Source organism: Perognathus longimembris, chromosome 7, assembly GCF_023159225.1.
Source record: "Perognathus longimembris pacificus isolate PPM17 chromosome 7, ASM2315922v1, whole genome shotgun sequence".
In the NCBI taxonomy this organism is placed as follows: domain Eukaryota; kingdom Metazoa; phylum Chordata; class Mammalia; order Rodentia; family Heteromyidae; genus Perognathus; species Perognathus longimembris.
Genome location: NC_063167.1, coordinates 47,647,006 through 47,719,094, shown reverse-complemented (window position 1 = coordinate 47,719,094; position 72,089 = coordinate 47,647,006). Strand labels below are relative to the sequence as shown.

Genomic DNA, 72,089 nt, shown 5'->3' with positions numbered 1-72,089 from the left:
GGCTATAGAAATAAATAACAATCAGAGAATAGAAAAGCCTTCTTGGAGATGAATGGGAGGTTGTGTGCAAAAGGAAATTGAATCAGTGGCTTAGAAGCTGGGCTGGAAGAATCCTTTCAGAACCTGAGGAGGGAAGGTGATATGAAACTGTAACCTCTCTGTACATCAGTTTTATAATAAAAACTTTAAAAAAAAGAAAATGAAAGTTACAGAAGGAAGGGCATTAAAAAATAGATAGATATGGATGATCAAATAATCAATAATAGTTTGAGAAGCAAGGAGGAAAACAGGCTGAAACAACATAAAAGAAAAAAGAGGAAATTTCTCAGACCAGGCCAATATTAAAGAAGATTCATGAAATAAGATTCATAGCTAGATATAACATGGCAGAATGGGGCAAGCCTTAAGGATAAACAAACTTTATAAATAGGCAGAAAGATTTCATAAAAAAAAGTTTCCTGGAAAGAAAAGATAACTGGATTGTATTACCCATAAACTTTCTTTTTACTCATATAAGAAGAAAAGAATCCATCCACAAGTTATTTTTTATGTTGTTACTGTGTAATGTTAGGGGTTGGAGATAGAGCAGGGACCACACTGGAGAAATGAAACTTCATAAGCGAAGTAGAGAAAACAAGTAGAACAGGTACTTTTAACTAGATGGAAAAATGGCATTTCTCATCATATTGAAAAGGTGGTAAATTAATTTTATTTTATTTTGTGGTATTTTTGTACCAGTATTAGGTCCAATTTTAAAAGGAAGGTAATTGAGAAGGTTTTATTTCTTCCTATATAAGTCCATAGTAAAACAGTCTATCCAATACAGAACTGCACTTCTACAATATCTTTAGTGATCTGGGCTCCTCCATCCAAAGTACTCCTCACACACCCTAGGAGTTTTTCTTCATTTTTCTCACTTAATAGAGGATGGTTTTTGCAGATTTATTTTTTAAGATAACAATGATGCTTTAATGTATAATCATGCGTGTGTGTGTGCACACCTGTATATGTGTATGTATATTTAGGGCCTCTGCCCTCCCTTGGCTTTTTCAGCTCAAGACTAGTCCAGTACCACTGGAACCATACCTCCACCTTATATGCTTTTTTTGCTGACTAATTGGAGATAAGTCTCATGGAACATTTCTGCCCAGGATGGCTTTAAACCACAATTCTCATATCTCAGCGTCTTGAGTAGCTAGATTTACAGTTGTGAACCACCAGCTCCCTGCTTTGCATATCATGATTTAACAACAAGAAAGGAATCTTACATAAAGTTATGGTGGTAGAATTTTTTTGGTGGGGGAGGGGGCAGGCTTGGTCTGGGGCTTCCACTCAGGGCCTGAGCACTTGTCCCTAGCTTCTTCTTCTTTTTTTTTTTTTTTTTCTCAAGGCCAGCACTCTACCTCTGGAGCCATAGCACCACTTCTGGCTTTTTCTGTTTATGTGGTGCTGAGGAATCCCAGGGCTTTGTGCATGCCAGACAAGTACTCTTACCTCTAAGCCACATTCCCAGCCCCAGTATTTCTTAAGGAAAAGTATTGGCCAGCGTTACAATGTATCCAAATCTCACATCATATTTATTCAGAAAAAGGTTTCTATTTCATTCCTGCATTCCATTAAGATGAATTAATGTGAGTAAATTTTTGCCACTAAGAACTTAATGATGACCCCTTGTTAAAAATGGAAGGGGGGAGGGAGGAGAGAGAGGAAAGGAGAATGAAGGCAGGGTGGAGAGTGGAAACCCGAAATGGAAAGAGCTACACAGACCCTTAAAGCCTTTTAGGAGTTTTGTCCACCAAGAGAAAGCTACCCTCAACCCTCAGTTTTATGCGCTAATACTGCGAAGATCCCCTAGGACCAAGAAAAAAAAATTCAAACTTCAAATTTCCTCAAGTCAGAAGCTGAACCAAACAATCTGGTTTGAAACTATAAACTGTTCCTTCTTGTGCAAGGATGGCATAACTCCAGAAGTTGGGGAAACGGATAAAAGCAGTAACCACAGGGAGGGTAGGAGAAGCCTGGGGCTGTTTCCCCGCTTGGACGGTAGCGCCCATTCGTCCAAGGCCACCCCGCCCACTGGAGGTGCACGTAGCCGCGGAATCACGTGACCCAGCGGCTGGCCCAATCAGCGCAGCCCTCGGAGTTATTCAAATCGGCGGCGGGGCGTCCAGTCCTGTATCCCGATGCGTGCTTTTCCGCCACCATGAGTGCTACCTGGCGCTGACTATGGACCCTCGGGGTGGGCCTCCCGGGCCTTACCGGGCCACCAAGCTGGTAAGACCGCACGGCACGGTTGGACTGGACAGCGGGGCGGCGGCGGCCACCGGGTTTACTCAGGGCGGGAGGATGGGAGCCAGGGCCTCTAGGCCTCCTGCAGAGCCAGGTGCGGGAGCTGGCCCAATTTGCCCTCGACTCGGAAGGGTCTGGGCCTCGGTTCGGGCCGCCGGTCCCCGACGCTTTAGGCGCGGGGTGAAGCGCCCCAAAGTACTCCTGGAACTCGCCTTGTCGCAGGCCTCCTGTGCCTGGGGGGCTCTCTGTGTCCTGCAGCCCGAAAGGACGAGCCTATCTCAGCTCTGCCCGTGTCTCTGGTTTCCAACCCCTGTCAATCAAAGAACTTTGAAAATGATTTCCAAAGCTTGGGAGAATCTAATGAAGGACAATGGTAAGGGTTCTGATTATTAGGCCTGTAGGATTTAATGCAAGACGTACAGACTGGAGAGCTGCCTATTTTAATGTAAACACAGAATACTTTCAAATACAGACCTGGACCATTCTGGTTGGTGGCTGCATCTATCTATACTGTATATACATTGCTCTTTGCTTTGGGATTTCCAATTCTGTTTTCACATCACTAGCATAGTACAACTGCTGAAGAGACACTGCCCCTGGGTCAGTTTCCAACTTGCTAAGGCAGGTTGATAATACATGAGCAGCTTCAGAGATTTCTTGAGAGGACAGTGTATGAAAATGTGTTTTGGAGGTTATCCTCTCAGGAATGCCCTTAGGTGGGCACCTGAACTGTTGCTCCAATTTGGAAACTGAGACTCTAACAAAAACTGACTCTCTTAAAGTAGCAAAAACTATATATGGGCTCTTGCCATAAATTCAGCCACCCATCAAGTTATTGATTATAATTACTAATATAAGGGACAGAATTTATGACTAGTAGGAATCTGAGTACTCTAGATCTATCACATTATTGAAAACTCATTACATCAGATAAAACTAGTACATGTATTCTGGGGGGTGGGGGCGTGACAAAAAATTATGTGTTTACTAGTACTTTACTTGCAGGAAGTACGTTTATCGTTACAGGAAGCCCAATAAGTAGGTTCTAAAGTTCCTATTTTAGGGATAAGGATATCGAGGTCCTGAGAAGTAGAAGCCAAAGTCCATAAACAAGAAGTGGTAAAATTAGGCCACTTACCTGCCAGAATGCAACTGGAAAAGGGCTCCATGGCTTCTGCTCAAATGCACAGGGTTTATTAAGGGTAGTTTGTATCATGTGATAAAATGACTGAGCCAGGCTTAAAATAAATAACAGTTCTGGGGGTGGGGAAACTATTTATTATTAATATACATCTGAAACCCATGAAGAGTTTGTTTAAATAGTTATACAACTACCAAGACATCAAGGTAAAAGAGGAGGTGCATTGGTACACATTCCAGCCATGTGGGAGGCATAGGTTAGAAGATCTTGGTCTGAGAGGAGCTCCAAGCAAAATGCAGATTCTATCTAAACATAAATAAAGTGAATAATGTCTGGGGGCATAGCTCAAGTGGAAGAGTGCCTACCTAGGAAGTATGAAATATAGAGTTCTTAACCCCATTACCATCCCCCAAAAATGAAAATAGCCATAGCTTTAGAAATAAGCAAACACTACAAAAAACTGTATGTTATGTGGTTTAAACATGTATACATTTGTCCACCAAAGTTAATTATGAAGCCTTGAAGTAATTTTTATATTAAATTCTAGTTCATGATTAAGAATGACAGAAATAAGAAAGGAAAATTTATTTAATAAATATTGTTTGGACAGCAAAACAAAGTGGTAAAATTAAAGCTGACAGCTAAACTTTCATTGTCCACTCACAAAACAAAGATAGATGCAAAAAAAAATCTATTCCATGGAAATATAACTATGACACTAGAATTAGTATAAAGGAATCTGTAAGATAGAACATTTTATAAAGCAGGAGTACTTTAAGAATTCTATACAGTATAATTAGAGGCGAAATTAAAGAATTTTTTTTGTCCTAGATTATTTAGATCCATAAGAGATTTCATTGTCTTTGAATGTTTTGTGTTTTTTTTAAACCCTTCCTTTTGCAGTGGAATGAAGTCACCACATCTTTCCGAGCAGGAATGCCTCTTAGAAAGCACAGGCAGCACTTTAAAAAATATGGCAATTGTTTCACAGCAGGAGAAGCTGTGGATTGGCTTTATGACCTGTTAAGAAATAACACCAATTTTGGTCCTGAAGTTACAAGGCAACAGACTATTCAGCTATTGAGAAAGTTTCTTAAGAATCATGTAATTGAAGATATTAAAGGCAGATGGGGATCCGAAAACCTTGATGACAACAACCAGCTATTCAGGTACTAAACAGATCTGTCTGTGTACTTGCGAAATAAAATTACTGTAAAGTTTTACCTCCAGTTTATTATACTTTTACTACTACAGTGGCTACTTTTAGAAAAAAATGGATAAATATTGTAAGGTCAAAATTAAATGCTACAAATGCAAACATTTAAAATTATCTCTAGTTTTAAATGAACATTTAGTTTCATATGCTCTAATTACAAGACAAATTCACAGGTCCTTGTCCTCAAATAACATAAGATGTAAAACAAATAATAGGAGAAATAAACCACCAGTTAAAAGCAGTGCCAGAAACTGCTTTATGATATACATATTTCTTTATTGAGTTCCCAGAATAAATGAGCACATTATGCATTAAGCCTTTTTACAGGTGATACATCATGTTGGAACAAATCTTGTCCTTTGTTTCTGAATTTATTTTTCTACCTTGAAGCACAGTACACATTTGTGAGAGTAATAACATTGCACAGCTCATCTCAGCTCTTTGGTAACCTCTTTGGATACCATCCTGACTCCTCTGGCTGTCATAGTTACCTTTTCTCTCATGTACCTGAAGTTCTTTGTTAAATGTCCATTAAACTAGGTCTTTCAATTCTAAAGCCCATGATTTTTTTTAACATCATTACTACTTTTCAAATGAAATGTCTTAGAAGTGGAGCCTTTCCCATTACTTTAGTTCATTTTCTGTTGGTATAACAATATGTGAGTGTAGATAGTTACTAAAGGAAATTTATTTTAAGCTAGAGTTCTGAATGACCACATCAATGAGGACCTCTTGTAGCATTATAGCATGGCAGAAATGCAGTTGCAAAAGAAGCAAAACATGAGGGATGCTCCTGTTTTGATTCTTAACTAATCCAGAGCTTCCTCAAAGTATTAATCCAGCCAGGCAGTGGTGGCTCACACCTGTAATCCTAGCTACTGAGGCTAGCTACTAAGGCTGAGATCAAGGATCAAGGTTGGAAACCAGCCCGGGCAGAACAGACCAAGAGACTTTTATCTCCAAGTAACCACCAGAAAACTGGAAGTGGCATTGTCCTTTAAAGTGTTACAGCACTAGCCTTGAGTGATAAAATTCAGGGACAGCACCTAGGCCCTGAGTTCAAGCCCCAGGACCAACAAAAACAAGTATTAATCCTTCTGGTGACATAATCACGTGGTAAAGGTCCCATCACAGCTCTACCCTATTGCATTGGACATGCAACAAACATAGTACCTACCAACCAGAAGTTTTCCTTCATACAAATAAAGCCCAGTAGTGAGCATGTTAAATAGTCCATTTTATAAAACACTATAACAGGTTCTTCATTAGACTGCATTGCAATTACGTATCCTTTAAGTATAGTTCGTCTTCAGGTTTGGGCTTACTGCTTGCTTGCTTTTTTTTTTTACCTTTTATCAATCTTTATTGAGATATAATTAATAACACAATCAGTTGCAATTATTTAATGTAAAAGCATTGATTAATTTCAGTGTGCAGAAACTAACAAATCTATTACCACAGTCATAGGCAAAAGTTTCTCTGACTCCTTTTAATTTCCTTCTGCCTGTCTTTTCATTTCTACCACTGCAAAGGGAACTACTGATCTACTTTCTGTCAGTTTAAATTAGTTTAAATTTCTACAAGGTTGAAAAAATGGTAATATACAGTGTAAACGAGTTTTTGTTTGGCTTGTTCTACTCAGCATATTTAGATTCATCTATATTATGTGTTCAGTAATAGATCCATTTTTATTGCTATCCTATTGTATGGATATACCATGAGTTGTTTTATTTAACAATTGGTGAACATTTAGATTGTTTCCAGGTCTGCGCTACTCAAAATAATGCTGCTATTAACAGTAAATGTTATATAGATTAATGCTGCCATTAATTTTAAGGAATGCTGTGTCTGGATCTCACATGGTCTTACTTCTTAACCCACTTTTCCTGACTTTCAGACCTTCTATCCAAATTTTTTACCTGGTCTTTTGACTCATGTTTTTAGCAATTAGAAAATCATTATCACCCTAACCTAAATTTTTGTCTTCTGTACCCAAATGAATGCCAACTTTCTATGTAGTTAATTTTAATTCATTCTCTTCCATATGTACATATTAGTAATAAAATGAACTGTCCATTATAAATACTTAAATAGTTCTCTAATATAATAGTTCTCTAATAATAGTTCTCTGTTCATTTCTCTCCAATACAAATACTTGTTAGATTATTATTATTACCTGCTATTCTGTATAACTCCTTAATTAGTCTCTGCTTCTAGGATTTTTGTAATGATTACAAAACTACAAAGTGCCTTGAAATAAAGGTTACTGAAAATATGTAAAACTTTAGTGGAAAAAAATTATAAAATTGTTGTTGAAAGGTATAGATGGAGAAATAGCCTGTCCATAAATAAGATTTCATAATATAGATATGTCAATCATTCCCAAATTGGTATATAAATTCAGTTAAATTTAAATTTAGGATATGATAAAAGACACCAAGCAGTGGAAAAAACATAAGCCCACGTATAGCTCTTATATGTTGGAAGCAGGGAGAAGGAAAAAATATATTAGCCATATAGGATTATGATTTTCCCTTAGGAAAGGAGGGCAAAAAGCTAGAATGAGCAGAGAACTTGTACTTAAATATAGATGATGAAAACCAGGTGCTGATGGCTCATACCTGTAATCATAGCTACCCAGGAGGCTCAGATTTGAAGATCACAGTTCAAAGATTACCTGGCAGGAAAGCCTGTGAGACTCCTCTTCCCATTAACCACCAAAAAGCCAGAAATGGAGTGGCTCAAGTGCTAGAAGAAGTGTGCTAGCCTTGAGCAAAGAAGCTCAGGGACAGCACTCAGTCCATGAGTTTAAGTTTCAGGACTGATACAAAAAAAAAAAAAAAAAAAAAAGATGATGATGATGAAAAAGTCATGTACTAGTGGCTTGTGCCTGTAACCCTAGCTACTCAAGAAGCTAAGATCATCCAATTATGAATCATAGCCAACCTAGGCAGACAAATATAAGAGATTCTTATCTCCAATTAACCAGGGGAAAAAAGTGCAGAAATAGTGCTGTGGCTCAGATAGTAGAGTACCAGCCTTGAGATAAAAGACAATGCTTAGGCTCTGAGTTACAACCCCCAGACCAGCCAAAAAAAATAACAATAAACTCAAGCAAATGTAAGCAATTATATTACTTGATGGTATTGGTTTGCATTATTTTCTGCATTTGTGTATATCATTGAAATACCATACTTTAAAATGAAAAGTGTAAAACAAAAATTAATCAAAAGGAACAAGAGCCAGGTGCTGCTGGCTCACTCCTGTAATCCTAGCTACTCAGGAGGCTATGATCTGAGGATTCTGATTTGGAACCAATCTGGGCAGGAAAGTCCATGAGACTCTTATCTCCAATTAAGTAACCCCACCCCCCCCGGGAAAAAAAAAAAAGCCAGAAGTGGAGCTGTGGCTCCAAGTGGTAGAGCTCTAGCCTTGAGTAGAAAAGCTCAGGCAAAGACAGCACCCAGCCCCTTAGTTGAAGACCCAGGACTGGTACAAAAAAGAAAAAGGGCAAGAGATTGGGTTCTGGAAATTAGGCCAAACACAAACCAAAGGCAGAAAGTGTATAGACAGTTTGTCAGAGGAACATAGAAAATACACTAATCCACAACAGTTTTGTGTGTACACATTTCTTCAGTTGAATTGATCTGAATGATAACCTTGAATTTTCCATCAGTAAAATATTCAGAATACACTGAAGTAAGCAAGAAACTATTAAAATATTTTAAATGTATCATGGAAAATTGATTTATGTAGACTCTGCATTCTATGGTAAGGTAAATAAATCAGGTTATTTGCATAATTTTGGAAATAGATTTTTTTAACATTCTAGATTATTTAACTTTCTAGATTATTTATTATTTATTTATTAGATTATTTATTACTTTTAAACCAGATTTCCTCCAACTTCTCCACTTAAAAGTCTTCCAAGGAGGCATCCAGAATTGAGAAAAAACAACATAGAAAACATTGCCAAAGATAAAGAGAGCATTTTTAAATTACGAAACTTATCTCACAGAACTCCTAAGAAGCATGGATTATTTTACTCTCAGGTAAAATGTCCTTTTTCTAATCACTTGATTACCACGTATTTGCTAAAAGTCTCGTTAAAAGTAAATCTTTTTTTTTTTTTTTTTCCCTTGGCCAGTCCTGGGGCTTGGACTCAGGGCCTGAGCACTGACCCTGGCTTCTTTTTGCTCAAGGCTAGCACTCTGCCACTTGAGCCACAGCGCCACTTCTGGCCATTTTCTATATATGTGGTGCTGGAGAATTGAACCCAGGGCCTCATGTATACGAGACAAGCACTCTTGCCACTAGGCCATATCCCCAGCCCAAAAGTAAATCTTTTTATATTTGAATCCAACACTAAAATCTCTTAACCTAGATTACACTCTAAAAATAAATTTGTAAATGTATTTGGAACCCAGAAAATAATGATAAAAGTAGAAGTGAGACATGTTTGCAAATGAACTATAACTTAACAGTGTTTTTTTAAATTATTGTGTTACTTAATATGTCCATTCATTTTCCACCACTGTGATGAACTACCTGAGAATTAATAAAAGGAGAAAAGTTAATTTTGACTCATGGTTTCAAGTGCTTTCACCCATGTTCAGCTTCATTGCTTTGGGGCCTGTTATATGAGCAGGTAGCAGAGAAACTACTTAGCTCATGGCTGCTGAAGAAGGTAAAAAGCAAAGGAGAGGAAAGGGACTAGGATGTTAATACCTGCTCCAAGTGCATGACCCCAAAGTCAGAACTCCCTTTAACAAGATTCCACCTCTTAAAGGTTCTACCATCTCCTAATAGCACATGTTTAGAAACCAAGACTTTATAAACACATGAGCCCTTGGGGTACTTCAAAAATCTATACTATAGCTCTGCAATTTCTACATAACTCTTCAACTAATCTCTCTGTCCTACTCAAAATTAAAGTACCTAGAAATAAGTTGATTTGAGTGTCTGATGTGGGTACGTTATTAACAGCTGCAAAATCTATTACCATATGTTGCATCGTTTTTTCATGCAACACTTACTTTGTAGCTCCACAATAACCATATATTAATAAAACTACTAAATATTAAAATACACATCTGTTCAGCATTTCCTTAATTACAGCATAAGACAAACCAAAGTGATTTTTTTTTAGGAAAATAGAGAGAAAATAAATCATGAAGTAACCAGTGAAGATCAAGAAAACCCTACAGATAATAGAGAATTAAGCCAAGAAGATGTTGAAGATGTTTGGAAATATATTATTCTACTCTAGTAAGATAAATCTAAGCTATAACCAAATTTCTGAAGCATTTAAATGATTAGTTTGATGTTTTTGTCAAAATATTCAAATGAGTAAAAATAGATTTATTTTAAAGTTTAGAATTTAAACGTGTATGTATGTTTTCTAGTAAATGCTTTTGTTAATAGAGTTGAAAATTGATTTTCAATGCAATTTCTTTCTCTTTGATTAAATTCATAGCTGTAGTTCAGGGTCTGTATTGGTTATACTCAGGAGTCTATGTTGGATTCCTGTGAGTTTTATTGAGAGAAATATATTTGAAAGTGAGTAGTAACTATAATCCTTAGAAATTTGGTTAAGAGAAAATTTAAATACTCTGGTTTTGTTTGTTTGCCTATCATATTCATATTTACCTTCTATTTCTCTTATTTTATAGAATCCATAAACGTTTGTATTCTTTCTTTCTTTTTTTTAGCCTACAAACTATTTTAGGTGTGCCAGCTCTAGAAGAACTCATAAATCCAAATCAAATAATTCCTCAATATATAATGTACAACATGGCTAACACAAGTAAGCATGGAGTCGTTGTTCTACAAGACAAATCAGGTAGGTATCAGTTAAAGAAATTGGAATCTTTCTAACTTACTAACAAAAGTTCCACTCATAGGAGAATGCAGACCAAATGTGAAAAATGGACTACACTACTTCCATTGGGGTAGCATCAGAAGATCTGTTTTGTCAGTTGAGGTGCTTTAGTAATGAAAAAGTGAAATAATCGTACATGAATATTATTCATGTAAATAATTAGAAGAAATTGTCAGATGCCAAAGTGGATCTGAAAAACAAACACAAAAAGTATTGGTTAATCCCATTGGTGTTGAGGGCCTACAGTGTTTAAGACATTGCCTTAAAGATTTTAGTGAAGGTTAAAATAGAAATGGTGGTGTTTAAAAGATTTTAAGAAAGCCTCCCTGTGAAGTACCCTAATATTTAATATAGATCATTTCAGCCACTGGTCTCACCCTAGTCAGTAATATTCAGTCAGCATAGGAACAGACCAAAACAGGGTGAAAAGAAGATAGAAAGATAAGATGAATATTGGGAGTTTTTATCTGAAAACCCACCCCTCACACTAAAAAGAAATCCATGATTTGGACATAGTAGGTTGTTTTTATATTGTGAATAGAGTCAAAACCAAGATCTGTATTACTTTTACAAATTTCTGTATTTTAAAAAATTAACCTATTCAATATCTTTTGTTTTTTTCAAGTAGAATCCAACTTTAATTCACTTTTAATCACAGGAGGTCAGATACTAATTCCCACTAGTAGATATCTTTTAGGGAATATTTCCTCTTGAAAGTAGAATTCAATTTCTCACAAGTTCATTTTGGACTTTATAATTATTTTCTCACTATCTTTTTGAACATATGATAAATTTCCATCCTGACTAAGCACACATGCACACATTCACATGTGCACACAAATTTTTGTGTACATATATACTCATAGTTATAAGTAAAGTTATAAAATTTACTGTCATAAAATATATGTGATTTGCTCTACAATGCTTTCTTTTTGTGTGTACCTAGATGATCTTCCTCACTGGGTATTATCTGCCATGAAGTGCCTGGCAAATTGTAAGTAGAAAAGTACAAATTTTTATTGTTAGTACTTAACAAAAATCAAAAAATATTTAAATGATTTATTATTAGAGTCTGTGTAACTGTTGCTTGAAGTTTTAGTGGTAGTCAAGTAGATTACATTACCTTATGGGGCCCTTAATATTTATTATACTGAAGGTCGTTTTATAATTCAAGCCCACCATTTATGGCTCATTTCACATCAATAGTAAAATATAGGCCAGAGGATTTTTAGGAAATCTGCACTACAGTGATTCTCTATGTGAGGCACAGAGGCTTCAAATGGCAGCTTGGAAATAAAACGGCATGTCAGCAAAAGGTTCAATCAGCAATGAAGTTTTATGCAACCCAATTCAGTCCTCACAATTGTACATAGTTTCAATATTTAGGTATTTTGTAATATGCTTCTTTTCAAAAGCATATACTGATAGGATGTCTATAATTATACAGAGTATGCTCTGTTGTTAATTCACAAATCATTTTTTAGCAATGATGATCACTAATAATTGATACATATCATTTTAGACTGATTCAAATCCAAACACTAATTGCTTTCAAAATCGATTTTACAGTTTTTCAAAAACATAATTTCCCTATCAAAAATTAAATTATATTTTTGACAATTTTTTTTCATATTTATGGTCAAAGTGATATACAGAGAGGTTACAGTTTCATAGGTTAGGCATTGGGTACATTTCTTGTACTGCTTGTTACCTCCTCCCTCATTCCCCCCTCCCCTCTCCCCTTTTCCCTCTCCCCCCATGAGGTGTTCAGGTGGTTTACACCAAATAGTTTTGCAAGTATTTCTTTTGGAGTCGTTTTTCTTTTTATCCTTTGTTTAAATTGTATTTTAATAATTCTAGTTATGAACGTAGTGTTCTACTTCTTATAAAAAATATTAATGAACTGTTCAGGATAAGTACTTATTCCTTTGTTGTCCACTGGGTGTCAATATGACAAAGTAACAAAATAAACAGTGGTGAAGTAAATAAGATACATTTTAGTTATAACAAGATAAAGATCTTGATCATAAGCTTAAGACTTTTGAATTTCTTTTTTTGCCTTTTCTACTCAGCTACTCTCAGCCCTTAGCTTGTGGTTAACAACACATAAGCATACCAATAGGGAATTTGCTGATGTCCATCTTTATAGATCTCTGTCTTCTCTCCCTTCCCAGTCCTTGTTAGACTTAAGTAATACTAAATATGTGAAAAATGTATAACTAGATTACAATGTGCTTAATCATAGACCATAGTAAGAGTTTACTTGCTATTTAATCTGCTGGAGTAATTCTATGAAATATAGAGATCTATGATTGTTATACTATTCCTAACTTTTTTCCAGGAAAAAACAAGATTCTCTGTTTTCTATTAATACAGAGGAATTAGGTCTCAAACCTAAATTCTCTATATTTCTAAAAACCATGGTTTTTTGAAACCTTACTACTGATTATCAGATATTTTATTTTTCATACTAAGGATATTTCTTATATCTTCCTTAGAAAAACATCCAATTTGTACAAAATCCATGTTAGCCTGTAAACTGTGTGTGTGTGTGTGTGTGTGTGTGTGTGTGTGTGTGTGTGTGTGTGTGTGAAAGAATTTAGTTAGGTAGGGAGAGACTTTTAGCTGGACAAATTGTAAGGTGAATCTAAAATCTTAAAGCATGTCAGTCAATAAAGATACTTCTAAGGTTCTGATTTGATTGACAGGTAACAGAGTTGTGCAGGGGTTTTTTGGTTTGTTTTTTCTAACTGTGTCCTGGAAGATTCTTAGAATGAAGAGGTCTTTGTTTAGATACTTCTCACTTAGTGACCAGAGCACACATTTCTGGGTATATTTAGTCAGTGAACTGGGTGATTCTGATACATACAACCCATGGACCACACTATAAATGTTGTTAGACCTAAAAGTTCTAACCCTTGCTTTCATGTTATACTTCACTAATTTTTAATTCTAGCATAGCTTCCAAGAGCTTTGTTCATCTTGGGAAAATCATTTGGACCCTCTGTTTTCTTAACTGTAAATTGTAATCACATACTATTTCTGAGGAAAACACTAATAGGTAATTATGATTTTTTTTCAGTAATAGTATTAAGCTTAAGAAACATCAGTGTAAAGTTGTTATTTAAATTCATTAAGGGTATGATTCTGGCAAATATTTTTCCCAAAAAAATCATTAAAATTTACCAAGAAAATTGGAAGAATTGTCTGCAGTATCTCGATATTCTTTGCTTTACAGAATGAGTGGATTAAAATAGATTTTCCTAAGGCTTTTTTTTTTGTTTGTTTTGCCAGTCCTGAGGCTTGGACTCAGGGCCTGAGCACTGTCCCTTGCTTCTTTTTTGTCTCAAGGCTAGCACTCTACCACTGGAGCCACAGCGCCACTTCTGGCTTTTTTGTTTATATGGTGCTGAGGAATCAAACCCAGGGCTTCATGCATGCTAGGCAAGCACTCTACCACTAAACTACATTCCCAGCCCCTTCCTAAGGCTTTTTTAAAAAAAATGGTTTATATGAATTTTACAAAGAAGTGTTATCATTGTATTTTATACATTTATTTATTTTATGTTGATTAGATTAGCCCCTTTCTTTTATTCTTTATTTCTCTTTTCCTTGATTCCCCTCCCCTCCCCTCTGTTTCCCCTCTGTTTTCCTTGGGTTGCTTTGTGCCATCTTCATATGGACATGTTTACCCCCATCATTCTCTTTTCTTCTACTCCCTCATCCCCTAGACAGGCCCTCAGTTACAGTCATATTTCTGTGCGTGTGTGTGTATCCGTGTGTGTGTGTGTAAATATATAGGTCTGAATTGTGCAGATTTAGGAAAGATAGTATTTGGTCTCTTGAAATTGGAATTATTTTGCTTAACATAATAATCTCCAGCTCCATTCATTTCTCTGCAAACACCACTTCATTCTTTGTGGCTAAATAATATTCTATTGATATATATATATGTATATATATATATATCACATTTTCTGTATCTATTCAGCAATTAAAGGGCATCTAGGCTGTTATGAATAATACTGCAATACATGTAAGAATGCTAGTTTCTATGATCAATCTTCAGATATCTCTAGATCATCTGATAGTTCTTTTTTTTTCCATTTTTTAAGGAATCACCATAGAAACTGCACTAATTTACATTCCCACTGGTGTCTAATTTTCCCCTTTTTCCTGTATCTTTACCAGCATCTATTGTTTAAAGTAGCAGTTTTGACAAGTGTAAAACAAAATGTCAGTGTTTTCATTTATATTTTCTTCATGTATTTATTGACCACTTGTATTTCTTTCAAAAATTGTCATAATTGGATTGCTAGTTCATTTGCAGTTTAGTTTTTGCGCTTGTTGTAGTTTCTGGTTATTAAGTTAGCATATTGTGGCAGAATTTGTTGTCAAGCCTTCTTCATGAAACAGAAGTTTAAGTATTTTTAAATTGTGTTTAAAATACATTTTGCCTCTTTCTTTTGCCTTCTACTTCATAGGGCCAAGAAGTAATGATACAAGTAATCCAACTTACGTTGGATTTGAACGAGATGTATTTAGAACAATTGCAGATTATTTTCTAGAGCTCTCTGAACCTCTGCTTACATTTGAATATTATGAATTATTTGTGAACATTTTGGGTATGTGAATTTTACTTTTCATATAAATCATTGTGTTTAAAGTTTCCTAAAATTTAAGAAATCTGAAAGTGTAGATAAGTATAAAAATTGCCAGGCTATGAATTACTTCAAACTTCATTGATATTGTGGTTGCTTTGAGCCATTTTCTAATGATTCAGTTATGTTGTTCCAGTATCACCTGTTCTTATATCAACTAAGTGTGATAATCTGCAAAAGGACAGAAAATTGAGGAAGGTCTGCAGAGAAGAGATGTATGTGACAATAGGAATGTAGGGTGGCACAGAACCATGCTCTCTCTAGAAAGGGTAGCTTCCCAAGATATCCATGGGTTCAAACCAGACACTCTCTTAGCTTCATTGTTTTAGAATTTTAATTCAAGTTTCATTACCTAGGCATGATTGAAGAAAATTACTAACTGGCCTTTGATGATTGAACTCAATCTCCAGCCCCTCCTTCTTTCCCAAGCGGTGATAGACAGAAAGTTCCAATACTAAACAATACCAGTCATCAGTTACTTTAGCCTGAATTCAAATGGGCTCAAATATGAATATAACAAGGCTTGTCGTTCAAGATTTTTTTTTCTTATTTATTGTCAAAGTGATGTACAGAGAGTTTACAGTTTCATACATTAGGCATTGGATACATTTCTTGTACTGTTTGGATATGGCCTAGTGGCAAGAGTGCTTGTCTTGTTCAAGAAATTTTAAAGATTTGGGATGTTCTGTACTAAGAACCAAAGAACAAAGACTAGTTGTCACTGGCTTGCATCTCTTTGGTTTCTATCTCCCTAAACCAGCCCAGGTTGAAAATACTCAAGAAGAAATTACAGTTGTACTGAACAATTTTTTTTCTTTGTCATTATTCTCTTAGCAGTATAACTCTACGTAGTTTTTACATTATTTTAGGTATACAAGTAGTCTAGGGGGACTTAATATATGAGAGGATATGCTTAGGTTATAAGCAAATATTACACTGTTTCATAGAAGAGACTTATACATCTACAGAATGTGACGTCTGTCAGCAGTTCAAACCAATTTCCTATGGATACCACAGGATAATTGTATATTCTTTTATACCACACTTGTCATAATTAAGAGGTTTCTAGTGATTGCAGAATGATAGGAGAAGTTCTTAAGTGTATTCCGGCTCAATCCATTTAATTAGGCTGATAAAATAAATTTTTAATTATATCACAAATAAGATAGTCAGCCTTGCATGTATATAACTGAATGCTGCATGTGTCCTATTTAAGTGGCTTCCAGATTAAGCAACTGCTATTTGTACTATACTAACAACATATATACACTATAATGATGCTTTATTTTTAACTTTATTGTTATTTTTGTTTTATTTTTGCCCACCATCATACAGTTGCATCTTAATTTTTGTCTCATTTTCTGGTAGTTGTTTGTGGCTACATCACAGTTTCAGATAGACCCAGTGGGATACATAAAACCCAAGATGATCCACAGTCTTCAAAAATCCTTCATTTAAACAATATGAGTTCCTTCAAATCAACTGAATGTCTCCTTCTCGGTCTTCTTCACAAAGATAAAAACAAAGAAGAATCAGATTCAACTGAGAAACTACAGATAAATGATCAAAGATTTCAAGAAAAATATGCTGAGAAAATGCAGCTAGTTAATTTAAGAACTAGAAGAGCCAATGCTAATGACATAATGGGAGGAAGCTGCCATAACTTAATAGGCCCTTTAAGTAGTATGCATGTTTTTTCCTCTAACATCAAACCAAGGTGCTCTTCTTTGGAAGGAATTGTAGATTTGCCAGGGAATTCAAGGAGAAAGGTGTCCAATATCTTCCATCACTCTGTTGTGAATGTAGAAGAACAACATAAACAGTTTTTAGATTCAAATCCCAAACAAGAATCCCTATTAAATCATCATTCAGAGCAAAGTATTCCCAAGCCACTCTGTGTTGGTTTTAAGAGAACCTCTACTTTGACAGTTCAAGACCAAGAAGAGTTATATAATGGAAAATGCAAGTCCAAACAGCTTTGTAGATCTCAGAGTCTGCTTTTAAGAAGTAGTACAAGATGGAATAGTTATATCAATACGCCGGTGGCTGAAATTATCATGAAACCAAAGTTCGGACAGTGCAATCCAAGTGACCAGACAGCTCTGGAAAGTGGACTTGCAGAGTTTAGTACCACAATCAATAAAAGACTGTGCAAAAGTACAATAGAACTTTCAGGAATGTCTTTACCTCCAGCTTCTTCTGTGTTGACTGGCACACAAAGTAAGGTTGTTGCTTTCAATGCATGCAATATTAACTTCGTGCTTACTAACTCTGTTTGGCTTACCAAGCTTTTCTTCTCTGAAATTGCTTTATGTTAGTCTTCCAAATTATTGTAAAGAATTTCTGTCATGACATGATCAAAGTTTATTCTTTCTCCTGAAAGCACTTTTCTTTCCCTTTCACTTATCCAAAGTCACTACTGATAGTAAGAAAGGATTTTGATACTTCAGAACAGATTATAAAATTTTTGCTATGCTTTTGAGGAATGTACACATTTTTAGAAGTCAATTAAAATTAAGTTAAAGTTAAAGTAGTTAAATCTACAAGTAGTTAAAACTGAGATTATTTACCCTCTCATCTAACTGTATATGTTGGTCATATCGGTTAGTACCATTGATGATTCTTTTGGGGGGGTGTGACTTTACCTTCTAGGCATGCTGCAACCTCACTTAGAGAGAGTTGCCATCGATGCACTGCAGTTATGTTGTCTGTTACTTCCCCCGCCAAATCGGAGGAAGCTTCAGCTCTTAATGCGCATGATATCTCGAATGAGTCAAAATGTTGATATGCCCAGGCTGCACGATGCAATGGGTACAAGATCACTGGTAAGTTTATTTCTTCTGTAATGAAAATGCCCTGGTTCATTAAACAAAACAAAACAAAAAAATCCCAGTCTCTCTGAAAGTACTACATAAGTGATGACCTAGAAGTCCTAGATTCTTGAGTTATAGAAGCTTTAATTTAGTCTGTTTCCAAACAGCAAATATTGGCACAGAAATTCCTTGTGCCCAGTCTGTTAAATTATCACATTTTTGTGTTAATTCTAACAGAATATTGCCTCCTCGTTCATCCTTAGTCCAATCAGACTTTGATAGATTGCCTTGTGTCACTTCCATGTGATGGGGAAGGAAGAGGCACAAACTTTTGAAAGTATAAGGGACATTTGTATGTAATAAGTCAAAGTGTTCCAGAAAGTTTCGTAGCAAGTGATTGTAGACAAGAAACTTGGGAGACATTGATAACAAGTGATCTCATTCTCAGCATGTTTAGAGAATAGAAAATGAATTCACATGCAGATATTGATAGGATAGGAAGGCACTCTCATTCATGTATTCTGTGTGTCTGTCTCTGTCTGAGTTCTACAAGGCTAATGATGTAGAAAGGAACGAAAAGCTGAGGACTGTGCTTGGAACTAGAAAACCTACCTGTCTGACATATCAGAATAAAACTAAAATTACTTCAGTGCTGTGAATTTTCTGGTCATCTACTAAAAGCAAATACTTGATAGAATTCTAGTATTTTCGTTATTTTAGAATGACGTAGATAAGTGTATTGTACTTAGTGAATGGTTTGGATTGAATGTAATGAATTTTACAGCAAAATTTTCTGTAGGATGTAAATATCTCTATGATGGGCTGGATGCTCGTGGCTTGTACTTATAATCCTATAATCCAACTCAGGAAGCTGAGATCTGAGGATCATGATTCAGAGCCAGCCCAGGCAGAAAAGTCTGAGTTATCTCCAGTTAACCACTAGAAAACTGGAAGTAGTGCTGTGGATTAAAGAGGTAGATCTCCAGCCTTGAACAAGTGCTTTTAAATGTACTTTAGCATAATAGGACTCAGCAATAAATTATTGTCTAATTTTCAGGCTGAAATGTGCTTATCACTTTAATACTTCACTTAATGATACCTGAAGATTACTGACACTCTATATGAAACCTTACATTCTTAAACATGCATCTTTTACTGTTTCTAGATGATACATACATTTTCTCGATGTGTACTATGCTGTGCTGAAGAAGTGGATCTTGATGAGCTTCTTGCTGCAAGATTAGTTTCTTTCTTAATGGATCATCATCAAGAAATTCTGCAAGTACCTTCTTACTTACAGACTGCAGTGGAGAAACACCTTGACTACTTAAGGAAGAGCTGTGTAAGTATTTTAAGTCTTTTTTTTTTTAATTTTAATCATCAAGGTGATATACAGAGTGGTTACAGTTACATACGTAACTTACATACGTAAGATAGTGAGTACATTTCTTATCAAACATGTATTTTGACTCTTAAAAGTGTCTTCACTGGCTGGACACTGGTGGCTCACACCTCTAACCCTAGCTACTCAGGAGGCTGAGATCATGGTTTGAAGCCAGCCTTGACAGGAAAGTTCGTGACACTTCTGTCTCCAATTAACCACAAGGTAACCAGAAGTGGAGCAGAGGTACAAAGTGATAGAGTGCTACTCTTGAGCAAAGAGAAAAAAAAAGAAAGAAAGAAAAAGCTCAGGGACAGCATCCAGGCCCTGAGTTCAAGCCCCACGACCTACCGGGGAAAAAAAAAAAAGACTCTTCACTGGCTATTAGCAAGTAGCAAACTTATCTCATACTAGCTCTACCTAAAATGAAGACTTACGCTATCAACACATCTCTAAAATTTAGGAATATAGACAAAACTGGAGACTCAAATAGCACTGGGACTCTCATCCTGTTTATCCATGTCTTATTTCTTTTGTTGTTTGTGGTGGTGGTGGTTGTAGGGCTTGAATTCAGTGCCTGGGCGCTGTCCCTGAGCCTCTTTGTGCTCAAAGTTAGTGCTTTGCCACTTGAACCACAATGTCACTTCCAATTTTTGCATGGCTAATTGAAGATAAGAATCTCACAGGGACTTTTCTGCTTTGGTTGGCTTTGAACCAAAATTCTCAGATCTCAGCCTACTGAGTAGCTAGGTTTGCAGACATGAGCCACTGGCATCCAGCCCATGTCTTATTTCTATTTCAGTCCTGTTTTTGACAAGTGACTCCTTTACGTGATGGTGAATATGGCTGATTAAAGTTCATGAGTCACAGCCTTAACTTTGATGTCTAAAAGAAAAAAGAGCTATTCTTGTACCTCCAGTCCGAAAAGGTGTGGATATGGTCTCTTCATGACCTAGTCTCAGCTAAATGAATCCTTTGGGTATTTGAGGATCGGTGGGGTGGAGAGAGCCCTATTCTGGTTGGCCCTATACCACTTAGAGAAACATACCACTTCAAGAAACATTAGGGGGTAAGTTGCAGAACGGGAAGGAACCATTACAAAAGGGAGACAAAGGAATACCAAGCAGCCCAGAATAATAGACATGCACTTTATTCATGCATTGGTTGGCCAGCACATTGGTTTATTGTCCTAGCTTAGCATACATAATTTAAACTACTCCTACAATTGCTTCCTTATCTCAGCAGATATGTAGGCTCTGCCCATACCCTAGCCCTCAACAACTAAATGAATGTTTTGTTACAAAGTTCAAAATATTGGTATTAAGATGAGATAAAATATCACTTCATATTATTGCTATCTTATAGTTTAAATAAAATCTATGGTGCTAAGTACTTTATATACATATTCTTATGGAACCTCCATTTTAATGGTGAAATAATTCAAGACAAGTTGAATAACTTTCTGAAGGCTACAAAACCTATAAGTGGAGCTGGGACTTAAATCCTACCCTACTGTATCATCTATAGTTGAGAGTCTGATGGCAAACTCATAGTTACTAGATCTCAGCAACATAACCAACATTAGCAGATCATTACTGTCTCATTTTCTTCACTACAGGTTAAAACTCCTGGAGAGGTACTGGTTGCTCCATTGCCAACTTACTCTTACTGTAAGCAGATTAGTGCACAGGAGTTTGATGAACAGAAGGTTTCTACCTCTCAAGCTGCAATTGCAGAACTTTTAGAGACTATTATTAAAAATAAAAGTTTATCTGTAAAGGAGAAAAAAAGAAAATTGAAACAGGTAAGAGAATGAGCAATGTCTCCTTCATATAAGTATGTTCTTACATGCTATAAGTGCTTGCTACTTAGTGATAGTTAAAGTCCAATTTTTTTATTTTAATACTTTGGATTTAAAGATTGAACATAGAGGCTTTATATCATGCTACATCATATTCATACATTACACTGCTTCTATAATACCTGAACATCTATTGGATTTCACTCTGTATCCCAAATTTGAAAGCCACAATAATATTAATAGTGGATTCTCTGCTTTGTTGCTGGTATTTTGTTTAATTATGCCTTGGATTAGCCTGGGAAAGTAATTAGAAAATATGCTTTATAATACATATTCTTGAGTGACTTATCATTACCATTTAGAATCTTTACCTCTGTCCAAACGCAGTAACCTCCTAACTCTTATGTGGTAGACACTAAGAAATACAACTGAGCCAATCCTGTGACCTTCTTGGGCTTTACCAGTGAGAAACAAGTTGTAGAATTTTAAAGGAAAGTTAGCAGAAGAGAATCTTAGAATGAAGGCAAGGCAGGAATAAAATGAAAGGATACTTGATTGCATTCAACTAGGAAAGAGATGTTAAATGCTGTCTAATTCTTCATTTCATTTTTAAGTTTCAGAAGGAATATCCCTTGCTATATCAAAAAAGATTTCCAACCACAGAGAGTGAAGCAGCACTTTTTGGTGACAAACCTACAATCAAGCAACCAATGCTGAGCTTAAGGAAACCAAAGTTGCATAGCCTGAGATACTAAGAGAATGAAAATATCTCATGCTGTTGAAACGCTGAGAAATGAAGCCATATCTGAGAATCTAGCTACTTTAGGAAGTCCTAATAAACATGTAGAGAAGTGCCAAAATAGTTTTGTTAATCAATGTGAGACTGCTAAGCAGCTCCTGGATCTCAGCTTCTCAGCTGAGAGGATATAACAAGAGGTAATGATAATAGTTTAGACAGAAACACTCCTTTTTTAAAAACAATTATGTAGAAGTTACTGTGATTGTACTAAATTTTTATTTATTTGAATTTTGAAAACTAGGCAGTGGTCAAGATTAAGCTGTAATCCTTTTTTTCTTTTTTAAGAAAATTTATCTACACATGTGACTATGGATATTAGCTAAAGAACTAGTTTCTTGTTCCTAAATGTAAGGATATGAAGAATATTTGAAAGTTCATTGTGTTTTCAGTTGCTAAATATTGCACTCCCTTTTATGTTTTTTTTCCTACTTTTGATCTATTTATATATTTGGGGGCTGAGTTTTATTGTTTGTTGATTGGGGGGGTGGTTTAGGGGTGTTTTGTTTTTGAGACAGGATCTCACTAGCTGGCATCAAACCCAAGTTCTTCATGCCTCAGCCTCCTGAATGCTAGAATAATAGGCATGTACACCTGACTTTTATATTTAAAACATGAGTTTTTAAAGCATGTTTATATAACTACTTCAGTCACTTATTTTATCCATAGATATGTTTGAATTCTTTGATTCATGATGTAGGACAAGATGGAGATACAAAGAAGTATAAGGCAATCAATCGAGTATTCGCTCAAAAGAGTATTTAGTAACTGCTCTGTGCCGTGCTCTGTTCCTTTCATGTGAAGACTGTGATGAATGAAACAGAAAAAACATCCTTTCTATCTAAGGGAACAAGATACTCCCCAAAGTCAAAGTGGAAATCTTTCAGCTGAAAACTGACCTTCCTGATTATGGACAAGTTCTCTAGTGCTTTCCAAGCTGATGCCCATCAGAGCATCTGAGGCATTTTAAAATAATCTCTATACCCCAGGGCCTGTCTTCTAGCAATTCTGTATTACAAACATAGTATATAGACATAGGTTTGGGGGTTTGGGTTCTAGGTTTTTTTGAGACTGTCTCATTATGTAGCCAACGCTGGCCCCAAACTTTCAATTCTTATGTCTCAGCCTCCTAAATGCTGGGATTACCGTCAGTAGGCATTGGTATTTTTAAAACTTTCTAGGTCATTGCAAAATTCATCTCACATTTCTCAGTGTTAGCACTGGCACAGTCCATGGAGCACTGAGTTTACTTTTCATTGGAAGATAATGCCAAGAATAAATTCCTTTTGACATGAGCTCCTTCAGATTTCTGCTTTTGACTTGGTATACAGTTGAAACCATTTTTTTTTCAAAAATCATGTAAAGTCTGTTGGTTAAATATAAAGGAATATATAATACATGTAACAAACTCAATGTTTAATAACTTAAATTCTCAGTTTAAATGTATACTGTTCTATATACAGAATGACAATGTTTCATTTTGTTACTATTTTTTTATTAAAAATTTAATAGAAATGATAAATATACCTTTAGCCCAGAAAAAATGCTTGTAACAAATTAGAATTTGAATTCTAAGGTGCTTGTATGCTAAAACTTTTCTTGTTTAAGGGTATATGAAAATGTGAATTATGTTTCAAATTAGCATAAAGTATTGTGGGTTTTGTAACACTTTAATTTTGCTTATGTATTTATTGACATCGCATATAAAAACATTAAAAACAGTAAGCTTTATATTGGTGTATGTTGAAATTATAAAATATATGTCACCTGGCATTAGATTGGTAACCATCATTAAGTTATTGTTTAAGAATGACATAGAGGTTCTGATTGTGTGCACTTTAGGTCAATTTATTTTATTTTGTTTTTGTTGGTCAAGAGGAATGAACTCTGGGCCTGGATCCTGCCTCTGAACTCTTTTTGCTCAATGTTAGCATTGAGCCACAAAGCCTCTTCCAGTTTTCTGAATAAGAGTCTCATGGATTTTTCTGCCCCAGCTAGCTTTGAACCACAATCATCAGCTCTCCGCTTCCAGAGTAGCTACTTATACTGTTTCACAGTTTTTGACCGAACAGCAGGAAATTTGTTGAGGAAGAAAACAGTAAAGCAATCTTCTTGAGTCTGGGGTCTTTGAAATCCTGTGTGATCCAGCACACAGTTGACACATTTGCCTAGGCTAGACATTAGCAGATTCTCTTCTAACAGAAAAGTCAAAATATCATATATAAGTTGATTTTAGAAATATGTGGAAATTGTCTTTGATTGCTTTTGCTTACTCAGGAAATGACCAAGTCAAACTTCTAGGACTAAAAGGGAGATGAGTACAATGTTGAATAAATAATACATGAAATAGTCTAATGCATGGTAATGCAGAGGTGCCACCAGGTCAGAAGATGTGTAATTAATTACTCCTGGTTCTGATTCCAGAATCATTGCCACTACCCTCTCCAGTACTGTCTGCTGATGGGAATCATGAAATGATCCACTCTCCTCATACTGTCCAGAGAGTTAGGTAGCATTTAGTAATGGAAAGTCAAGGAATTTCCCACTGATGGCCTTTTTTGTTGTTTTTGGAAGAAAAAAGCAAACTTGAGTTCCCTCCTTTGTGAAATGTGCAGAACATCTATGTAACCAAGTTGTGTTAATTTAAAAATAAATAAACAGGAGCCAGGCACGAGTGGCTCACGCTTTTAATCCTAGTTAATCGGGTGACTGAGATCTGAGAATCATGATTTGACGCCTGGGTAGGCAGGAAAGCCGTTGAGACTCTTATCACAAATTAATTATAGAAAAATCCAAAAATGGAGCTATGGCTCAAGTGGTAGAGAGTTAGCCTTGAGCGCAAAAGCTCAGGGACACTGCCCAGGCTTGAGTTCAAGTACCACAACCAATACAAAAAATAAGTTGTGTCCTGGTATACTTTCTATGATAAATGGTAATGTGTAATGAAGTAGAGTTCTGGAATATTCTATCATGGTAATCAGTACAAATCAAGTACAAATGAGTTTAAAGGTAACACTGTGTATGTTACTGTTGAAGCATTACTTACAAAGAATAGCTAATTTTTATATTAAGCTAAGTTGAAAATGTAGCTCACTAAAATAATCAATTCTAAATACTCTAAAGTAGAATAGCTAAGAATATTAACTCAGACAAAAATAATTCTTAGAAAGGAAGGAAGAAGTTGGAGGCATTGCTGTACGAGGCTTCAAAACTATAGTAAAACAGCATGGAATGGGCACAAAAACACACATAGATCAGTGGGTATAACCATTAAAATTAATCCACTTATGTCTCACAGTGTTGCCCAGGGTGGTCTTGAACTCATGAGCGCAAGTGATCTTTCCATCTCAGCATCCTAAGTAGCTGCCCAGCTCCCCTGAGTGACTTGACTATTGCTCCAAAGACATTTGTGAAAAAGCATCTCTTCTGTAAATGTTGCTGGAAAAATGCATAAGCAGAAAAAAATCCTTGCTTCTCACCATATAGAAAAACAAAAATTGATCCAACTGTAAGACCCACCAATTAATCACAGAAAAAGCTGGAAGTGGTGCTGTGGCTCAAGTGGTAGAGCCACTAGCCTTTAACAAAACAAGCTCAGGGACAGTGCCCCAGCCCCGAGTTCAGGACCCAGGACTGACAAAAAGAAAAAAGACAAAATAAATGCTGACCAAAATTCAGAGAAAGCTAAGCTCCTAAAAACACTGCTATGAGAGGGAAAGTAGGTTAATACAGCAGTTAAGGAAAACAGAATGGAAGTTCCTCCAAAAGCTAAAAATAGAACAGCCATGTGTTCTAGTTATTCCCAAACTGAATATCCAAAGGGAATAAAGTGATGTCAAAGAGGCACCTGTGCACACCTATACTTATTGCAGCACTATTCATAGTAGGCAAAATGTGGAATCAGCCAAAATGTTTGTCAGTGAAAGATGGATTTTAAAATGTGATAGGTATACAAAATGAAATATTGGTAAGAAAAAAAGATGGAAGTCTATCATTTGCAGCAACATGGATAGAACTTGACATATCAAATGAAACAAACCAAATACAGAAGACAAATGCATGTTCTTGCTCATTTGTGGTACCAAAAAACAAAAAAAGTCAGATGAAGTAGAGAATAGAACTAAGGTCATTAATGGACAAAAAGGGTAATTTAAATGCCAGGCTGGATAATAGGTACCAAAATACACAGGGCAACAATTACACCTTCCAAAATACAAAAGGGTTTAAAGTTCCCCATCAGTAGAAATGATAAAATTTGGGAAGACAGAAGATCCTACTAACCATACTTGATCATTACATATTGATTATACTGTTTTTGATACTATACCATATAAGTGTACATACTGTATGTTAACTAAAGATATATTAAAGCCCTATGTGATCCCGAAAATAATTAATAGTATTTCAAATTTAGTACCTGGGACAGAGGTTAATGTCAGCCTCCTAGGACCACACAGATGCTCTAGGCCATGTTTCCCACAACACTCAGACATATGTGAAGGTTTACTTGGGAACAATCCTTGTTAGAAATTGATGTAGGTAGGAAAGAGCAAAGGAAACACTCAACTGCAATGCCCATTGAGGAGCTCTAGAGCTAGAATGATGTTACAGAATTTTCCCAGATTAAGGAATAGGGCTGGTCTATGTTATCTATATAAACCAATCACTAGATAAAGGGTGCTCCACGGAGGTGTAACTTGGGTAAATCTGCTTCTAGCCAACCACAGTTCCTAAGAAGAAATGCAGCCAATATTCCTAACAGCCATGGTAATGAATGGAGGTCTGCGCAAAGCAAACCATGTCAAAAGGACCCTAGCATTAAAACACAAAAACCAGGTTATGTGAATACCACAGAGACAGGGAGAAAGAACAAGAACGATAGTTTTGATTGTCTTTTAGTTATTAATATTTTTTATTAAGTATTTTCTAAGCCAGGCACCATTGTTTCATGCCTGTAATTCTGGCTACTCAGGAGGCTAAGATCTGAGGATCACCTTTCAAAGCCAGCCAGGGTGGGAAAGTCCATGAGACTGTCATCTCCAATAAACTCTCCCAAAAAGGCAGAAGTGGCGCTGTGGCTAAAGTGGTAGAGCACTAGCCTTGAGCAAAAAGGAGCTCTGGGGCAGTAACCAGGCCCTGAGCTCAAGCTCCAGGACTAGCAAAAAAAAAGAAAAATAAGTAATGTCCATTTATCATAGATGCTTTAGAGATGAAACAGTTTAAATCAATTTTAACTTTACCATCCACATACATAACATCCCTGTGGAAAATCTTTGCACATTCTATCTCTAGAACTTGGTCTCTTACAGAAAATAGCTCTTTTTTTCCTTCTTATATAATTAACAAATTGTGATAGTTCAAAAATCAGTGGAAAAAAACGCTTTTTTGCTTATTACATACAATATGCTAAACTTTTGTGTTCATATATTTTAGAAAGCTACAAAATGTAGCTTAGAAATTCTAAAGATTTCCTCCACCTTTGGGCTTTGGCAGTCTAAGTTTGTCTTCCAGCCTCCTGAAGTGAGCAGATTTATTAATGAGCACTGATGCTCAAGCACAAAAACCAAATCTCTCTCTTCCCTGGCTTAATTAATATTCATGTGTCCCATCCTCTTGGATTTATATTCTACCTTTTGCTAGGCTGGGATACTGTTAAGAATTACACTTACTGTTCATTAAACTGAAAATTAAATTTCAACCATAAACTACAAAGAATTCCATGATTTGTAAATCATTCCAAAATTGGCTAGAATTTAACTTTGGAAATGAAGGTTGGATAATTCCTAAAGTAGCCATCTATGTATGCATAGTTACAGTGACTCGGGCAGTAGTGCCATCTGCAGGCCTCCTTTGTATAACTCCTGGTCTAAGGGAATCTCTGCACTGTGACTTCACAATGTTAAATACAAACTGATATTCAACAGGATGTTAACAAGGGTAAATTTAAAAGTATAGACCCTAGCTAGATTAACCACTGGGCTAACATCAAATTCTTGCATCCATATTTGAGCTCAAAATATTAGATCTGCTGGGAATATGGCCTAGTGGCAAGAGTGTTTGCCTTGTATACATGAAGCCCTGGGTTCGATTCCCCAGCACCACATATATAGAAAACGGCCAGAGTTGGCTCTATGGCGCAAGTGGCAAAATGCTAGCCTTGAGCAAAAAAAAAAAAAAGCCAGGGACAGTGCTCAGGCCCAGAGTCCAAGCACAGGACTGGCAAAAGAAAAAATAATTAGATCAGCAGGGTCTAGAATATATATGATCCAAGTACAGATATTAGAATCATGAAGAAATGGATCCTGTTATTTACCAGTTTTAAAAAAATAACAAACAATCTCATCATGCGCTTGAGGCCAACCAGGCCTATATAGTGAGTTTTAAGCCAGTCTTGGTTACCTAGGCAGACCCTGTTTCAAAACAAAACACAGAACAAAACACAAGCCAGATGATGTGGCTCATGCGTATAACCCCACCTATTCAGGAGATAGAAAAAGCAGGTCCAGGTTTGAGGTGGGCTCAGACAAAAAGCATCACCCCACCTCAACCACCAAGCCAGTAGGAAAAGCAGGTACATGCCACACCTGGGCAAAAGCATGAGATTCCATTTGAAAAACAACTAAAGCAAGAATGGCAAGAACTATATAGTTCAACTGATAAAATGCAAAGCATGACAAGAAATTAATAGAGCAGGTTTTAAACTTTGGAGAAATAAAAGTGTCTTGTAGTACTTCCAGTCTTTTAATTTCAGTCATATATAGTACTCTGTGTGTGTGTGTGTGCGCGCGCGTGTGTGTTGTCTTGTGTATTGTCAGTAGTAGGGCACATACACAACTTGTGCTCTCTCTTGACAGTCTTGCTTATGGCTGGCTATTACTTGAGCTGCATCTCTACCCTAGCATTTTGTTGGTTTATTTTGAAAAATGGACTCTTGCAGACTTATTTTTAAGCATTTTCTTTATGCTTGAACTCAGGGCCTAGGCACTGTCCCTGAGCTTTTTCACTCAAGGCTGGAGCTATGCCATTTGAGCCATAGCTCCACTTCTAGTTCTTGGTAGATAATTGTGGATAGGACTATCACAGACTTTCCTGCACAGGGTTCGTTCAAACTTCAATTGTCATATCTCAGCCTCATGAGTAGCCAGGATTACAGATATCATTCAGCAGCATATAGATATTTTAAAATAAAAACACAAACAAATGTCAACACCTGGAAAAAGAAAACAGTTGAGAGTAAATCAACCTAAAAAAGAATGACAATTGACCTTCTCCATCCTAGTCTTTGTTTCTCAGTGAATTAGGAAAGAAAAGAGATTGCATAACTGAGCACTTCAGATCATATAAACTTCCTCTGGAGATCTTTATGCAAATTTACTCAAAAATTATCAGATAATAAGCTACCTAAGTTCCATCTTCTCAGAAAGCAGAGGCTGAGATATTCATGGGTTCATAGATTTTTACAGGCACTCACCAGAATCTTTGTGTGTGTGTGTGTGTGTGTGTGTGTGTGTGTGTGTGTGTGTGTATGTGAGAGAGAGAGAGAGAGAGAGAGAAAGAAAGAAAGAGAGAGTTGTGAGAGAGAGAAAGAGAGAGAGAGAGAGTTGTGTGGCTTGAACTCAGGACCTGAGTGCTGTCTCTGAGCTTTTTTGCTCAAGGCCAGCACTGTACCACTTTGAGACACAGCTTCAAGTCCCTGTTTTGAGTGGTTTATTGGAGATAAGAGTCTCTGGGGACTTTTCTACCGGGGCTGGTTTTGAAGCACGATCCTCACATCTTAACCTCCTGGGTAGGTAGGTAGGATTACAGGCATGAGTCACTGGCACCCTGCAACAGAATCTTTCCTTGAGATAGTCTACCATCTAGATAGAAAAATAGGCATTAAGTACAGTTGCCTTGGTAAATACAGGACAAATTCTTGGCCTAACAAAACTTAAGATGTTATGCATACTAAAATATTTCAGTGATACACTTAGTACAGGTCGAGTTTAAAGATATGCTTGGAGAAAAATGGTACTTAATCTGTTTCCAAAGACTATTAGTATGTACTGTTTCCAAAGACTCATGGTTCAAGTTAATTACCTTTGGTTAACATCAATTTAATTCTTTTGTGTTCATGGTACCAATCGCTAGCCCCTCCCACTCTTCATCTTGCTAAGTCAGATTCAAATCTTTTTTTTTCCAATTTTTATTATCAAACTGATGTACAGAGAGGTTACAGTTTCATATGTTAGGCATTGGATAGATTTCTTGTACTGTTTGTTACCTTGTCCCTCATCTTAATCCTTATCTGAGACATCACCCTCTCTACTAAGTGGATCACCTGTGTGTGCTCCCAAAAGACCCTGTGTCTTCGTCCATTAATGAACTTACTATATTTTGTTACAGTACTTTGCTTATGTTTCTGTTGCTTCCCATTAAATCATAAACTCAAGAGAGTAGACACTCTCTTACTCTTTTATATTATCTCCAGTACTTATCAGTATCTAAAATGTATTTAGGAGAAAGATATCTAAGAAATATTAAATTATATAAATGAATGGCTTAATGGATGGATAGATGGATGGATCTGTATCTCAAGTCTCTAATGTGAGAAAGCTTTGCAAACATTTCTGAAGAACTCTCTTCTGAAAAGTCCATGATTTTCCCAAGCCAATTTTGACTTCTCAAAGGGAAATATTCAATCCTCATTTTTCATGACTCCGTGATTGAAAATTTTGTTACTTGCTAAAATTTATCTTTAGCCTTCTACCAATCCAGTTTTCCTTGTCATTTGCAGACCTGCTCCGAGTGGTAGATGTCACCTGACACACAGGTTCCTAGCACACAGTGTGATCCTCTGCCATCTTGAATCAGCTCCAATACTGGAAGAAATGTCCTTTTTAGGGTACATACATTGCTACTCTCCCCCATTGCATTCTGTTGCCCATTTCACTGTTTTAAATGATAGCCCCAAATTTAGCCACTGCTCAAGTTCTGTGGGATTCAGACTCCAGGAGTGGGTATATGTCAGATAAACTTCACTCAAGCAGCAGTTATATAGTACTGTGAATTATGAATTTAATTTTAGTGATTCAACAATATATTCTATGTAATATATTTTCAAATAAAAACACATATAAAGTTACATATTGGAGGGGGTTAATAAAAATCTGACCTGGGATTCACAAAAACCCAACATTATGTGTCCCCTGAGAATAAAGGTTAGATATTCACTTATTCTGGATTCCTGGTGACTTTGTAGAGAATACCTACTTTGAATAATTAGATTCAGTTGCATTGTCATACTTAGAAAAACAGTGGGAGTATCATGGTTCTTTTTCCTTGGTTATTTCTGTATTTCTCAAATAGATCATCATTTACATGCATGGTTTTATTACAAGGAATCGATTTACAAAATCAAAACCTTTGTTGGAGATTATATAGTATGAATATAAAGTTCTTATTTGATTATCAGATTTGGTTTTGAGTCACTACTCTGGCCATTTACTATCTAGATAACTTTGAAACCTTTATTTAACTTTTCACAGCTTATTTCTCCATTTATAAGACAAAGATAACAGTCCATACCTTGGAGAATTATTCTGAAGTGTAGGAAGAATGCATCTAAATTATCTTGCTCAATATCCACTACATAATGAGCAATGAATAAAAATGCAGCTGACAGTGTTATTAACTTCCTCCCAGGATTAAACTGCAGATGGCCAAGCCTCAGAGCACCACATCTCTTTGGGAAAAAAAAATTATTTTCAACACAGCTTTTATCCATATTCACATGTGCAAATTTTACAGATTTAATGCCTCAACTTCAAAGTATTCATGATGTGTAGAAACTATTCCAGTGGCAAATAAAATAGAGCTGATGCATATACAGTAATCACATACTTTAGGTCTTTATAAGAAAACTTCAGTGATTTTTATCACCACTTATATACACCGTTGAATACCAGGATATGGAGCTGAGATCATTTAACCATAAAATACAGTGTATTTTAGAAAGTGCTTCCTTCTTGAATCAAGTCCCAACAAGTATGTTCTAAGTCAGGTACAGCCCCAGCTGCTTACCTCTTCATCTGTTCACTTTGTGTGGCCTGGGAGTGCATGGTTATCTTTCTAGCAGTAGCACTCCAATAGCACTCCAAAGCTAGTTCCATATGCTTCTTTCTTCTGAGAAGTCCTTATTCTCCTCTCTCACTCTCAGTCTCTTTCTTACTCTCTCTCTCTTTCTCTGCCTCTGTTGTTTCTCTCTCCTCTCTTCTCTCTCTCTCTCTCTCTCTCTCTCTCTCTCTCTCTCTCTCTCTCTCTCTCTCTCTCTCTCTCTCCCTCTCCCCCCCCCCCACAGCCTAGAAGATTAAAGAAGCATTATATTATTGGGACTCAGAAAACAATACCCCAAAATATGGCACTCAGCAGCTTATTATTTTAAATTAAGACCTTTAAAGATCAACAGATACTAAATGAGGCTTTTCTCTTATCTACTTAAAAACCAGGTCTACCAAGGAGAAACATGAATACCTCCTTACTAAAATTTCCTTACTAACAGAGTAAGCTCATCACAGAGGAAAAAACTAAAACTCAAACACCTCAGAAGGCCTGTCTGTTCTTCAGACACATTTATCTCTCTCCTAAAAAGCATGCACTATCCTTGAACATTACCTACACATTCCCATTTTCCTCCTTCTGTGAAGGCTATGTAAGTTTCTGAATCTCCTTGGGTTATTAGAGATTGATATTATTGGTAAATCATTTTTTGTACTTTTTCTCCTGTTTGTCTATTGCCAATTTATTTCAGTAGACTTCAAAACTGGATAATTCAGAAGGAAGAGGGAGAAATCCCTTTCACTCTTGTAACATTTATATAAGCTTGGTCTGCAAAGGCCCATAGGATCTGGCTATTGCACAAATTTAGAAAATAAAACATTTATTTCAAAACTATCTAAATTCACTCGCCTGACATGCATAAGGCCTTAGGTAAAATCCCCAGCACCAGATGAAACAATACACAAATAACTAAATCCATATCTCAAATAACTCTAGCAAGTTTAACTTGGACATGGTGATAGAATTCCTGCTTTTAAGCCAGACTCCTTGGCTACTCCTAGAGGAGGCTGAGATCTGAGGATTGAGGCTTGAAAGCCAGTGTGGGCAGGAAAGTCTTTGAGACATGTATCTCCAATTAACTACCAAAAAGTTCGAGATGGAGCTGTGTCTCAAAGTGGTAGAGTGCTAGACTTGAGCACAAAGTTCAGGGACAGAGCCCTAGGCCCTGAGTTCAAGCCCCAAAATGGCGCGCCTTGAGCGCACTCACACACACACTCACACAGAGAAATTTCTGTTTCTAAAAATAAACTACATATATAAAAGTCCAGCTTGAGTATGGAGATTCCTCAGAAGGCTAAATATAGAACTCCCCTATGACCCAGCAGCCCCACTTTTGGGTATCTATCCAAAAGACCACAAACAAAATCACAGTAATGCCACCAGCACAACAATGTTCATCGCAGCACAATTTGTCCTAGCTAGAATTGAAACCAACCCAGATACCCCTCAGTAGACGAATGGATCAGGAAAATGTGGTACATATACACAATGGAATTTTATGCCTCTATCAGAAAGAATGACATTGCCCCATTTGTAAGGAAATGGAAGGACTTGGAAAAAATTATACTAAGTGAAGTGAGCCAGACCCAAAGAAACATGGACTTTATGGTCTCCCTTATTGGGAATAATTAGTACAGGTTTAGGCAAGTCATAGCAGAGCATCACAAGAGCCCAATAGCTATACCCTTATGAACACATAAGATGATGCTAAGTGAAATGAACTCCATGTTATGGAAATGATTGTTATATCACAGTTGTAACTACTTTCAATGTCCCATGTGTATCTGTAGCTTCTATTATTGATGATGTTCTTGTATCACCTTCCTGTGGCTGTACCTACACTATCTCTGTAATCTTATCTGAGTATATTGGAAACCATGTATACTGGTATTAGAACTAGGAAATTGAAAGGGAAAACCAAAATTGAGAGACACAGGGTAAAAAAAGACAAACAACTACAAAAGCAATACTTGCGAAACTGTTTGGTGTAAGTGAACTGAACACCTCAGGGCGGGAAAGGGAAAGGGGGAGGCAAGAGGAGGGTATGAGGGACAAGGTAACAAACAGTACAAAAAATGTATCCAATGCCTAACGTATGAAACTGTAACCGCTCTGTACATCAGTTTGATAATAAAAATTTGAAAAAAAAAAAGTCCAGCTTGGCTTCCTATACAAGGAATGTGCAGTATGTTCCTCTATCTGGTCTTTCCTTTAGGATCAATCAACCCATATTGTCCTGTTCCTTTGTGTAAAGACATCTGAAACATCACTCTTTGTGTTCCCATGTATTGTCCAAGAGGTAGATAAAACATGGCATATCCATGTCCCACTGACACCCTTAATTTAAAACAACATGCACACACACACACACACACACACACACACACACACACACACACACTTTGCTAACCTCCTCCCTGTGTCGCCACCTTCCCACAAGTTTGTCTGGTTTCTGCTTTTATGTCGTACTGTGTAGATTTCTCCTGCACACTGTATCATCCATCTGTATTCTCTTTCTTCTGCTATAGCTCACAACCATGTGGGAGAGACTATTTACCTTTGTGAAGTGATTTTATTTTGCCACCAGAAAAACAAATCCTTCTCCTCCCTAAATGCCACTTCTCTATCACACCCTGGGAGCTAGTAATCAGAAAGAGTAAGTAGATTTTCTTCATTCCAGAATTTCCAGGGCCATAGCTACCCAACAGGGATCAAAGCTGGAGCACATCAAAAGCACCCCTGCTGAGAAGAGCTGCCCCTTGCTCCATGCCTGGGGCTGCTTCTCATCAGTGCCTGGAGTCCTGTACGTCACATCTCATGCACATCTCATCTCCCTTCTCCATGCCCAGCAGACATCCACTCTGTACCAAACTTTCTGAGCATGAGAGAAAGATTTCTCCATCCTCTCCTATTATAATTAACAAATAAGCAATTACACTGATACTGTTATTTGTTGAACATTTTGTGTTTACTATGCACTAAGTTCTCTGCTAAGTGACAGCATGAAGGAAATGAATGACACTACCTGCTCTCAAGGAGCTTCTCATGGAATATGATGACTTCCATGGTAGTGGTGGGCAGTCCCGGGGTCTTTTACTATGAATGGAATGGAGCATTATTTCTCTGATAAGGTGATATTTAGCTGAGTATAAGCAGTTTAGATCCTCTATCTGTTTAATTAACCAACTGAAGATCAAATATATATTTTTTTCAATTTTTTCTGTACTGAATATATGCAGATTTATTTTTTATCAGTATAGTAAAATAACTGTTTACACTCTACTGGGTATTATAAATGACCTAAAGATGATTTAACACCTATGGAGGATGTACATTTTACATAATGACTTGAACACTCTTGGATTTCAATGTTCATATGGGCCCTGAAACAAATAAATCTCCCACAGATGTCAAATACTGGGAACTGATATGTTGTGCCATCCAATATAGCAGGTATGACGCCATAGGAAAGAGATGACAGAGCTGGGCCTTGCAGGCAGGAGCAAATGATGAGGGTGAGAAATGGCAGATATGTTCTAGGGGTGGTGATAGAAGCAAGTCAACATTGCTATGTACATGGAAATAAAGAACATCATTAAAATATCTCTAAATCTTATTGAAGAACCTAAGCTTAATCCTAAAAAAAAAAAAAAGAGCTTTATTAAACTGCAATCTTCCTTGTGGTATATTGAACAATGAATCTGAAATCAGCCTGTATGCCTATGTGCCAAACCTGTGCTTATATTGTATTATATCATAATAATAATAATTTAATAATAATAAAAATTTTGCAGATGTGATTAAAGTAAGGATCTTGAAGATAATCCTGAGGTTATACTGTATGATCTATGTGAGCTTCATATAGTAGTAAGGGTCCTTATCAGAGGAAAACAGTAGGGTTGGAATCAAAGAGAAGATGTGAAGAAGGAAGCAGAGGTCAGGGAAGTGAGAAGACTTCTGGCTCCAGATACAGAGTATGGAGCAACTGCCAGGTTATGTTCGGACAGCTTCTAGAGGCTGGAAAGACAAGTAAACAGATTCTCCCCTTAGGGATTCCAGAAGGAACTAGCAGTTTCCAACAGCAGTTGGAGGCCTCACTATGGATTCCTTGGTGAGGAGACCATGATTGTTTTTCTCTACCACATGGCTCTTGAACAATAGCATTCAAAATCATCTGCAGGCTCAATTAAAGAATCAGAACAAATCAGACTCATCTTAATAGGTCATGCCTATAATCTTAGCTATTCAAGAGGCTAAGATCTGGAGCATCATGGAACAAAGCTAGCTTGGGCAGAAAAGTCCAAAAGACTCCATCTCAAATTAACCAGCACAAAGCTGAGCTGGAGGCAATGATCAAGTGGTGGAGCACCAGCCATGAGCAAGCAAATCTAGTGGGTGCAAGAATACAAATTCAAGCCTAGGAAGAAGCACAAAAACAGAGAGACAGAGAATTAACATATTTAATCAACTAATGCAAAATTAATACTTTAGGCACTCACAAACCTGCCCTCATAAACAGTTACAAAATGAGAACTTGACAGTAATTCTGTGTTTTAGAAAAAATATGTTTAGAAGTAGGAACAAACAGATCAAAGTGCTTTTTAAGTCTAAAATTCTTTGGATAATTAACTCAACTGCACATAGTTTGGGCAGATATGATTAACTCACTAAAGAAAGATTATGTGGGATTTGCAATAGGGAAAAAAATGCTAGCAAATCTGACTGAATGTGAATTTCTGGATTTATGGACAGATGCCAGAAAAGAACATTGTAGCAGTTTCATGGAGTATTTCACAGCTTTAATTCAATGATTGTGCCTCTATCAGCAGTTGCAAACTAATCAACAAAGCTTGCATGGTAAGCTATTAGGATCTACTAATCTGTTTTTCCCCTTCAGCTTTTTTTTTTCTTTTTGAATATGCAAGATAAGCAGACTCTGGAAAGAACTAATTCAAAAGTCTGACTTGGGCATCTTTTTAATGGGCTATTTTCTGCTGCTTTACCTTTTCATAATTACACTTGATGCCTTATCAAGTGTTTGACCAAATGTTTAATTAGAAAGTAACATTAGAGCCCTGTTGTTTTTATATAATTTCCTTTACCATGTTTGCTTCTATATGTGGCTTTCTTCCTTCTCTTCCACATGTGCACTGGCATATGCAGCTGATTGCATATACAAAGACTTTCAGATATTTTCAAACTAACTTTTCTTTTGCATACCTTATTGGAATTCAAGGTATTAAATCATGGCTTGAGTAGCTTGCCCTTAGGTAAAAAAAATATCTCTACAGGTTGTGTAGAAACCAATATGCTTATTCATTCCCTACATAGACCCAAGTCCATTTGGTTATGAAATGTCCACTGTATTAAACAGGAAGCTTTAGAGGACACCTACTGGGATTTCTCTTTGGAAACCATAATAATAACCTCCCCATCAGATTTAAACACCATGGTGGGAAATGGTTTGTCTTTTCCTTTCTCCACAGATATTTTGCTGATGATGAATTAGCCTTGGGAAGGATAAATGAGGCATTATTCGCTCACATATTTATTCTTTTTGAGGCAATACTTTAGATTCCAGACACATTAAATGCAATGGTTCTGTTGTCATGGGCATGGCATACAATTAGCTGCTGCCCATTTTAGCTTTGCCTTACTATAGTTGTCTTTACCATATCTCAGAGTACTGAATAATACTCAAATAGACTTTTCTCTTGTTTAAGTATTACTAAAAATAAACTTGAAAAACTTATTTCACTACAAGATTGATATTAAAGATTGTTTTTTTCTTTATTTGGTTGGTTGGATTGTGTGTGATTGCATGTGTATGTGAGCACACACAGGTGTGCAGGTCCTAAGGGCTTGAACTCAGGGCCTGGGTGCTGTCCCTGAGCTTTTGCGCTGAAGGCTAATGTTCTGCCACATGAGCCACAGCTCCATTTCTTGCTTTCTGGTGGTTATTGGAGATAAGAGTCTCATTGACTTTCCTCTCAGAGCTGTCTTCGCCCTATGATCCTCATATCCTAGCCTTCTAGCTAGGATTACAGGCGTGAACCACTAGCGCCTGGCTGTTGTTTTGTTTTGTTTTTCTTTTCTGAAGAGCATTTAAACTCAGAGCCTAACACTCGCTCAGCTTTCTTGCTAAGCTGGCAGAAAAGAAGCAGAATGAAACAAGAAGGATCCAGGGACACGCTGTACCTAGAAAGACATGCACTTGTAAAATACTTTGTCCTACCTACTAATAACCCATTCAGTAGGAAATCCTCAATGAATTATCCCATTAATGAAGTTAATATCTCATGACCCAACTACTTATCAATAGCACTAAGAATTAGGAACAAACCTTCCATATATGAGCCTTTTGGAGAATAGTTCATTTCCAAACTGCAATAAAAGCATATACTAGTCAAAATACATTGAGGATTTTGAATGATAGGCATCAGAGAAATGATTTTTTAAAAAGTAACCAAAATATGATTTACTCAAAATAACTCCCTTGACAAAAATTCAAACCATCTACTCTATCCATTCACTTACACATTTACTGATACCTTGATGTTTTGCACTGTGCTCAACAGTGGGGATGAAAACTACAGAAGCTACAGAAAAACTACAGAAAAAGACATACCTATCACAAGTAAGGGGTAATATAAATTATTTAACAGGGAAAACACCAAGTTAAGGTGTAACTTGTATAGTATGTTGTCCTGTTTATTTGGCTGTTTATCTTGGCTGTCTTCCCACCATGCTGATGTTTAATGAAGAAAGGGACTTCTCTGTTGCTATCTACAAATATAAGATGGACACTATAATTCATAAGTCTAACATCTCCCATGAGTTTCTTGCTGCCTGTATTATTGAATGTATACCACCATTGTACCACACTCAACAGTTTGTCATAGAATTATAGTTTCACTTTCCCACTTCCAAAGAATCACAGCATAATTATACCCCCAAATGACCTATTTCTATATGAAGTTCAGACAGTTCTCAAAAAAATTATTTCAAGGGCTGGGGATATGGCCTAGTGGCAAGAGTGCCTGCCTCATATACATGAGGCCCTGGGTTCGATTCCCCAGCACCACATATACAGAAAATGGCCAGAAGTGGCGCTGTGGCTCAAGTGGCAGAGTGCTAGCCTTGAGCAAAAAGAAGCCAGGGACAGTGCTCAGACCCAGAGTCCAAGCCCCAGGATTGGCAAAAAAAAAAAAAAAAAAAAAATTCAAAACAAATTTCTATCAATTGGTGAACTTCCATTTCCTACCAAGATTGTCCACTCAGGACTACACTGACATGCTTGCCTAAAACAATTCAAATGAAAGAGTAATGTTCATGATTTCAGGTCTTATCTAACGAAGAACAAAAACCACTAACTGAAGTAAGCCATCTAATAGCACTGTCCAAAATGTCATATAAAGTTGCTCCACTGAGACTCAGAAACTAAAGCTAAAAAGATTATATGAGAGCAATGTAAAAAATTAAATTTAATTCCATACATTAGCATCCAACATGCATAGATTTGCACTTAAAAATCATTTACAATGATCCCAAGTATTTAATAACTCTTCAGTGATAACAGGTTTGGTGTAGATGCCTGTCATCTCAATTTATTAGGAGACAGAGATTGGGAGAATATCAGTTCCACTGCTAGCTCAAGAAAGTAAACTACTAAGACTCAGTCTCATCAAACAAGCTGGGTACGGTGGCTTTTCCCTATGTCTTCAATCCCATCTTCAGGGGAAGGACAAGTAAAAAGAATATGGTCTGAGGCCAACTCATGCAAAAATGCAAGACCCTGTCTGGAAAATAAACTAAAGGAGAAAAAAAGGGCTTAAGGCATGGCTCTGGGGGTAGAGTGCCTACCTAGCAAGCATAATACTTTGAGTTCAAGTCTCAGTATGACCAGTAAGTAAATAAATGCTTAGTAGATGTTGTGTTCTGAATTTTACTCACTAACAGGTCCACTGCTCTTGAGAAACAAGATGAGAAAACAAATGTCAAAACACCCTGAGGGGCTGGGGATATAGCCTAGTGGCAAGAGTGCCTGCCTCGGATACACGAGGCCCTAGGTTCGATTCCCCAGCACCACATATACAGAAAACAGCCAGAAGCGGCGCTGTGGCTCAAGTGGCAGAGTGCTAGCCTTGAGCGGGAAGAAGCCAGGGACAGTGCTCAGGCCCTGAGTCCAAGGCCCAGGACTGGCCAAAAAAAAAAAAAAAAAAAAAAAAAGGGCTGGGGATATAGCCTAGTGGCAAGAGTGCCTGCCTCGGTATACCCGAGGCCCTAGGTTCGATTCCCCAGTACCACATATACAGAAAACGGCCAGAAGCGGCGCTGTGGCTCAAGTGGCAGAGTGCTAGCCTTGAGCGGGAAGAAGCCAGGGACAGTGCTTAGGCCCTGAGTCCAAGGCCCAGGACTGGCCAAAAAAAAAATAAATAAATAAATAAACACCCTGACGGTAGAGGGATAGAGATGAGTATGTTCATTCGGCCAGTCATATGAACTAACAACTGTCTTCAGTCAGGAAAACTGTTTTCAATTGCATAAGAAAGACCTAACAACCAATCCCATAATTCCTCGAACTGAGTCAGCCTCATCAAGATTTCTAGTATTATTAGAATAGCTTTTTGTGTGATACCTACACCAAGAGGTTAAATGGTTTTAACCCATACTTGAAGTTCTTTTAGCTACCAGTTCTCACCCAAAGAGTTGTGAGGAGAATGTCTCCATTCTAAAAGATTTCAGCGGTCTGTTCCTCTTTCTGTTTGTACCAATTGGCAGGACATGAGATCTTAGAAGAGAACCACAGACCTTTAATAGCTAAACCACCATTAATCAGATAAGGCTGACCTAGAATCCCCTTTTGTGCTTTTTTAAAGGATGTGAGTCAAAAGCCGATTCATGCAAATCTGAGTGTAATCGGGACTTTAAGTAAAATACTTCAAATTCTGTAGAAAAAAAGACAAACATCATCTAGCTCTCATTTATGAACAAAATTTTCATTCTTGCCTGCTTAACTCATTAAGTCAGTTCTACTGGCTGCTACTAACTGGATTTAAGTGACAATGAGTTTTTGAGTTTTGAGTCTTGTTCTGATGCCCTAAGCATAATATGCCTAACTTTTGCTGTGAGCTAGCTGCCAAACTCAACCCAGAGTCCACAAGTGATTTTGACGTTTACTATTCACACATGTATATGGAAACAAACAGGGATTCTCAGAATGAGGGACAGAACCCACCAAAAGAAGATACACCAGAGACTACCACAGGAGAAGAAAGGGCTGATAGAAGATACATGGTCCGGACTCTATTACCAATGATGTTTTTGAATAATGTCAAAGCAGCTTAAGTATGGAAATGGTGGGGAGATGGTAGTTGGGAAGACTAGCGTAGTTCACATGCCATTTCTATGGGTTTATATAACTGCTATAGTTTTCCCCTGGGAGAGCAGGGGAGAGGGAGGGGCTGCCACTTTCCATCCTGGCAGATAATGGAGGGTTTATGCAAACCAACATTACTGTGCTGGAGGTGATAGTTCTATTTCTGTTCAATAAGCAAGAAGCTCTTGACCTAAAGTAAAATAGCATAATGTAATCTGTACAAAAATAGAGGTGCATATGGGTTTCAGAAAAGGAGCATCCTACAGAGCCATAGCAGGAAGCTTTCCAGATGGGCAAAAGAAAGGGAGGTGCAAGCTAAGGGCTAGACAGGTAAAGGAAAGGAGAAGTGAAATATCATGCAACCTATGAGAACCAATGAACAGCTTTCAACTGCTGGGTACAAATGAAAGGATGTGGCAGGCAATGGCACTGCGAAGTGCTTAGATATTGTCCTGTAAATTATGCAGACCTCTTTCCTAAGCAAGGAAACGATAAACCATGTTTTCCTTAAAAAAAATTCTGACAAAGGGTGAATATTTTCTCTCAAAATGTGGAAGTTAAATCTAAAATATAAACATAAATGAAACTTAAACAGAGTCATATGCATTATCTATAATAAAACTGAAGCATAGTATATACAGGGGTGGATTTCCATGGTGTAACTCCTTTGAATAGTTAACTGACAGATTAACAAACTGAATATCAAGAAGCCAAAACATGTTTTAATTAATTGGGAATGAACTTGGGGGAAGGGAGGTGGACGAATGGAGAAAGGAATGATAGGCAAATATACCCATAATAATTAATGCACGTACATCAAAATTAAAAGAGGAAACTTGAGCAGGTGGGTGGAGTTGGACTCAATGGGGGAGAGAGAATGATGAAAGGTGTGACATGGTTCAAGATGCATTATGCTCGTGAACCCACATGTTGAATCGAAGCTCCTATATGCAACTATTTAAATATAATAATTTCTAATTAAAAATAAAGTAATATTTTCTTCTCCAGGAAAGAAATCTCTGATGGCATGGAGAAGTGTTGAAGACATAAATGGCAGCAATTTAAAGCCCCCAATAGCATCTGTCTACAACAAGCACCAAAATATCACCAGGCAGGCAATGAAATTATTTATCAATTCCTCTATATGTTGACAAAAGTAAGAGTTGTGAGAATGTAGACTCTGGGATCACATGACTAACAACTGGACCCTACCTCTATTGAGCAATGGAAGGAAAGGGGATAGGGGCTCCAGCAGGAGGGAGAAAGCAGGATGGAAAAGGTAAAGGTCTTAGTGGAACTCTTTATATATGTGCTTCCATAAAATTATTGTTCCTCTAGACCTGGAGAATAGCACAACACTCATTCAATTGCTCAGGCCAGAACTCTTGTGTGGTATCCCATGTGTAAAGGTGAAAAAAAATCCTTAATTTTTCTATATGCCCATGAACTTGCCACGTGACACTGCAGTTTTTCTCACTGAAGACCACAGAGACAGAAGTTATTTTCATGACCTTAAAGTCCAGCCTGACTTCATGATTTGCTTTGACAAAGCAATGTTTACACCTGTTCTTTTAGAATATAGCCCAAGCTAGTTTGCTGGAGGGATCACAAATGTAACAAAGCCATGTTACCCCATTTATCCAAACTGAGACCTATGTTAGCCAACAGCAAGGCAAACTCCAGTGAGAAAAACAAGACCAGCCATATTAGCAGATCCACCTAGCCAACTATCCCACTTACTAATGTATGACATTGATGCTCAGGATTTAATTTTATATTACAATATTAGCAATAGGTAAGTGATATATCCTTTACCCTGTTTTCTTATATCCCAGACATTTCAATATGTGGCATAAGATCTGTAACTTCTACCTACAAAACAACTCTCAAATCCAACCATTTTTTCCAGGTACATTGTTCTGCCATAGTCTAAGAGCTACCACCACCTAATCTGAATTATTAGTTTTTCTGCCTCCACCCTAGGCACTTAGAAACCATTCTCAAATATCTGTGAAATATTAGATCACCTCAGTAATTCTCTTACTTAATGTACTCTCATTCACCTCATTGTTCGAAGAGAATAGTCCTTACCATGACCCACAGGTACTGCAAGGTCTGACGAACATGACAATTTTAAAAAGTAGTTTTATTATACTTTCAAAAATGTTGCTTTCTTCAAACATCTTTAAAATGCCTTAAAATGTGTTGCCACTTCAAAATATTTGCCTGCAGAGAGGTATTTTGCTATTTTAATTCTTGGGATATTATTTTAGTACATGTATCAAAATAAAAGTTTATTTTATTAGCTATGGAAGTCTAGTTTTACCAAATTGAACATAACTATCTGGTTTTACCAAATGACAAAGCAAAATTACCATGGAGGATAAGAGGATAGGACGAAAGGACATTGGAGGCAGAAGGTATCACACTGAAACTACTGAAGAATCAAGTTACACCTGGAAAAGAGGCTAGCATTTGGGGATTTAGGAGCAGAGAAATAAAAATGATGCTTTTAAAGGCTCTTGCACAGCTGATCTTTAACCACACACCGATGGTGGAATAGAGGAAATAAGCTAGCCCTAAAGTAGGATATATTAGATCAAAGACACAGATCAAATGTCCTGAGAATGCACAGTAAATGTTAAGTATTACTCAGTGTTAGTATACAGTACTTTCAGCTGAAAAGAAAAGACTTTTGCACATTTTCTCCTGCTTTGTAACTGAGAAACTCAGGATTCAATGAGGTTTAATACTCAGAAATTGGTTTTCATTTTCACTTAAACCAAGCATGATAACCAGAGAATTCATATAGTTTATTAGTCTGTGAACTTTCCAGAAATGAGCTGCAATGACTGGTACTTTTAAAGAAAATATTCTTCAAGGGGCCAACTCCTAGGATCTATATAGATGGAAATATAAAGATACCAAGGATGTAATAATAACGAAAGCACTTTTTGTTCTGAAACATGGTGGCTTCAGCCCCAGAACACCAGAAGCAGCGCAGGAGTCGCTGAGAAGGAGGGAGCACCAGAACAGTTGGATTTTCACCTCCCAGGAAGTGATCTTCAGCATGAAGTATAGGGGTTTTTCATCACTCAGCTACTCTAGGCTTTCAGGAGCCTCTTCTATTATTCCCTGTAACAAGGAGAAAAGAGCTGACAATGGAGAGAAGCTGCTGGAGTCTAGTTTCCTTAGGATTGCTGCTTAGGGAATGAGAGTGTGCAAGCTTTCCACATCATACCTCTACTTGGGAAGAGACTCCCCTAAGAAAATGAAATCTAATAAAATGGTACACAAGATAGACTTTCGAACATTCTCCTTCCAAATGACTTATTTTTCTACCCTTTCTTAGTCTGAATCCTTCATCCGCAATGTCTACCCCAACTTTTCTGTCTATATCCGGTCTGTCTTTCACATATCACCTAACTCTGAAGCCACTAAATGACTGTGTACAGATCACATTGTCTTTTTCTTTAATAAACCATGAGTACAATAAAGTTTTCTCTGCGTTCCTGATACATTACAAACACGTATGTGCACACGTGCACACAAACACACACACATACACACATTATTATATACTGTGCTCTTTCTCAGTAAATTATACCAAAATCCAGACCTAAGTGATCAACTTTTTTGTGCATTTTATTTCTCCAATAGATTCATGTTCACAAAGTTTGATCAGGCATCTTAAATATTACTAGAATCTGACCATTTATTTCCATCCCCAGTGCATCTTCTTGTGCTAGCCATCTTCAATTCTTTCTTCTGCATCTTCTTGTAATTTATATTCCTAAATCTCCCATTGCTGTATTCCAATATATTACTCCCAATGTAAACACTAAATAATAAAATACAAAGCAAACCAAGTGCCAATGGATCAGGCATGTAATTCTTGTGACTCAGGAGTCTGAAATTTGAGGATTATAGTTTGAAGCCAACCTGGGCAGAAAAGTCTTTAAGGCTCTTATCTCCAATTAACCACCCAAAAAGCCGGAAGTTGAGGTCAAGAGGTATAATACTGGCCTTTATGACCCTAGACTGGCACCAAAAATATAAAGTACTTATGAATAAACATTTCAATGACCCTTCTCTCCTCATTATATAAGTCTTGATTTCTTTATGTGATACAGATCCTACAAAATCTGACTTATGATTGTATGGTCCCATCTCTTGCTATTTCCCTGCATTACACTCACAGCTAAACTTCAGCTGTACTTGAACACTCTTTTTACTTGTCCTAATTTGAGTGGCTAAATTTTATATATTCTTCCTTTCTCTGCTTAGATATTTTTCCCTTTTTCTGGGATTTTCTGGTATCACTCTCTCATTGTTTCTATATCTTACATGATCCTATATCATGTTTCACTTTTATAGAGCTTGGGCTTTCTATTAAAACAATGAAACAAACTCCCACTAATTAAAGCAATGTAAAAATACTTTTAATATTAGGTAGTTTACAGAATCTCTGGAATGGATACAAGATGGAGCTACCTGGCCAGTATTAATGCTCCATTTTTCTTCTATAAAGAAGCTTCAATAGAGACACCAGATGCCAGGGATGTGAATAAATGAATGGAGGTAGGGATGTGAGTACAAAGGTGGTAGAAGCAGGTAGGTGCCAGAAAACAGGTCAGGTTCCCATTTGGGTAACTCAGATCAGCTCAGGCCTAATGCTGGTCACTCCTACGCAGGAGGAGCTTTCTAATCTGCTTCTCATTCTCCTTAGGAAGAATTGAGGTCTCTGGAAAACAGCCCACAAACCCAAATAATGAGTTCTGAAAGGCGCTCCTGTTCTCCCCCTCCCTCAGCTGAGGAGGTTGAGCCCCCAAAGCCATAACTCCTTCTCAGGGGATTTAAAAGGCATACAAAGGCCCCTGACTGCAGACTTGAGTCCTCATTCTGCAGTTGGTACAAGAACTCTTGGTTCAGCACTGGAAGAAAATGTCTATACAGTAAGTTTCTCTGGGAGAGTATTGTTTTGTTTTGTTTTGTTTTGTTTTAAATATGCCTTAGTGATGGCCCTAGATGATAAGTGAGCTATTTCAAGAACTCCTGAAAGAATCATATTGGTTGATGATCTGGTTAAGGAAGACTGTTCCGTCTCAATAGGGGAATTTCTCCCCATATTAAAGTAAAGGTATAGAATTCCGAGCTAAGTGATGGTGAGATGCATGTAACCTACACTGGAACTTGAAAAAAGTTATGTGCAAAGAAATATCTGAAAAAGCCAATCACTGATGGCTCATGCCTATAATCCTAGCTACTCAGGAGGGTGAGATGTGAATATCACAGTTCAAAACCAGCCCAGACAGGAAAGTCTGTGAGAGTCTTGACTCCATTTAACCAGAAGAAACTGGAATTGGAGCTGTAGCTCAAAGTGATAGAGTCCTAGCCTTGAGCACAAATCTCAGGGGCAGTGCCAAGGCCCTGAGTTCAAGCTTTATGACCAACCCTCCCAAAAAAGAAATATCTGACAGACTTTGGTTTCACTTCTTGCCTAGTCATTTCCTAGCAGTGTGACTTTGTGAAAGTTACTTATCTTTAAATCCAGGTTGCTAAATTTTTAAACTTTTTTCTATCTATACAATTGCTACAGCAGTACTCTTATCCTACTGTGTTGTGATATTTAAATGAGTCAGTACCATGCAAAGTTATTTTTGTGGTAAAAATTATTTATGAAAAATAATTATGAATGTCGGGTGCCAGTGTCTCACACTTCTAATCCTAGCTACTTGGGAAGCTGAGATTTGAGGATCACTACTCAAAGCCAGCCATGACAGAAAAAATCTGCAATATTCTATCTCCAAAAAGCAACAAAAAGGCCAGGTTGTTGACCTGGCTCAAGTGGTAGAGCATCAGCCATGAACAAAAAAAAAAAAAAAAAAAAAGCCAAGCAAAATTTGTGACCCTGAGTTCGAGCCCCAATACTGGTATAGACAAACACACAAATAATTATGATAAGTAGCAGAATCCCACTCCAGAGACACAAAATGTAGGCAAAGAGATGTAGGAAATATGTAAATATATAGACCCTCATTCTCTTAATCTGTTTTGTTTTATGTCATTTTTGGTCCTCAGGCTTGAACTCAGGGCCTGGGTGCTGTTCTTGAGCCTCTTTGTACTACCACTTGAGCAACAGAGCCACTTCCCACTTTTATGAGTAGTTTATTGGAGATAAGAGCCTCATGGGGGCTTTTCTGCCTGGGCTGGCTTCAAACTGCAATCCTCAGATCTCAGCTTTCGGAGTAGCTAGGATCACAGATGTGAGCCACAAATGACCAGCTTGATTTATATATTTTTAAATTCATTTTTAAAAGGTCTTGGGCTTTGGTAGAAAAATGAGACCAAGGGAAAAAATAGTGTAACGTGAGTAAGGATGAATTACTTGATATGAAATGCTATTGTCTCCCAACCTGCAGGCACAAGACAAATGACTTTGTATGAGGCAAGCAACTCAGCAGTACAGTCAGCTGAGAGTGTCCATGGGACATGGCACTTCTTGGGAAAGGCCTGAGAAGCATCAAAGTCCATGAATAAAGGGCCAACATTAGAGTTAGTTGATTTGTCTTCAGAAAGGTGAAAAAGTACAGAGGCTAGGATTAAGTCTGACATGACAACTGATTTTAAAAGAGGCATCATGTCACATGACATAAAAAAGAGCCTTAAAGTGAGCCCAGTTTTCTTCTCTGAGAACTTTACAGTAGAGTACTGGCCCCTCCCACTCCTTCCACCCCCCATTCTCATGCTCCCTGGCTGAGGTCAGATTGGCAGTAGTGCATTAGCATTGAGGCACAGGGCTGCTGCTACCTCCTTGGAGTTCCAGAGTACCAAGATGTGCTTCCTCCCCATCACCTCACCATTTCAGAGTCGAGCACCCTGCAGCTGGTTATAAGAAGCTGTTTGAAACTGTGGAGGAACTGTCCACTCCACTCACAGCTCATGTCACAGGTAAGTTTCTCTCATCATGACACCATCTTCTTTTCTGGGAAGGTCTTTCTTCTATGTCTTCATATCAATTGCACCTCTATAGGCTACAGGGAGAGGAATTTGGAATTACACTTTTTTATACCATTACTTTCTTTCATTGATCTTCATTTCACTTCTCTAATGTACACAAATGGTACTTAACTGCAATTTCTTCAAGCCTGGGAGTACACCTTCTTCATCCTCATATCAGAAAGACTACTCAAATTGATCTATAGGAAATAATCCATGTTATTTTTAATCCAGTAAGAATGGAAGGAGAAAGAATGAACAAATGCAGTTATGGTATTCAATATACACTATATAAAAAATGAACTATGCAACTTGTAGGCAGGGATAGGAGGAGGAAACTGAAAAATATGGAAGGAAGGGGTGGCATCATCCAAAAAGAATTGTACTCATTACCTGACTTATGAAATAATCACCCCTGTGTACAACACCTTAATAACAATAAAATTACATTTAAAAATTAAAATGTAGTAAGGATTGCTTAAACCCCTTCAAATGCTTGCCATCCTTAAGGATGGTCTTGAGTACTATTTATTTTACATATGAGGAAACTTAAGGACCCAAGAGGTATCATGGCATGTCCTGACTAGAATCCAGGTCCTGACACCCACCCTATGCACTTTCTGCTATAGTAGGCTGATTTTCATTGGGTACTTCGATTTGTACCCTAAGAGAAATGGAGTTCTAGATTTTCAAAAGCCAGTAGGTATTCCTGTTGTTTCATTAAAATGGTCTCTTCGACAAATGCACCTTTTTTTTTTTTTGGCCAGTCCTGGGACCTGGGCTCAGGGCCTGAGCACTGTCCCTGGCTTCTTTTTTTTTTTTTTTTTTTTTTTTCTCAAGGCTAGCACTCTGCCACTTGAGCCACAGCGCCCCTTCTGGCCATTTTCTGTATATGTGGTGCTGGGGAATTGAACCCAGGGCCTCATGTATAGGAGGTAAGCACTCTTGCCACTAGGCCATATCCCCAGCCCTATAAATGCACCTTTTAACATGTCTTGCTCTTCTCATTGTTCACCCCTCTACTCTTCAGTCCATTAAAACATATTAACATTTGTTGGAATTCCTTTAAAAAGTAAGGTGGCAAAAAGGCAAATGGATTTGTGTTTAGAGAAATCTGTTAAGGTGAGAATTCTCTTCACCTCAAGGTGCTTTTCCCTCATTTCTTCAAACCATTATCCAAACTCTGTGGTGCTGCCATATTTCTCACCATCTGCTTTCCTAGTGAGAGGAGATTCACACTAGCAGACACTGTTTCAGTACTTTCCAGCATGGTTGCAGGGAATTGAAGTCAGTGCCAGCCTTAGACAGAAGAGGCTACCCAATGGGGTTGCTAGGATCACCATTCCAATTTACATGGGATGAGTCCAGACCAGGGACATAGATAAGAAGCAGTATTCTATGTCTCACTTCATCACAGGCAGGATACCTCTCTGGCTCACTGGCAGCCTCCTTCGATGTGGGCCAGGACTCTTTGAAGTTGGATCTGAACCATTTTACCACCTGTTTGATGGCCAAGCCCTCCTGCACAAGTTTGACTTTAAGGAAGGACATGTCACATACCATAGAAGGTAAGGGTGTATTCAGTCCTCTCCTCTCCCCAGAGCGAGGCCTACCTCAGCTCCTTCTACCATGTATCCCTGCTCCTGAATCAGAGACCTCTGTACCAACTTCCTTCACAGAAGCTTCCTGGGTCAGTTTGTTTGGGAGATGCCCAGGAATCCTATCATAAAGCAATGAGGAAGCTAGATCTAGAGTTACAGGGTCATGTGCCTGGTTTCCAATCCTGTATCCATCACAATTTGCTTCCATTAGAGACCCTTAACAAAATATTGACCTTTACTTTCTGATCTTGTCTTCTGTAAAAGGGAGAATTAATAAAGTCCACTTGACAGATTTGTTACCTAGACTATTAGCAGTATAGTGTCTAGCACATAGAATGTACTCTATAATAACACAAGTTTTTGTTATTCAGCCACTGACTATCTTGATTCCTATTATTTTTTATAATTGGAAAGAACTGGAAGAAAGGGGATGCATAAAGGAGGGAAGGACCATGTATGTCATGGAGATATCAAAAAGAGGAATCCTCAAAAAACAAGAAGTTATTCCTAAAGAGTTTGAAGGTCCAAGCCATCACTCTAAGAAGCCCTCATGCCAACATAATGCCTATGTCTCTAGTTTCAATATTCTGACATGGCTTAATGGCTTTGTTGATAACTATAGATTCCAGGAATTTTGGGTAGACATCAAAAGGAAGATCTAAAACATTCAGGATACCTTGGACTGTGACAGAATAAAACTGGTCATATCAACCAAAACTTTATCTATGAAAGAAAATTTTGGAGTTCAGAAAAGATCTCTTTCATACATTCTAAAGATCTCATTCATCTTCAAAAAACTGAAAATCAGGTATTAATTTGCTCCTCACATGACAAATCTGAGGCAACATATGCCAGTTAGTGTAGGATGTAGGTCAGCAGATCTGCCTTACACAGAGATAGAATTCAAGAATACCCATTTTCAAAATGTCACAAAATAAATTCTAAAATTGAGTCAAAGCACAAGAGGGAAACAGGGATATTTAAATGAATATAATTTAGCACACCAGAGTCTAGTTTTCCCCTATATGTAGATTGTTAGGTTCCAGGATATAAGGGAGTCAGAAATACTAGAACACCCATGGAAAACTTTTCCCATAAGGAAAATTTACCTTTGTCTGATTCTAACCAAGTCTGAGTTCTATGAACCCAATTCAGCTTCATATGCCAATCAAGTTTCCTGAATGTCAATTTCCTTTTCTGTCCCTGTAAGGATTAGAAGAGTAGATTTAAGCTCCCCATGGCCACTTTAAAAGAAGGGACCGACAGTGTCTTTATTCCTTATATTATGGCTTTCTGACCCTAGTTTGATAAAAAGCTCATTGAACAACCATCATAAGCTCTACCTGACTGCAGTGAGGGCCCTTGTGTGTGAACCTTTCCTATGTCTCAATGCTTTTCAGGTTCATCCGCACTGATGCCTACGTCCGGGCAATGACTGAGAAAAGGATTGTCATCACTGAATTTGGCACCTGTGCTTTCCCAGATCCCTGCAAGAATATATTTTCCAGGTTACTGAAACCAAGCTGCATGTTATTCACGATACTTTACATCAACTCCTACCCTCTTATGGTTGAAAATTACTGAACTGAAAAACTCATTTGCTTCTGCAGGTTTTTTTCTTACTTCAGAGGAGTGGAAGTGACAGACAATGCCCTTGTAAATATCTACCCAGTGGGAGAAGATTACTATGCCTGCACAGAAACCAACTTCATTACAAAGATTAATCCGGAAACCTTGGAGACAATTAAGCAGGTATGATACAGTGCTTAGGTGGCATTGCTTAGGAATTTAAATTTTGGAATTTAGAATTTAATCAACTATACAGTTTGAAGAAAGAGGTCAAGTTTCAAAGCCTTGTTTTCTACTAGTGATACAACATAAGATGAAATTTATCTCTTCACTCAGGACATTTTAAATACTTATATGGATTTAGAAGAAAGCCATATAAAATCCCTAACATAATCATATATTCATGCATAACACAAATACTTATTATAGAGTACGCTCCGTGTAACAGAATTTTGCCAGATGCAAAAGGTGTATCAATAAATATAAGAAAATAAGGTCTGATTTGCCGGGGTTTTATACACTAATATGTATCTGGTACACTAGTGGGTGTTCAAAATATTATAGCTGTTAAGATTGAAAACCTTGCTATTATGTTTTAGACAAATATGTTGCGCCAATTTGCATCTTCTTGCAGGGACTTCTAATAACATAAAGCTACACCTTAAAAGAAATAGCACAGGCATAAATATTAGCTGTATCTGGAAATGACTCAAAGAACTTGGGAGATCTCAATGTAGCATTCCTTAAAATAGACTCACAATTTTAATAAATATTTATTAACACACAACTTGCAAAGCACTGCAAATGTCTTTAGGAAGGTCAACACATAGACTGAAGAATGATAATGGAACATAGCCATAATACAACATATGACAAGTCCTTTAAGGAAAGGGAAATATAACAAAGCACAAATAGATTATTTCTCACAGGTGGAGGCAGATCAAGGAAGATGTAAAAGGCTTGCATCTGAGCCAGAAACTTATTTTAAAGTAAAACTTTAGTGAGTTTGATGAAAGAACATTCAAGATGAAGGAGGTAAAACTGAGCAAAGATACGAAGTGGGAAAATGGTCATAGGCTGATCTCCTTTGGTTTGACTTGTAGCATTTCTCAGTGGAGACCCTGGCAGCATTAGGCCTAAGGTAACTCACTATTCTAGGATTGTCTCACACATTGCAAAGGTTTATTGTCACTCCCCTCATCTACTAAGTTCCAGGAATGTCCCAAATGCCTCTGATACTTCCAGACCTAAAAGTAAGGAGCAATATCATGCCAAACTAGGGGTTTGCCTTCTGGGGGATGTGATGTCAAAAATGATAGTGGAACACAGTGTGGGGTGAAACTAAATACTTGAATAGTGGGGTAGACCTTTGCAATAAATAGATTAGCTAATAAGAGTCTACTGAAAGTCTTTTGCTTAAAGAAATTGCATAAGCAGAGTTATGTTTAACTGGGAGGAAAAAGAGACAAGGATAGCCAAGAGGCCGATAATGGAATTCGAGACTATAGAAAACGCTAATGTAATGTATATTCTAAAGGGCTAGAAGAAACGATTTTTAATGTTTTGCCATAAAAAAACTTAAATGTTAGAGAAACCAGATGTATTTCACATAACTTAAACATTATATAACGTACATGTTATTGAAACACCACAGGATACCCTCAAAAGTGTACAATATTTTACATTTTTAATAGTAAAAAACAGACCAGTGGTATAATGAAGTGGTAGTAGAAATTGAAAGCCCTGATCATTATTGAGACTATTTATAATTCTCAACAGACTATTTACTAAGTTTAATATATACTGTTCTTTCCGATGTGCATTTGACTATGTTCAAGTGTGTGTGGAAGCTGAGTTTCTAAGATATTCTGACTCTATTTGAATCTGTATTTCAATTGCATAGTGCCTACACTGTAAATGTAGCAGCTGTAGTTTGTCTGTAGAATAGACTTTGTCACAATGTGAATAGCACTGTATCACGAATTCATATAAGAGCTTTAATTAAAAATGTTTTACTGTTACTGAGTCTCCCTCTAACCAATGCCTTTGCCTCCAGCCTGATTCTCCAAAGTACAATTTCCTTGATTCCGCAGGCATTTTGTAAAATGCAAATACAAAAGGACCATCTACATCTAGAACCCCATAGTTTCTAAGAAAAAGTTCAAATGGAGGTGGGAGAAAGTGGTTCATTCTCACTTCCCTAGTTCATGAACCTTCCCAGCCCTCTTGCTGCATAACTGGTGATTCTCAGATGAGATGAACCACTTCCCAATTCTATGCTCTCACGTGGGGAGTCCTGTTTGCTAGAGGAGAGTCATTCTATTCTACCTGGCTAGCTTTTCCTCATATTTCAAGCATCAGTTAGAGGTATTCTCCCTGAGAAACTTGTCTAATCTTCCATCCTGGCTTAGATGGCCTTTACAGGTTCTGTTTCACACTCAATGCTCTTGACTGGGGTCTCTACAGGTACCATTTTGTACTCATGGAGCTTACTGATCTAACAGAGTGCAGCCTAATAGAACTTCTGTCAATATGGAAATGTTCCATTGCTGCATTTTCCAAGAGCTGTTGGGCAAATGTGACTTAGGAACTGAATTTGAAGTTTTGTCTAATTTACAATTAATTTACATTTAAATTGCTATGTGGCTACCGAGTGGAAAGGCATAGGTATAGACTGGAATTCCTGAAAGATCTCTTTTGTTTCTTTGTGTGGTGGCTCTATGCCTGGCATGTACTAGATGATCAGTTATAAACTCAGTGAAGAGCTCAGTGATAAGTGGTCTAAAAATATTCTCCTAATCAAACACTCCATTAATTATTCATTCAATAAAACTTTACTGAGTTGTGTCTAGGTAGAAATTCTAGTACTGATTTACCAAGACAGGCCTCTGTATCGTTGAACAAGATGGTTCACTGCTCTGATACCTCAATGTCTCCTTCTAAAAACTGAAAGGCTGAGATTTGTGGTTCTGAATTTGTTAAAAGAAATTAAAGTGCTGGATGTGAGGGCGATCTGGCTGCGACATCTGTCACCCCATTGATCGCCAGGGTTGATTCGGCTGATCTGGCTGGATAGGCAGGTGTCCCCTTCCTCCCTCACCGCTCCATGTGCGTCCCTCCCGAAGCTGCGCGCTTGGTCGAAGAGGACGACCATCCCCGATAGAGGAGGACCGGTCTTCAGTCAAGGGTATGCGAGTAGCTGCGCTCCCATGATAGAACCTCCAAACAAGCTCTCAAGAAATTAAAGTGCTGGGGGGCGGGCGGGCGCGCTCCGGAAGCGCGGCGCGGCTCGGCGGCCGGCGGAGAGCCGAGGACCTCTGTGGCGACCCCGGGGTGCTCGGAGAGGTCAGGGGACAGACGGAGGATGCCACTGGAGTCGCCTTCCTCTTCCCTGCCCCAAGCCTTGCCTTCTCCATTGCCCTCAGTACCCGACAGTATTACCAGCTCCTCCCCTCCTCCAATGTCGTATGCCACCTCCCAGGAGATGAAGTGTGTTCTTCACTGGTTTGCCACTTGGTCTGGTCCTCAGCGGGAACGTTTTCTCCATGGCATGGTAGCTAAAGAAGTGCCGGGAAAGCTGCAGTCCCTGCTGGATAGTCTGGAGCAGCTTAGTGTGTCTGGGGCAAATCGACCACCTTGTATCTTTGAGTACCAGCTACGGCTTTGGGATCAGTGGTTTCGGGGTTGGGCAGAGCAGGAACGCAATAAATTTGTCCAGCAGCTGGAAGTTAGTGAACCAGACTTTGTGGCAAAGTTTGACCAAGCAGCGGCTGCTACAACTGGAAAGGACTGATAGTCAGATTGAAAGAAGATACCATAACTGATGGAACCGAGGCCATGACTCTAAAGTGAAAACACTGTTCCCATGTGGAGCTTGAAGATTTGTTTTGTTTTGTTTTGTTTGGGGGGGGGGGGGGGTCCAGTGAGCTGACTGAACTTGCTGATAAGCACAGGCATGCCTTTTTCAATACTAGCAACATATCAACTGAACTCTTAGTGGAAATGTTATTTGTCTAAGCAAATCTAGATCATATCAGTCTCCTAATTTGCTTTCCAAGAGATGTCAGACCTCAAGAATTCAATGACTTTTGCAGCTATAACCAAAAAGTACCTACTTGTTAATAACTAGTCTATGGTCCATAATGGGTGTAACGTAAAACTTACCTTCAGAAACAACAAAGAAGAAAAAGAACAGATTTTTTTTTCTACTTTAGCTGCATTCAGATGGCTGGTTTTATACTCCTATCAGACCCTAGCACAATTATGTGACTTCCAAACCAATGTATTTCCTAGTGATGATTTGAAAAATTATAGAAAATCAGTGGGAATGGGAGGGAAAAAATAAAGAGAACCAGGAAAGGGCCGACATTGTCCAAAAAGAAATGTATACTCTTTACCTTACTTATGTAATGGTAACCCCTCTGTACATCACCTTCATAATAATAGTAAAACAGGTTTTTTTTTGTTGTTTTGTTTTGTTTTTGCCAGTCCTGGGGCTTGGGACTCAGGGCCTAAGCACTATCCCTGGCTTCTTTTTGCTCAAGGCTAGCACTTTTAACACTTGAGCCACAGTGCCACTTCTGGCTTTTTCTGTGTATGTGGTGCTGAGGAATCAAACCCAGAAGGTTCGTGCATGCTGGGCAAGCATTTTACCACTAGGGCACATTCCCAGCCCAGTTTTAAAAGAAAATTATGGAAAATCAGAGGGAGATAGTTACTCTAACTTCTATGCTTTCTGACTCCCAATGGCAATGAAAAATAAATAAGTAAAGATACAGAATAGCAATGCCCTAATGTGTATGGGATACACTTGGGGGTTGGTAGCAGACATTCTTATTCTGTTCTTGTTCTAAAACAGTATGAACATGACACTTTACAAGTCAGGCAGTTTATTTTTTAATACCAAAATAAAGAGTAGATCTTTATAACCAAAAAAAAAAACAAAAGAAAGAAACTAAAGTGCTGAATCCTTTCTTCAAAAAAATTTGTATTTATTAGGAAGAAATATGTTTCTCACCTGATTAAGGTTTTCACAAATCCTAAAGTTTCTTTCATTTTCAGTGAACATTCTGTGCATGACATTGAGTTAACTGGCATTGTAGTCAAGGAAGAAACTGTTTTTTTCTTTTCTCCCCAGAGACATCCATTAAAGAACACAGGGATAAGTAAGAGGGAATCTTGAATTTGTTTACAATGCTTCAACATTTTAAATAAAAACAAATAGGTAGAAAGGTAAATTTTTTCAGTAAATCTTGTTTAGGTCATGGCTATATAGAGGTTGATTGTAATATCCTTTATTTATAAAATGGGAATTTGAATATCTATAAAAAGAGTAATAATTAATCCAGACACTGGTAGCTCATGTCTATATTCTTAGCTACTCAAGAGGCTGAGATCAGTTATCAAGTTTCATGCCAGCCAGTACAGGAAAGTCCACAAGACTCTTGTCTCAAACTAGTCATCCAAAAGCCATAGTGGAATTGTGCCTCAAATGGTAGCACAATAGCCTTCAGCAAAATAAATAAATAAAGCTTAGAGACAGTGCTCAGGTCTTGAGTTCAAGCCCCAGGATTAGAAGGGGGGGGGGGCGGGAGACACTACTAGCTTTACTTTGTTGTTGTTGTTTTTGTTAGTTTGTTTTTGTAAATCAAACTTTATTGAATACCAAACAATGAAGTCCCAGGATTCAGTGTAGCAGTATTTATGGTTTATATCAAGTGCAGAGCACAGTGATAGAGAAATCTAGATTTCAAAGGTCCAGATAATCAATATGGAGGTCAGAGGAAAATCCTGAATTGAAGGACTAACGATCCACTTCATTATAGTTCTGACTTCAGGTGAACCTGAAAGATGAAGAGAGATCAAAAGAAAGACAAAGATTTTTTAAAAAGACATAAAGTGAGATCAAACCTGAGTTCAATCATCTTTCTCTTACCATGGATAATTATTACTCTCCTATAGGTTGATCTGTGTAAATATGTCTCTGTCAATGGAGCCACCGCTCACCCACACATTGAAAGTGATGGAACTGTTTACAACATTGGTAATTGCTTTGGGAAAAATTTTTCAATTGCCTATAATATAATAAAGATCCCTCCACTGAAAGCAGGTAAGTTTACCAGCCTTTCCTCTTCAAGAAACAAGTATTTTTATTGTGGAAAAAGTTACATACAGCACATATAGGATTGTAACAATTGTTTCCTACTAGGAGACTAATGTTCAAGTGCATCACAGAGCAAGCAATAAAGGCTTGAAGATACAGAAAATGAATAATCAAGTTCTATTCTACAATGGTTTAAAATACTGTGTATATGTGAAGTTGACCATATCCAATTTAGATCTAAATCCAGAAAATGACTTAATTACTTAGTTAGGTTTTGCATTTTTTTTGTTTTTTGTTTTCTGGGTTTTGTTTTGTTTTGTTTTGTCATGGGTTTTGAACTTGTGGCCTGGGTACTGTCCCTCAGCTCTTTTGCTCAAGGCTAGCAATCTATCTCTTAGGGCTAGTGCTCTACCACTTTGAACCACAGCACCACTTCCAGTTTTTCTGGTGGTTAATTGAAGATAAGAGTCTCACAGACTTTCCTGCCTGGGCTTGCTTTGAACCATGATACTAAAATTTAAGCCTTCTACGTAGCTAGGAATGCATTATGAGCCACCAGCACCCAGATGAATTCAATGTCTTTGAGACAAATCTTGCTAGGTAGTTCAAGTCACCCTGGAAGTCCTGACTTGACCTACTGAGTGTTGGAATTAAGGTGTATACTATTACACTCAGCTCAGCAAATGTGTATTGAACACTTATTCATATCCCATACGTAATTAAATAAGCATATCTGTATTTGTAATAGAGATATATACATATGTAAAATGCACTATTTTGTGTTTAACTGACAAACGTACAAGCAATTCAAGGAAAGAATTAGAACAGAAAGGAGAATACTCATATTTCTCCATTCATCTTCTGCTCATTAACACATTCATTGATGACCGTCTTGATGACAGAATGATTTGATTCTATGTGGATTTTTGTTTAGTATTATGAAGTATAGTTCTTGAAGCATAGCTTCTCAAGCAGTATCATCATCTGGGAACCTATTAGAAATAAAAATCTTAAGACCCTCCCTAAGCAGACTGAATAAGAAATTCTGGCAGTGGGGCCACAACTTATATTTTAAGAAGCCATGTATGTCATTTTCTGATGCTTGCTAAGGGTGGAGGGCCATTGACTTTATGAAAAATTTTACTTTCATAAGAATTATATATATTGGGCTGGGAATATGTCCTACTGGTAGAGTGCCTGCCTCGCATATATGAAACGCTGGGTTCAATTCCTCAGCATCACACATATAGCAAAAGCCAAAAGTGAAGCTGTGGCTTATCTAGCCTTGAGCAAAAATAGCCTTGAGGGAAAAAAAAGCCAGGAACAGTGCTCAGGCCCTGAGTTCAAGCCCCAGGACTGGCAAAAACAAAAAAGAATTAGGTATAGAAATGTTGATACAAATTTATCTATCCCACATTTTATAGACATCTTGAAATTCTGTAAAGGACATTTTCATCCTACTAAACCTTTGCCTGGCTTCTCAGACTTAAAATCTACTTTTGTTTGTTGAAAGAGGGACCCCAGAATACTTTGCCACATTCTTGTTTGAATGAACTTTTCAAAACTTGCTTCCACTTGGATTTTCTTTGCAGTGTCACATAAAATTTCACTAAGTTATGTCAATGACTGGGAAAATGAAAATAAACTCTGAAAAAAATTAGTATCTGGGGGCTGGGGATATAGCCTAGTGGCAAGAGTGCTTGCCTTGTATACATGAAGCCCTGGGTTCAATTCCCTAGCACCACATATACAGAAAACAGCCAGAAGTGGCACTGTGGCTCAAGTGGCAGAGTGCTAGCCTTGAGCAGAAAGAAGCCAGGGACAGTGCTCAGGCCCTGAGTCCAAGGCCCAGGACTGGCCAAAAAAAAAAAAAAAAATAGTATCTGCCTGGTGCTTTTTATTTACAAAATTAAAATTATTGGGGCTGGGAATATGGCCCAGTGGTAGAGTGCTTGCCTCACATACATGAAACCCTGGGTTCGATTCCTCAGCACCACATATATATAGAAAAGGCCAGAAGTGGCACTGTGGCTCAAGTGGTAGAGTGCTAGCCTTGAGCAAAAAGAAGCCAGGGACAATGCTCAGGCCCAAAGTCCAAACCCCAGGACTGGAAAAATAAATAAATAAATAGATAAATAGATAAATAAATAAATAAATAAATAGATAAATAAATAAATAAATAAATAAATAAATAAAATTGTTAAATAAATGTTAACTATTAAATGTACTAAAATGCTTTGTATTTTAAAAAAATGAGATGCTCTTCCAAAGCCTTTCAAAACTCATTTATTTCAGACAAAGAAGATCCAATAAGCAAGTCAGAAGTTGTTGTACAGTTCCCCTGCAGTGACCGATTCAAGCCATCTTACGTCCATAGGTAACTTGAAGGTCTGCTATGAATCGTCAGGAAAACTCAAGTTTAAAGATCTGCTTTGCTTCCCTTTGATACCAATCCTAATCGTGATGCTTTCTTGCTGAAAACTAAATGTAAACCTAAGTAATTTCCTGGACGCACTCTTGACTCGTCAAACTAAGCATAACCTTGTGTACATGTTTCTTTGTAGCTTGAGAATCAGCCTTTCCATTCACAAACCCTTTATGTTTCTGAAAACAGCTTTGGTCTGACTCCCAACTATATTGTTTTTGTGGAGACACCTGTCAAAATTAACCTGTTCAAGTTCTTGTCATCCTGGAGTCTTTGGGGAGCCAACTACATGGACTGTTTTGAATCCAATGAAACCATGGGGGTGAGTTTAAATGTACTTGTTAAGTTTGTGATGTTGTGTAAGGTAAGTTTAATAATGTGTACTTTTCCCTTTTGAAATGCATCAAAAAGTATTCTCCTTAATTTTTAAGGTTTGGATTCACATTGCTGATAAAAGACAAAGGAAGTACCTCAACAATAAATACAGGACTTCTTCTTTCAACCTGTTCCACCATATTAACACTTACGAAGATGATGGCTTTCTCATTGTGGATCTCTGCTGCTGGAAAGGGTAAGAAGAGACATTATGCGTTTCATTTCCAGTTGCTTCTAGAAAAGAGGAGGCTTTTAAACGGATGCAAAATTAATGTTTAATCTGAATTACATCTTTTAAAGAAACCCAATGGTATGCAACAGCCAAAAAAAAAAAAACCCCATAATTCAAAAAAGCAGTAGGAAACACAAATTGAAAATCAAAGCCATGGTTAATGAAGGAAAACCAACTGGACTCATGAAGAAGAACTGAAAAGGTTCTGTGACCTGGGAAGCAAACATAATATTTTTTATTGCCAAACTGATGTACAGAGAGGTTACAGTTTCATACGTTAGGCATTGGATACATTTCTTGTACTGTTTGTTACCTCCTCCCTCATTCCCCCCTCCCCCCCTCCCCTTTCCCTCCCCCCCATGAGTTATTCAGTTCATTTACACCAAACAGTTTTGCAAATATTGCTTTGTAGTCATTTGTCTTTTTTACCCTGTGTCTCTTGACTTTGATATTTCCTTTCAGTTTCCCAGTTCTAATACCAGTATACAGGGTTTCCAATGTACTCAGATAAGATACAGAGATAGTGCAGGTACAACCACAGGAAGGGGATACAAGAAGATCATCAGTAATAGAAGCTACGGTTACACATAACACGTTTAAATTAGTTACAACAGTGATATAACAATCGTTTCCATAACATGGAGTTCATTTCACTTAGCATCATCTTGTGTGTTCATAAGGGTATAGCTATTGTGATCCTCTGCTGTGACTAGCCTAAACCGGTGCTAATTATTCCCTATGAGGGAGACCATAGAGTCCATGTTCCTTTGGGTCTGGCTCACTTGCCCCATTCGTAAGGAAATGGAAGGACCTGGAAAAAAATTATACTAAGTGAAGTGAGCAAACATACTCTTGACAAGATGTCTAGAGGGCCTTGAACCCTATTCATTCTGCACTGGGAGAAAGAAGCATGGTTTTTACAAACTACTCAAGTTACTGAAAGGATCCTCTTTTTAAAACATATCCACCAGAGTTCAAACAGACCCGTGTCAATAGAAGTCTGGATTTTAAAGAACCAGCAGGTACAGATTCTCTTAATAGTCATGAGTTTTCTCTCTAACATTGTTTTGTAATTGCCCAGGTATGGTAGTTAACACCAGTACTTAGGAGAGTATGGCAGGAAGATTGCTTGTTTGAGGCCAACTAGGGCTACATAGAGAGACTTCTGAGGGGAAAAATGAAATTATGTCCATGACTGGTTTCTTTTTTTACAGATTTGAATTTGTTTATAATTACTTATATTTAGCCAATTTACGTGAGAACTGGGAAGAGGTGAAAAGAAATGCCAGAAAGGCTCCTCAACCTGAAGTGAGGAGATATGTCCTTCCTTTGAACATTGACAAGGTAACCTCCAGATGTCAAATACAACCAAACTGTTCCATCTCTCTCAGGAGTTTATCTCTTGCTTTATGTTTATGCATAAAGTCTTCAAATGTGAGAGCTTGGAAAGAGCTTTAAAAAATAAACTAATTAAATTTCCCTCACTTTACCAAGTGAAAGAAGAATGATGGGACAGAAGAAAAGACCACTGCGGCATAGCAGGATGACAGCCAGGTTCCTGAATCTATGGCACTTTGAGTTACAAACCCATGTAAAAGCATAATTTCCCCAAGATAGTACAAGCCCACAGATTTTCAGAATCTTTTTGTCAATAATACTTGAAATATTTTTAAGTTCTGGAGAAAGCAAGCATCAGAAAGTACCCTTTTAGGGAATTGAGTTTTAGACTTCTGAAATATTTGAAAATATCACTAACAGGTCACAAAGCACTAATAGTTGGGCACTGGTGGCTCACACCTGTAATCCTAGATACTCAGGAGGCTGAGATTTGAAGACTGCAGTTCAAAGCCAACCTAGAGAGGAAAGTCCATGAGACTTTTTTCTCTAATAAATGACCAAAAAAGCCAGAAGTGGAAATGTGGCTCAAGTGGTAGCCACGAACCCAAAAGTTCAGAGCCCCAGGACCAGTAGAAAAAAAAAAAAAAAAACTTTACTATCATTAGATAGTTGTAGAAAGTTTGAAACTTCCCTTTGATAGCTTGGCAACTAAAACTAACCATAGACATGTTAGTAAGAGAAGAATTATATAAATATAATAACAATTGTTAACTACACTGGGGGGCTGGAGATATGGCCTAGTGGCAAGAGTGCTTGCCTCATATACATGAAGCCCTGGGTTCAATTCCCCAGCACCACATATACAGAAAATGGCCAGAAGTGGCACTGTGGCTCAAGTGTTAGAGTGTTAGCCTTGAGCAAAAAGAAGCCAGGGACAGTGCTCAGGCCCTGAGTCCAAGCCCTAGGACTGGCCAAAAAAAAAAAAAAAAAAAAATCTACACTGGAACTTCATAAGATACTTATAGAGAAAGGGAAATTGCACTTTTTTTTTTTTTTTTTTTTTTTTGCTGGTCCTGGGGCTTAAACTCAGCATCTGTGTTCTTTCCCTGAGCTTCTCTCTGCTCAAAGCTAATGCTCTACCACCTGAGCCACAGCACCGCTTCTGGCTTTTTTTCTGTTTGTGTGGTACTGAGGAAGCAAACCCAGGCCTTCATGCATGCTATCGCAAGCACTCCACCACTAAGCCACATTCCCAGCCTGGAAATTACTTTTAGGAGAAAGAAATGATACTGAAAAGCAGACAGTGTCATGAAATAAAAGTTCCTTGGGGCTCTAGATGTGCCTTTTGAATCATAGACCCTTCCTATATGATGTGAGTTGCATTTCCCCTGCGAAATGGAATTTCAGTAAGAACAGTGGAGAGTTATCATAGTCCTCTTTGGTAGATCTGATCTTAAAGTAGGTGAGAGAACTTTGGAGAACTTCTTTCTCCAAATTATCTGCTTCTTCCTAAGCATTCTCTGCTTGAAATTCACAGTATATGTTTAGGCAGAGTTTTTTTTTCTTATTTTTACTTTTTCTTTACCCTAATCTATGATTCATTTTTTGGAACAATCAAACTAATAGCTAGACTCTTTTGGGAGACAAAAATACCAGTTGAAGCAAAGAAAAAAATATAATTTACACATATAAGCACATACATTTATGCTTTCTTTTCTTACTATGTTCAGAAGGGATAGAGACAGCTACATGGAATATGAAACTTTAAATCAAAGCATAGATCAGACATAGTGAAAAATATTTAATATTATATTTAGAACCAGTTGCTACTGCTCCTAACCACTGAGTAAGTTCTGTGAAGATGGAGAATGTGGGAGGCAGCAAATAAGCTGAACCCTATGAGTGGGCAAAGGAGTACCTACAAAGCCCTGGAGTCAGAAAAAGACATGAAAACATATCATTGTCATTGGTTACATTAGGAGCACAGGAGATGTGAGTGTTTAGCAAGAAGGACCAACAAAAAGAACCAGAATGGTATTGTAAAAAGCTTAATAAGTTAATGGGTGATTGGACCTACTAAAGTATTTCGAGCATATTTGGTATATGTATGCCATGATTAGGCCTGTGTTTTAGTTTTAGGAAGATCACTCTGGCAATATCATGGAGGAAAGATTGGATGGTGATGAGACTAGAGGCTAAAAATTCTATTATATTGTAATTGAGATAAAAGATAAAAAGTCCTTGAATAAAGGTAGCTCACACCTGTAATCCTAGTTACTCAGGAGGCTAAGATCTGAAGATTTTGGTTCAAAACTAGCCCAGGCAAGAAAGTCTGTGAGACACTTATTTCCAATTAACTACAGAAACAAACAGACAAACAAAAAGTTAGAAATCTTTCTGTGGCTTACGTGGTAGAATGCCAGCTAGCCTTGAGCAAAAAGAGCTCAGGGGCATCATACAGGCCCTGAGTACAATCCCCAAAATTGGCACGAGAGAGAGAGAGAGAGAGAGAGAGAGAGAGAGAGAGAGAGAGAGAGAGAGAGAGAGAGAGAGAGAGAGAGAGAGAGAGAGATCATTAAGGAAATACATCTCCAAATTAGGGGGAAAGTAGACTTTTTGTGACATATTGTTTCCATTGACTGCACTTTCTTAGAAAGGAAGGCATTTGGGATACAGTACCAATTTTTGGACAGAAGAAAAGCTGATAGTTATTGCTATTGAAAGAATGATCGAATATATAAAAGTTTGCTTAGTTTTGAAATGAGAAATTTGATAGCTAGGGAACAGTAAGAGAGAAACAAACATATGGAAGCACAGTAGCTCAGCAAACACTCATGAATAGAAAGTAGTAGAAATAGAGAAGCCAGAAGAAACCAAAGAGCCCTATTCATCTCTAAGAAATATCTAAGGAAATGCCACCCAGGTTAGGGCAGGAGAGGTTCAACATTGCTTATAGCTATAGATAAGTTGAAAAGGATGCAGAACAAAAAACAAACCCTTAAAGTGCTGAAGACTGAGAAGAGTTGAGAAGAGTTCACAGAATAAATTAGCTTGGAACTTATTAAGATAATGGTGGTGCCTTTAAACACAATTATTTTTGAAAGACAGTGTATTCACATGGTATAAATGATACATAAAAAGGTATATACTGGGAAGTCATACTCTATTCCTCTTTCCATCTCTTCCAACCCATTTGTTTCACTTCCTATGTATAACTTGTTAGTGTCTTTCTTTGCTTTGGTTTATATGCAAGTGTAAGAAAATATAAACACTATATATAAAGTTATACAATTATTATTTTCCATTATCTCCTGTAAAAATTAATTTCCTATATTCATCCTCCATGTTCTATATATCTACATAAGGTTTTTTTGGTTGTTTTTTTTTTTTTTTTGCTTTTTTAGTAGTTTGTGTTTTTTTACCCTATATACCACTGTTTACCAGTATACACGGTTTCCAATATACTCAGATAAGATACAGACATAGTGTAGGTACAACCACAGGAAGGGGATACAAGAGGATCATCAATAATAGAAACTACAGTTACACATAACATGTTGAAAATAGTTACAACAGTGATATAACAATCGTTTCCATAACATGGAGATCATTTTACTCAGCATCATCTTATGTGTTCATAAGGGTATAGCTATTGGGCTCTTGTGATCCTCTGCTGTGACTAGCCTAAACCTGTGCTAATTATTCCCTATAAGGGAGACCATAGCGTCCACGTTTCTTTGGGTCTGGCTCACTTCACTTAGTATAAGTTTTTCCAAGTCCATCCATTTCCTTACAAATGGGGTAATGTCACTCTTTCTGATAGAGGTATAAAATTCCATTGCTATAGAAGGTTTTTTACCTTACTTTTTTTTTCTTGGTGCTGGTCTTGGGACTTGAACTCAGGGCCTAGGCACAGTTCCTGAGTTTTGGTGCTCAAGGCTAGTGCTCTACCACTTGAGCCACAGCTCCACTTCTGACTTTTTTTGGCACGTAATTGGAGATCATAGTCTCATGTATTTTCCAGCCCAAACTGGCTTTAAACCACGATCCTCAGATCTTAGCCTCCTGCACAGCTAGGTTTACTGAGCTACCAGCACCTGGCAGTCATTTGTTTTCCTCCTTTTTTAGATCCAAATCTGGGACTTAAACTAGGTATCTAATGCTTTAACCCACTGTCTAGCACTCTACCAACTGAGCCATGCCTCCAACCCTACTTTTTTTCATTTAACAGAGTATTCTGAGTACTTTTCCAGTGTGTAGTGTATTTACAGTATTTACTGCTTCTCTCAGTGTACACTATTCTTCTTGTAAATGTACACATTTAATCAACTTCTAGGTAGTTAAGTTATTTCTAATCTTTGGCCACTATGAATGATATAACTAGAAATAATTTTGTATATACGTTATTTCACATGTGCAAATGTATCTATCAGTAGGACAGATGTTCAGCAGTAAGATTGCTGTATCAAGATAAATACATCTATTTAAAAATTCAAAAGGAAGTCAAAAGCAAAATAGGAGTGGGTGACACCGTCCATAGAGAAATGTACTTATGAGACTGTAACCCCTCTGTACAACACCTTGATAATAACAATAACATTATATTTTTAAAGGATTATAAAAAGGAGGTTCTAGTATGTTGAGGAAAATAAAAATGTTACAGATTTTATATCTCAAATTTAGTAAGAGAAAAGACAAAGCAGGAAAACAACTCAACTCAAAACCACATAAACAACAGGTTTGACATACACATTTGTACTTGATTGTAAGCAAGGAGACAAACATCCAAACATCTCTTTTCCTACATGACCACTAAGTGCCTTGGGCCCCATTTCACAAATACTAATTTCATTGCTTTTCCATTCCTTCTTTATCCTGAAAGCCTTCCATTACTTTTAATTCATAGTCTACAGCTGGAAATAAAAAAATACCCTATATTTTCATTTTAGAATGTACTGTCCACCTTCATGAATCAAATCCTGGCTTCTTCTCAAGGACATAGGATGTTCTTCTCAGAGCAGTTCCTCCTCCACATAAGAGTATAGCCCTTGCACCATTGACCTCAGAGAGTGAATTGGTATCTTTGCTCCTCTCTGATCCTTCCAGACCATTTTTCCTCCCTTTACCCTTAAAACCTCCATCTTTAACATCGCTTTAATTGTATAGCCAAGTAGCATGCATACGTATATGTATATGTAGCCTTCAGTATTGTTACCACCTACTGACCATCACTTCCTCTGGACCCTGAGTCAGCCACACTTTAGTTCTCCTGCCCTTTGGTTCCTTGTGATCACCTTGAATGCCTCATTAGCGATTCTTCTGACACCATTACCTCTTCAGTGTTTCACATTTCCCATGGTTCTTGTCTTTTTCTATCTTGGCTTTCACTCCACCCGCAGAGTCATGCTCTTCACTTTGCTGTTACCTCTGATTATGCTTCTTCCATAATTTCAGTCCCATCCATCTACCCCACTCCATGTTTGTACTTCCAAGTTAGAACTTACGTTCTATAAACACATAATCACGTTAGCTGGTCCAATTTTAAATAGACGGCCACAAGTGTTACTGTTATATTTCCTAATTTCACTTACATTCTCACTTTTCTGGTTAAATATTCCACATACTCCTCTTCTCAGATGCTTATACCTCCCACCTCCACCCTCATATGTAGATAATGACTATGCATCCTTTTACTCTGAAACAAATGAAGGAAATCTGAAAAGAGCCATGGACTTCTGCTACCACATCTACCCACCTACCAGCATCTGCACCCACATACCCAATTACCCATCTTCCTATCCAGACTTCAACTATCTCATCCTCCCTATCCACTCAGGGACATCACACCCCCGATTCTCCCCATCTCTGCCAGCTTCTCCCTTCCTGCCCTTTTAAATGGATCACTCACATACACCCTTACAAAATCCTTCTCATCTCCTTTTACCCCAAATAGTTACCCACCTAACACTTCTCACGTTGGAAGGATTCAAGCCCAGTCCTTGGTTTCCTTCACTTGTGCATTTGTGTACTCACTCCTTTCCATTAAAATAGACCACTTTTACATCTTCCACTTCTTGAACAGAAGAGCCTTACAAGCTCCTGCCAATTCCCAAGCTACATTTGATGTCCAACAGATACCTTAAGCTTAGTAAGATAATGCCTGACTTTCTTCCTCACCACTAATAACAAAAAAATAAGTCACCTCACCTTCAGTAATACCAATCTTTGTTGTGAAAAACATTGTTCCTGCCAAACACTATGGTGCCATGCTTGATAGCTCTCCTTTGAAATCCTATCTGTAGGGAAACCTCATAACTCTGTCTTTCAAGTCTCATTGTCTCTGATGCTACTAGACTAGCCAGAATCATTTTCTTTGGACTACACTGACTGCTGTATGACAAACTGGCTTCTCTGGCTTCACTCTTGGCATCTACCCTATATGCAAGGGTCTACACAACAGAGCATACAGAGTAATTCTCTTAAAAATAAATTGGCATATGGCTCCTCTTCTCAAACCCTCCAACAGCTTCCCATCAGTCATTCACAGAGCAAGTCCATGTTTTCATAATGATCTCTAAAGCTCTTCACAATCTAGCCTGAACTCTCTATACAGTCCTCCTTCTCCTTTCACTCAGTGTCTTCAGTGTTTCCCAAACACCCTCAGCATCCTCTTTCCTTAGGCTTGGCATCTTTGTCTTCTCTGCTTGAATGCATTGCTGATTTCCTTATCTTCTACCTTTTTCTCCAGTGTACCTGAACACCTACTACAGTTCCAATTCACTATCCTTCACATCTCTGTTCCTCCTTCCTCTATTGTACTTTTCTCATGGCACCCACTGCTGTTGGTGGTGGTTTTCTTTTTAAAATAAAATACTCTCAACAGTTGTCTCTGAGATAAATGTCTTTAAAAGTATTTGTCCCATCATTTTTCTATATTTTTGCTTCTTTCTAACAAACTCAATGAGCATTTTCAAAGAAAACCAAAATACAAGCTAACTAGCCCATCAACACTTTTTTAGCCCTCAAGCAACTGATACCTTGTTCTTCTGAAGACTATTTTTTAAATCATTTTTTCCAAGTAATCCTTTACTAGGATCCTAAATTTCCTTAGAGGACATTTATCACTTTGTAAGTGAACAAATTGATGCCCTACAAGGTCATGTGACCTCCCAATGATTGTTAGCCCAAGGCCACAGAGGTAGACATCTCATCCTGGTGAATCATAGCTCCCTTAATTGGGTCTCCCTACTGCATCTACCTATGTGCTGACCTAAGAAAAACTTAGGAGTCTGTGTTTATTATTACTTGAGGGGTCCACCCTGCTCCTTGAAGTTTCTATGATCTTTTTTCCTTAGGCTGACACAGGCAAGAATTTAGTGACTCTCCCCAATACAACTGCCACAGCAATTCTATGCAGTGATGAGACCATCTGGCTGGAACCTGAGGTCCTCTTTTCAGGGCCTCGTCAAGGTAAGCAGGTCTAGAGTAAAGTGTCACTTGGAAGAGAGCTAATTTTCTACACCAAAAGACTAACTAAAGGGTTAGCTTTAGGGTTTTCTTAAATGTGTATGCTTTTTTGTAGCGTTTGAGTTTCCACAAATCAATTACCAGAAGTATGGAGGGAAACCTTATACCTATGCATATGGACTTGGCTTGAATCACTTCGTTCCAGACAGGGTAATTAATCCATCTTGCTAACATTAGAATGGAGCTTTAAGTTCCATTCTAGTCAAGCAAAGCATATCAAGTGTTTGGTCAATTGATTTCTTTTTCTTACAAACAGCTCTGTAAGCTGAATGTCAAAACTAAAGAAACATGGGAATGGCAAGAGCCAAATTCATACCCTTCAGAACCCATCTTTGTTTCTCACCCAGATGCCCTGGAGGAAGATGATGGTAATGAAAGCAATGGATGTGTCAGAATACTTTTCACTGATGTTCTGTGTTTTAATTCATTAGAAAAGAAGTTGGGTTGATTATCTCCTAACATTCAAAAATTATTCTTGATACAATGAGTGGGCTAACACTATAGAATTTAAACTTCTTAGAAGAAGGTTATCAGAGCTTGTTGATTACTATTAAGAAAAAATTGCTAATCACATTCTGGTGTTGTGATGGAGCTCAAGATGAAGGAGAGGAGAAAGAAACTAACATCAGAATTCCAAAGTGTTGGTTCTTCCTGACCAAAAGTACTTTTGTAAAAGTGTAGTTTTGTGAGAAGGATATGGAGAATTCTAGCAGCTAAGAATGTGCTTATAGCACTGTGGCTCTAGTTTTGCTTTCTTCTGTTAATGTGCTGTGCTAAATAGGGATTCAGAGACAGTACCTAAAACAGAACAATTCAAGAATAGAGTATCAATCTGTGTGTGCACCTGTTTGTGGTGTGTATGTATGTGTGTGTGTGTGTGTGTGTGTGTGTGTGTACATGTGCTTGGGTTTGCTGGTACTAAGGCTCATAGTCAGGGCCTTGCCTTCACCCTTGACTTTATTGGCTCACTTTTGGCCTTCTAACATTTGAGCCACACCTGCACTTCTCAAAGTATCAATCTTAATTAACCTTTACATAGCTGGGACAAGGAGATAATGACACTCTCTGGGAGTTTGGAACCAGTTCACATTAAAGGATTTTCCATCCACAGCCCATTCAGTCAACAATTCTTTTTGTGTTTGTTTTTTTTACAACTTTCAGATAGATTTTAGAAGTTAGCTATAATACACCTCTTACTTCAGTTTTTTTCATTTAATCCTTACAATTTTTTTGGAATAGGTAGAGAACAAATATTAAACTCGATATTATAGGTAAGACTACAGACCCATCCATATACTGTTTAATGAACATTATGATGACCTAGTCCTTGTGCTAGGATATTGAGTAAAACACTGAGTACATAGACATACTTACTCCCTTCTAGAGATTATGGTCTAGGAAAGAAGGGTTTAAAGGCTCCTTTAAGCCAGGCACTGGTGGCTAAAGAAGGCTGAGATCTGATGATTGTGGTTCAAAGCCAGCCAGGGCAAGAAAATCTCTGAGACTCTTATCTCCAATTAATCACCAGAAAACCAGAAGTGGCACTGGAGCTCAAAGTGACAGAGTACTAGCCTTGAACAAAAGAGCTCAGGGATAGCATCCAGGCCCTGAGTTCAAGCACCATAACAGACAATAGATAGATAGATAGATAGATAGATAGATAGATAGATAGATAGATAGATAGATAGATAGATAGACTCCTTTAGGTGGCCATGGAGGAAAGTGGTAGTAAAGTCAAAACAAGAAATCAAGTCATGAAGTTTTCTATATTTGTTAATGTAACACCTCCTTTACTATCTCAGTGACATGTAAGTTACAGACCTGAAATCCTTTTGATTCAAAACTGTCTTACTCACTTATGATTGCAGGTGTAGTGCTAAGTGTGGTGGTGAGTCCTGGGGCAGCACACAAACCTGCATATCTCCTGATTTTGAATGCCAAAGACTTGAGTGAAGTTGCCAGGGCTGAAGTGGAAATTAATATCCCTGTCACCTTTCACGGGCTGTTCAAAAAGTTCTGAACATATCAGGCAAGATATGAAACAGAGGAACAAAACCAAGAATTCCAGCTATGTGTGTGCAATTAAACTCTGTTCCATTTGAGCTTTCTATATGTCATGGTTTTTACTTGAAAGTCCACCACTTTACAATGTTTTGTGGAAAGCTCTGAGTAGAGTGAACAATTCTTTAAGAAAATAAAAGTGCATATTAGATAATCTTTCTCTGTGTGACAAGCTGAAAAATTCTTTGAGATATTTAGCAACCAAACAGTGTATGAAAGTGGACTTTTTTATGGGGCTTCAACTCATGGACATTTAGTGTAGGCAACTGCTAATATTTCTAATTTTGCAATGAGAAAAATCAGGCTCACCTCAACCAAATAGCATCTCAGATTAAGATATATATTAAAAACATATATAACAGCAATGCAAATGCATATAGTAGAGACCAACTTTTTTTAAAAA

General features: G+C 37.5%; 3 protein-coding genes across 4 annotated transcripts; all 3 read left to right on the top strand.

Moving 5' to 3' along the window:
• Window positions 1-2,104: 2,104 nt before the first annotated feature.
• Window positions 2,105-23,704, top strand: Depdc1 (DEP domain containing 1). 2 transcript variants are annotated; one of them, XM_048351558.1, is made up of 12 exons: window positions 2,105-2,274; window positions 4,334-4,599; window positions 8,542-8,698; window positions 9,796-9,914; window positions 10,358-10,488; window positions 11,474-11,521; window positions 15,012-15,152; window positions 16,557-17,408; window positions 17,841-18,013; window positions 19,167-19,343; window positions 21,001-21,186; window positions 21,798-23,704. In XM_048351558.1, the coding sequence occupies exons 1-12, from the start codon at window positions 2,227-2,229 to the stop codon at window positions 21,936-21,938; spliced, it is 2,439 nt and encodes an 812-aa protein (XP_048207515.1). In that variant the 5' UTR covers window positions 2,105-2,226; the 3' UTR covers window positions 21,939-23,704. The 2 variants fall into 2 exon arrangements, with proteins under 2 accessions (XP_048207515.1, XP_048207516.1); XM_048351559.1 differs by lacking the exon at window positions 16,557-17,408 and having other exon boundaries at window positions 2,142-2,274; window positions 21,798-22,255.
• A 22,646-nt stretch (window positions 23,705-46,350) lies between these two features.
• On the top strand, window positions 46,351-71,836 carry Rpe65 (retinoid isomerohydrolase RPE65). The gene is made up of 14 exons (XM_048349938.1): window positions 46,351-46,411; window positions 48,325-48,407; window positions 49,873-50,023; window positions 51,457-51,564; window positions 51,667-51,808; window positions 57,587-57,734; window positions 60,024-60,105; window positions 60,343-60,475; window positions 60,585-60,724; window positions 61,975-62,104; window positions 69,454-69,568; window positions 69,681-69,775; window positions 69,882-69,993; window positions 71,494-71,836. Exons 1-14 carry the CDS (start codon window positions 46,401-46,403, stop codon window positions 71,643-71,645), a joined length of 1,602 nt encoding a protein of 533 aa, XP_048205895.1. The 5' UTR covers window positions 46,351-46,400; the 3' UTR covers window positions 71,646-71,836.
• On the top strand, window positions 54,903-55,418 carry LOC125354327 (uncharacterized protein C14orf119 homolog). The gene has a single exon (XM_048349939.1). It carries the CDS (start codon window positions 54,990-54,992, stop codon window positions 55,416-55,418), a length of 429 nt encoding a protein of 142 aa, XP_048205896.1. The 5' UTR covers window positions 54,903-54,989.
• Window positions 71,837-72,089: the final 253 nt, after the last annotated feature.

Excerpts from the sequence above, each read along its gene's own strand:
- Depdc1 (XM_048351558.1), top strand. The coding sequence starts at position 2,227 with ATGGACCCTCGGGGTGGGCCTCCCGGGCCTTACCGGGCCACCAAGCTG. Across the intron at positions 2,275-4,333 it reads CTTACCGGGCCACCAAGCTG|TGGAATGAAGTCACCACATC; the intron begins GTAAGACCGCAC and ends TTCCTTTTGCAG. Across the intron at positions 8,699-9,795 it reads ATGGATTATTTTACTCTCAG|GAAAATAGAGAGAAAATAAA; the intron begins GTAAAATGTCCT and ends ATTTTTTTTTAG.
- Rpe65 (XM_048349938.1), top strand. Across the intron at positions 57,735-60,023 it reads GATCCCTCCACTGAAAGCAG|ACAAAGAAGATCCAATAAGC; the intron begins GTAAGTTTACCA and ends CATTTATTTCAG. Across the intron at positions 62,105-69,453 it reads TTCCTTTGAACATTGACAAG|GCTGACACAGGCAAGAATTT; the intron begins GTAACCTCCAGA and ends TTTTTTCCTTAG.
- LOC125354327 (XM_048349939.1), top strand. The coding sequence starts at position 54,990 with ATGCCACTGGAGTCGCCTTCCTCTTCCCTGCCCCAAGCCTTGCCTTCT.